The sequence below is a fragment of the Simochromis diagramma genome, unplaced genomic scaffold, assembly GCF_900408965.1.
Source record: "Simochromis diagramma unplaced genomic scaffold, fSimDia1.1 OVJJ01000585.1, whole genome shotgun sequence".
In the NCBI taxonomy this organism is placed as follows: Eukaryota; Metazoa; Chordata; class Actinopteri; order Cichliformes; family Cichlidae; genus Simochromis; species Simochromis diagramma.
Genome location: NW_024387398.1, coordinates 2704441 through 2771346, shown reverse-complemented (window position 1 = coordinate 2771346; position 66906 = coordinate 2704441). Strand labels below are relative to the sequence as shown.

General features: G+C 38.7%; 5 protein-coding genes and 2 long non-coding RNA genes across 7 annotated transcripts; 4 read left to right on the top strand and 3 right to left on the bottom strand.

The window, feature by feature from the left end:
- Positions 1-11504: 11504 nt before the first annotated feature.
- Positions 11505-21949, bottom strand: LOC120720572. The gene is made up of 7 exons (XM_040010296.1): positions 21868-21949; positions 15433-15537; positions 14943-15275; positions 14488-14832; positions 13581-13697; positions 13103-13167; positions 11505-12400 (listed from the first exon to the last, which is right to left on the bottom strand). Exons 1-7 carry the CDS (start codon positions 21932-21934, stop codon positions 12263-12265), a joined length of 1170 nt encoding a protein of 389 aa, XP_039866230.1. The 5' UTR covers positions 21935-21949; the 3' UTR covers positions 11505-12262.
- A 3366-nt stretch (positions 21950-25315) lies between these two features.
- On the top strand, positions 25316-28228 carry LOC120720508. Its single transcript, XM_040010237.1, has 6 exons — positions 25316-25372; positions 25512-25820; positions 26024-26371; positions 26544-26681; positions 26778-26833; positions 26912-28228. Exons 1-6 carry the CDS (start codon positions 25330-25332, stop codon positions 27038-27040), a joined length of 1023 nt encoding a protein of 340 aa, XP_039866171.1. The 5' UTR covers positions 25316-25329; the 3' UTR covers positions 27041-28228.
- A 2513-nt stretch (positions 28229-30741) lies between these two features.
- Positions 30742-33016, top strand: LOC120720507. Its single transcript, XM_040010236.1, has 6 exons — positions 30742-31115; positions 31249-31569; positions 31647-32006; positions 32104-32235; positions 32325-32368; positions 32473-33016. Exons 1-6 carry the CDS (start codon positions 31073-31075, stop codon positions 32602-32604), a joined length of 1032 nt encoding a protein of 343 aa, XP_039866170.1. The 5' UTR covers positions 30742-31072; the 3' UTR covers positions 32605-33016.
- A 4141-nt stretch (positions 33017-37157) lies between these two features.
- On the bottom strand, positions 37158-40482 carry LOC120720497. Its single transcript, XM_040010224.1, has 6 exons — positions 39859-40482; positions 39380-39712; positions 38919-39263; positions 38450-38572; positions 37936-38006; positions 37158-37789 (listed from the first exon to the last, which is right to left on the bottom strand). Exons 1-6 carry the CDS (start codon positions 40037-40039, stop codon positions 37673-37675), a joined length of 1170 nt encoding a protein of 389 aa, XP_039866158.1. The 5' UTR covers positions 40040-40482; the 3' UTR covers positions 37158-37672.
- Positions 40483-50688: 10206 nt separating this feature from the next.
- On the top strand, positions 50689-51647 carry LOC120720551. Its single transcript, XR_005692986.1, has 3 exons — positions 50689-50768; positions 50901-51218; positions 51297-51647. It is a non-coding gene; the product is annotated as an uncharacterized LOC120720551 (long non-coding RNA).
- A 144-nt stretch (positions 51648-51791) lies between these two features.
- Positions 51792-52523, top strand: LOC120720552. Its single transcript, XR_005692987.1, has 3 exons — positions 51792-51914; positions 52003-52046; positions 52150-52523. It is a non-coding gene; the product is annotated as an uncharacterized LOC120720552 (long non-coding RNA).
- Positions 52524-62024: 9501 nt separating this feature from the next.
- Positions 62025-63224, bottom strand: LOC120720570. Its single transcript, XM_040010295.1, has 2 exons — positions 62490-63224; positions 62025-62392 (listed from the first exon to the last, which is right to left on the bottom strand). The coding sequence occupies exons 1-2, from the start codon at positions 62740-62742 to the stop codon at positions 62025-62027; spliced, it is 621 nt and encodes a 206-aa protein (XP_039866229.1). The 5' UTR covers positions 62743-63224.
- Positions 63225-66906: the final 3682 nt, after the last annotated feature.

Below are 66906 nucleotides of genomic sequence, written 5' to 3'. Positions count from 1 at the left end.
AAAAAAAAAAGAGCAGAAGAAGGATAGAAGAAACACTGAGAATCTGCTTCAACACATGCTGAAAATATAGCAGAGAAACCCAAACAACAACTTATCAATGCACAACTAACAGTAAATAATGATAAATGTTACTGAACACCATACAGTACTTATAATACCAGATATACAGTGGGGCAAAAAAGTATTTAGTCAGCCACCGATTGTGCAAGTTCCCCCACTTAAAATGATGACAGAGGTCAGTAATTTGCACCAGAGGTACACTTCAACTGTGAGAGACAGAATGTGAAAAAAAAATCCATGAATCCACATGGTAGGATTTGTAAAGAATTTATTCATAAATCAGGGTGGAAAATAAGTATTTGGTCACCTCAAACAAGGAAAATCTCTGGCTCTCACAGACCTGTAACGTCTTCTGTAAGAAGCTTTTCTGTCCCCCACTCGTTACCTGTATGAATGGCACCTGTTTGAACTCATCATCTGTATAAAAGACACCTGTCCACAGCCTCAAACAGTCAGACTCCAAACTCCGCCATGGCCAAGACCAAAGAGCTTTCGAAGGACACCAGGAAAAGTATTGTAGACCTGCACCAGACTGGGAAGAGTGAATCTACAATAGGCAAGCAGCTTGGTGTGAAAAAATCAACTGTGGGAGCAATCATCAGAAAATGGAAGACATACAAGACCACTGATAATCTCCCTCGATCTGGGGCTCCACGCAAGATCTCATCCCGTGGGGTCAAAATGATCATGAGAATGGTGAGCAAAGATCCCAGAACCACACGGGGGGACCTGGTGAATGACCTGCAGAGAGCTGGGACCAAAGTAACAAAGGTCACCATCAGTAACACACTACAACGGCAGGGAATCAAATCCCGCAGTGCCAGACGTGTTCCGCTGCTGAAGCCAGTGCATGTCCAGGCCCGTCTGAAGTTTGCCAGAGAGCACATGGATGATACAGCAGAGGATTGGGAGAATGTCATGTGGTCAGATGAAACCAAAGTAGAACTTTTTGGTATAAACTCAACTCGTCGTGTTTGGAGGAAGAAGAATACTGAGTTGCATCCCAAGAACACCATACCTACTGTGAAGCATGGGGGTGGAAACATCATGCTATGGGGCTGTTTTTCTGCCAAGGGGACAGGACGACTGATCCGTGTTAAGGACAGTGTTAGGTTTTGTATTGTTGATTGTCATTTATGCTTAGAAATATTTAACCATATATGCTTAGAGGTGTATAATCATTTGTAGATTGAAAGAATGTCTCATCCTAGGAGGTCTGTAACAACGCGTTCACTCCTCTACAGAGTGTTCTGGCATAGATCACACACCTCCTAGGAGAGGTCGTATCTTCTCTTTCTGATATATGGTTTAGCAAACACACGTATATTTCTTTAAGTATAAGAGCCTTTTGTTCAGACGGAGCCCTAGACTCCTGGCACCAGCCTTTGGGGAGTCTTCACAGGGTCACATCTTGACCTCACACATACACACACACACACATACACACACACACACACACACACACACACACACACACACACACACACACACACACACACACACACAGTATTCTTTGTTCACATGTATACCTATGTAGACGTCATATGTTAATGAACCTATGCATATTCATGTAACCTCAATAAAAGAACAGTGGTACGGGAGAACGGACGAGAGCAACTGGGGTCAAGCGAAGGAACGGCGCCTGTCCGGTTCTCTCCCGTGCACGAGAAACATGAAGAACTTTGCCTACTTGTGTCTTGCTTTGCAGTGTAATTATATTGTCCTCAACGTTCCAGCGGATAGGTTCAAGCTACAAACCTATCAGACAGAATGAATGGGGCCATGTATCGTGAGATTTTGAGCCAAAACCTCCTTCCATCAGTGAGAACTTTGAAGATGAAACGAGGCTGGGTCTTCCAACATGACAATGATCCAAAACACACCGCCCGGGCAACAAAGGAGTGGCTCCGTAAGAAGCATTTGAAAGTCCTGGAGTGGCCTAGCCAGTCTCCAGACCTCAACCCCATAGAAAATCTGTGGCGGGAGTTGAAAGTCCGTGTTGCTCGGCGACAGCCCCAAAACATCACTGCTCTCGAGAAGATCTGCATGGAGGAATGGGCCAAAATACCAGCTACTGTGTGTGCAAACCTGGTAAAGACCTATAGTAAACGTTTGACCTCTGTTATTGCCAACAAAGGTTATGTTACAAAGTATTGAGTTGTATTTTTGTTATTGATCAAATACTTATTTTCCACCCTGATTTATGAATAAATTCTTTACAAATCCTACCATGTGGATTCATGGATTTTTTTTTCACATTCTGTCTCTCACAGTTGAAGTGTACCTCTGGTGCAAATTACTGACCTCTGTCATCATTTTAGGTGGGGGAACTTGCACAATCGGTGGCTGACTAAATACTTTTTTGCCTCACTGTATTTAGAGGCTGCAGCAGACCAAGATAATGTGTGTCTGTGAGTATCTGTTTGTACACCTGTGTGGGTAAGCACAGTTGTGAGTCCTTGTCCCTTGTTCATAAGGTTTCTCCATGGAAATGTCTAATAGTGTGTGTGGGGATCCACAGCCCTGCCCCCAAAGGTATAAAACAGGCATGGAGGAGACCTGGGCCACAGGCATCCAGAAGCCCCTCAGAGCACAAGAGCCTCAGGAGGACCAGCACAGGGACAATCACGGCAGAGGAGAGCCCCAGAAGTCCTCTTATTGATTTGTGCACCTGCACAAGCAGTGATGGGAATTAGGACAGGAGCTTCAGGAGTTTAGTGCTGGTGGTGGAGATGAACTTAGGGGCTTGGATTGAGCCTAAGCAATATGGGAGAGGCAGAGAAAGGGAGGAGATGGGTTGCATAAAGCCATCTGCAAGGGAGAATGACAGAGGAACAGTGAGATTTAACTATGTGGAGTGGAGACTGACTGGCCTGAAGAAGGCGGGCAGAAAGATGATTGGACTAGACCAGTGATGTCAGCAATGAGCTATAAAAGTGATGTAAATTCTAGATACATTTGTCTGCCCGAGACATGTGTGACTATAGATTTCTCTTATTGGACTTACGCATAAGCTTCATTTAGAAGATACAAAAAATGCAAATAGTGAAGCTGTGCACACATGCACACATGCCAAGACCAGCTCTGAACTACAACATTCAAGAAAGAACGAAGGAGAGAAATCCTCTAAAAAAAAAAAAAAAAAAATACAAAATCATAATAATCAGATTGGAAATGAACATTACTGAAATACCACCATTACAAAATAATGGCAAGGTTGGATTTTTACCTCATGAGGGCCTTCAGCAGGTCAGTCTTGTCACGGTCTGCGGAGACAGGGGCGTGTGGAGGTGTGTGTGATGGACCCAGGTGCGTACACAAGTGAGTAGACGGGAGTGAACTTAACAGAAAGCGAGCCTTTATTAGACAAAGTGTACAAACACAGCAGGGACAGCGCGACTAAACTAGACTATAACTAAACTGGGAAAACTAGGACTGTGACAAACTAAGACGACTCAGAGACTATGGTGATAACTGCAAAGACTGACCGTAAAACATGGAGGTGGGAACACAGACGACGCGACACAGACTGCATGAAACACAGAGGCTGTATCCCAATTCAGCGTCTGCAGCCTTAAAGGCTGCATTTTAAGGCCGATTACGTCACATCGACGCGACGAAGGCTGTCCCAATTCAAAGGCTGCTCGAAATGCGGCCCTCAAATGCGTCCTTCATTTCCCTGAATTTTAAGGACGTGGCAGTGTAGACTTCATGGCCCAACATATCCCAGAATGCATAGCGCGGCAGTGGGTGTGGATAATTTTGCCGGAAAAAAACTGCGGATGAGGGGCGCCCGAAGAGTAAACTTTAATTAAGTACTGAATATTATGTCACTTATTTATGTGCAAATGTTTAATAATGAAGAACATTAAAACATTACTGTTGGCCACATGTCGGCAAAGTTATGTGACATTAGTGACGTTTGTACTAACTTGGTTTTAAAGCCTTTACTTTAAAATATACGCCGTTCAATAGCTGAGCTTAAACTTACAGAGAATGATCAAAGCTCATGTAGAAACAAACAAATGAACAAAAGATTTTCTCCTTCATCTCTGTCAAACAATGCTGTATGAAACGTTTCCAGCTGTTAGTATCATGGTTGCTAGGCAACCTGGGGAGCGCAACGGAGGCTAGACCGTCCCATTTCACAAGCCTCGCACTTCCGGCCTTAGCGGTCTTTGAGTACGCGGCCCTTGAGGATCGTTGAGGCTGCGTACTTTAAGGCTGCAGACCCTGAATTGGGATACAGCCAGAGACTAAATACACATGAGGGATGATCAGGGGAAGTGGCCACAAATGGGAGCACAACTGACACACATGAACCTAAAGACAGGACAGGAGAATTGAAACCAAATACACTGACATTGAATATAGACTTTCAAAGTAAAACAGGAAACATGGAGATTAGACATGACATGAACTAAACATAACCACGCAGACATGACTCATGACAGGTAGACGCACGAACCAGGGAGACTGAGTACAGGGGAAGATGACAGAAACGACAACATGAACTTGGCAACATAAGACACACAGACATAAACACATGAAGGGCAAGGGAGACTTAACACAAGGGTAATATAATTACAAATGAGCTAGAATGACTTAATGAACCTAAACAAACAATAAACATCAAAATAGACTAAAACTCAAAACACTGGGTTGCACAACCCAGGACCATGACAAGTCTTTCTTCTGCGTCTTCATATTTCCTGTTTCTTCAACATAATTCTTCATGAAATTAAAAGTCAATTAAACTGACTATTGTTGTTGTAACGTGAATATTGAACTTATTCTTTCTCAAATGCATTTGTTGCACTTCTGAGTAAAAGACTGATTCACATGGTGATACTGACCAAAAGTCTGGGGAAAAAACTACTGTATTCAAAATTACAGGCTAACACAAATGTTTTAATGTATTTAACGTAGTGAACCCCATATCAAAGAAGTTAACTCATTTAAAGATAAAAAAACAATGATTTTGATCAGAAAAAAAAATACAATTTCAGAATCATAGGAATCCAATGAACACTTTAATGTAGATTTGGAATGGAATTTATTTAGTTTGATATTTTTACACAATGATTTGGGGTTATGAAATGTGAATTATACAACCTGTTGTATGCAGCATCGGTCATCATCTGAAATTACAGGTATTTTAGGATTTATGTCATCAACTTCAACTCAAGTAAGATTATTGGAATAGTCAGAAATTACATATGTGCAATATATCTACTATTATTTAAAAAAAAATAACTTGTAAGATTATTCTAATATTTTGCAATATATCTTCGAATTTTTAATCAGCATTTATATTTGGTTGGGTCGATAAGTTTTTGCGCAATGAAATTTTTCAGTAATTTTGCTTCCATCAAAGTGGATTTTAAATCAAGTAAGTGCATATTTTCAGCTTTAATTAAAGTCTCTCAGAAGTAAAGATGGGCAGTTTCACCAATCTGCAAAAGAAATAGGTCAACAAATTGTGGAATAACTTCCAAATAATGTTTCTCAATGTAAAGGGACAAGTCAGAAAATCAATATTGGAGGCTGGTGATTTTCAGGTCTTCAGGTGACACTAGATTAAAAATACAGTCAACACAGTTAAGATGTTCAGTTCTAAAGCCTCCATCTCTAATGGTACGGGTTTGGTTTGTTCTATTAATCCCGTAAATAATTCTACAATTTCATTTGTAAAACTAACTGTATGTGCACCAATTAACTTTATTCCAACACTTTGTATTGTAACAAATTTAACAAGACATTGTGATATCTTTATTATATGTTGTGGAATTGCTAATCTCTTTTCCAAAACCATGCTGCAGAATATATAGTAAAAGCATATTTACCGAATCATTTGATTGGCCCACATTTGACACTTCACATCCAGCATGATTAGTGGCACGTATTTCCCCTAAAGCAATACGATTTGGGGATATGATTGGAATAATGGTGTGGTAACATTAAAAATATCCAAACAAATGGACAGACACGTTCCATCCTGCGGTGTGCCCAGTGCACCTCCAGTTCTCTAATTATACAATGGTATTATACCAACTATTTCTACAGAAGTTTTAAGCGATGGATCTTTAGTATTTATTTTGGCAATACAATGTTGTGATATGACAACTTTTGCTTTGCAAACACTCATCTACTTCTACAAAATGAAACATAGGAAAACACAAAGGGAAGAAGATGACTACAAGTGTTCCACTGAGTGTTTACTCACACAAGAATTGTGTAACAAGGTTATATAATATAATTATATATTTTGTTATCCTGTGTTCTTGTTGCTGTCCTGGAATGATAAAGTGAAACAAATATTTGGATCTTAAACATAGTTTTAGTTTAAAAATCTATCTTTACACACACACACACACAGTTACGATAAACCCACCTTTGCAATGCTGACAAAAATGTATCCCTCTGGGGTACAGAATGTTTAATTAATATGTGATCATGGAATTTATCAGTTGTTGCAGAAATGTTCTTATAATCAACAATATTATGTTTTTGTAGAGCTAGAGACAGCTTTAGTTTGAATCTCTAACAATCTTGGCATAGATCTAACAAATTGCTGGATTTAAATCCCCTTTCTTCGCCATTTTGATGCTTTGTTGGAGCCTCGGCAGTTCTTTTTGGCCATATCTACATGCACTGAGTTGCTGTTGCAAACACACCAGTGACAAAAAAGCAGTTGGGACTGTGCTGATTATACTTTAAATGCTTAGGTTTTATCAAGAATAGCTTTTTAATAAGAATAACTATAACATGTAGGGAACAGTGTTCGAGTTAACAAAATGGGCAGTTACAATACAAGATGAAAGAAGATGAGAGCTTCTGCAAAGCCCAGGAGGAGGCAAATGTGACAGGAAGTCTACATTTGAATCTATTCTGTACTGACCAATCAGAAGCATCTCACTGTCTTACCGAATACAGTGATTTCACCTCCTTCATTCAGTGAAATACCAGCAAAGTCCTCAACAAGGAGCAGTGTCACGATGGTCATGTTATGGATTCTATTGCTTTTACTTCATCAAGGATGTAAGTGAGCATTTTACTTTACTAAAAATGTTCTAAATTGAGAATTTAATGTCAAATAGATGTGTAGAGAAAACTATAACTTTTCTATATTCTAATTCAGATACTCTAGTTCCAGTGAAAACGGTTCAGCTTGGTGAACCAGCGAACATAACATGTGCTTTGCCCGATGTGGTCAAAATTAGAGGAGTCCACTGGTACAAGCAGAGTGTCGGAGATACTCTCAAATTAATAGTGACACTGTATGAAACTGCAACACCCGAGTATGGTCAAGAAATATTTAAATCAAGATTTCAAGCACATTTTGATAAGAAATTTAGCAACCTGACCATTTTGAAAGCAGTCCAAGACGATGAGGGAATCTATCACTGTGGAATGATAGAGTGGATTAATCTTGAATGGACTGGAACATATTTGTTAGTAAAAGGTAAGTTAGTCAACACTGTCCTACTTTTATAAACTCTAAAGTGTTTCAGGTCATGTTATAAAGAATGTATTTGTGTTTTGTATTCTGCAGGAAATAATGAGACAGCATCAGATTATACTGTTGTTCAATGGCCAACAGTGTTAAATCCACTGCGCTCAGGAAATTCAATGACTCTCCAGTGTTCAGTCTATTCTGACTCTGACCAGATGTGTCCCAGAGATTATAATGTGTTCTGGTTCAGAGCTGGATCAGATCCATTACACCCAAGCATCATCTACACTGATGGAAACAGACACAGTGAAAGTGAGAGAATATCAGACTCAGAGGAGAGGTGTCTTTATCGCTTCTCTAAGAACGTCAGCTCCTCTGATGCTGGGACTTACTACTGTGCTGTGGCCACATGTGGGGAGATATTATTTGGAAATGGAACTAAACTGGACATCGAAGGTATTTGGTCTTAAGTACTTTAATCTATACTTTATATAATATATATTCCAAGCTGATAACAGTTTTTGAGAATTGATTTTTGGTTTGTTTTTTGTAGTGCAGCCAACACAATCAGGATTCATTTTAACGGCAATATTAATAGTTTGCTTGGCCATTTCTCTCTTTGGAAATGTTGTCCTGATCTGCAACCGAAGAGTATGTAAACCATTTCAAGGTAAGTGTTTTAAAAAGCTGAAATTATTTAAAAGGCTAAAATTGTTTCAGTCATATTTTTAAGACCCAAAATCTATGGATTATACAAACATGACAGACGTTATACTGTAAAACTATAAAGAGTCAATTACTGTACATGTTTTCAATGACAATTGAGGTGTAGCATTGTGATTTGTGTTCCTTTGTGTACTTCATTTATACAAACAAATTTATGTAAATAAATAATTTTTGTCAGTGATCATTGACAATAATTTGTGAGTTAAATGCCACATTAGGCTCTCTTCACTACTCTATTTTTTTGTTGTTTATGTAATACATGTAATTTGCTTTGCTATATCAGACACTGCAAAAAAGACCTCAAACCGAGCATTACATCATCGTGTAAGTAATTTAAATTATTGTTATTCAGTTAATATTTGTCAAAAACACCTTGATATCACTATATCACTATATCAATACTTTTTTAAATAATACACAGAGTGAAGCTGATGAAGAACTAAACTATGCTGCACTGCATTTCTCTGAAAGAAAAACAAGGGGAAAGAGGAAGACTGAGTTTGCTGAGGATAGTGTTTACTCTCAAGTTAAACGCTGATGCCAATGACAGTGTTTAGGATTTCCCGAAATTTAAATTGAACCTGACATCAGACCCAATATTTGTGATTCTTTCATGTTGTTATTTTTTTTATTACGAAATATTCCTTGTGAACAGTTAAATTGTTTCATCAGAGACAGTATATGGCCTCTAAATTTTTTTTTTCATTTCTGCTTTGCATATGTGATTTTCGACTGGAATAGCTAGTCATGCTTTCTGTGATTAAAGTAATACTATGTTGATTGATGCAGGTGTTTTTTGTTTGTGTGTGTGTGTGTGTGTGTGTGTGTGTGTGTGTGTGTGTGTGTGTGTGTGTGTGTGTGTGTGTTGGGCCACTACAGGCAAGGAATGAATTTCTAAATGTGTTCATAAGGAGTTGTCAGTCAGTCTTTTGAAGGTCAAAATCTTCATACGGCGTGACTTTCTGGACTGATATATTGTAGGAAATTACTTACAGTGCGGAGAGGTAAATGCAAATATGCTTACACACATAGATTATGATTAGAATAAGACTCTGGGTCAGAGAGTCCCGAACATGATATTCTAAACCAACTTTGAATCGGTAGAAGAACAATGGATATTAACATTAGATTAACAAGGCTAGGCAGAGAGGTGTTTTGCTTTTCTGTCTCTTACAGACGAGGGAGCAGATACCAGATGAGGTCACGGAAATACGAGGATGATTTGGAGCAGACACCAAGACTGCCATCTCCGTGCGGAAGGAAGATAGCTGCTATAATCTGTTTTTGTCTCACTACACAATGTTGTACAGCTCACTTGAGGGTCATCCTTTTTGTAAAACAGGCTGCTGGTTCACATAGAGGTCCACAGTGCCGTGTAAACTTGTAATTTCAACTGCCAAAAGCAAAGTAAATTCTTTTTTTAAAAGACAAACCTTTCTCCTGAGATTCCTTCCAATAATTCTGAACACAACAATTTGGTTACCCCTGACATGATTTTTGTTTCATTCCTATGAAATAGGAGGAGGAGGCCCAGGGTACAGCTTTCACTATCTTACAATGCTGTGACTGTAGCCATTCCCCAACACTCTGTGAATGGTACTCACGACAGCTGATCGATGATAATGAGTTTGCATTTCAGCAATCTTAAAACTGATCTCATAGCTCATTGTCAATCAGTTAATCAATGGTGCTAGTTTCGGTCAGTATGCCAAAATACTGTTTATAAGGTTGGGGAATCCTGCAGGCCAGTCAACAAAAGGAGAGGGAGAGAAAAATAGAGGAGAAGGAGAGGGATGGAGAAAGGGAGAGAGAGAAGAAACACTAAGAATCTGCTTTATAGTGCGTGTGTGTGAGTATCTGTTTGTACACCTGTCCATGTGAAAACACTCTCCAAACCATCAACGTTTATTTTAGACCCCATTCCTACAAAACTGCTCAAAGAAGTCCTGCCATTAATTAATTATTCAATCTTAAATATGATCAACCTATCTCTAATAATCGACTATGTACCACAGGCCTTCAAGCTGGCTGTAGTTAAACCTTTACTCAAAAAGCATCTCTAGACCCAGCAGTCTTAGCTAATTATAGGCCAATCTCCAACCTTCCTTTCATATCAAAAATCCTTGAAAGAGTAGTTGTCAAACAGCTAACAGATCATCTGCAGAGGAATGGTTTATTTGAAGAGTTTCAGTCAGGTTTCAGAGCTCATCACAGCACAGAAACAGCTTTAGTGAAGGTTACAAATGATCTTCTTATGGCCTCTGACAGTGGACTCATCTCTGTGCTTGTCCTGCTAGACCTCAGTGCAGCGTTCGATACTGTCGACCATAATATCCTATTAGAGCGATTAGAACATGCTGTAGGTATTACAGGTACTGCACTGCAGTGGTTTGTATCATATCTATCTAATAGACTCCAGTTTGTGCATGTAAATGGAGAGTCCTCTTCACACACTGAGGTTAATTATGGAGTTCCACAGGGTTCAGTGCTAGGACCAATTCTGTTTACATCATACATGCTTCCCTTAGGCAGCATCATTAGAAGACATAGCATACATTTTCACTGCTATGCAGATGACACCCAGCTCTATCTGTCCATGAAGCCTGATAACACACACCAATTAGTTAAACTGCAGGAATGTCTTAAAGACATAAAGACCTGGATGGTCGCTAACTTTCTGCTTCTTAATTCAGATAAAACTGAGGTTATTGTACTCGGCCCTGAAAATCTTAGAAATATGGTATCTAAGCAGATTCTTACTCTGGATGGCATTACCTTGGCCTCCAGTAACGCTGTGAGGAACCTTGGAGTCATTTTTGACCAGGACATGTCCTTCAATGCACATATTAAACAAATATGTAAGACTGCGTTCTTCCATTTGCGCAACATCTCTAAAGTTAGAAATATCCTGTCTCAGAGTGACGCTGAAAAACTAGTTCATGCATTTATTACTTCCAGGCTGGACTACTGTAATTCATTAATATTAGGATGTCCAAAAAACTCCCTGAAAAGCCTTCAGCTAATCCAAAATGCTGCAGCAAGAGTCCTGACAGGGACTAGCAAGAGAGAGCAGATTTCTCCTGTTTTGGCTTCCTGTTAAATCCAGAATTGAATTCAAAATCCTGCTCCTCACATACAAGGTCTTAAATAATCAGGCCCCATCTTATCTTAATGACCTTATAGTACCATATCACCCTATTAGAGCACTTCGCTCTCGCTCTGCAGGCCTACTTGTTGTTCCTAGAGTATTTAAAAGTAGAATGGGAGGGAGAGCCTTCAGTTTTCAGGCCCCTCTTCTGTGGAACCAGCTTCCAGTTTGGCAAATGGAGGGCACCCTTACTCCCAGCATGGGGGATAGAAAACCGATCGGTGCCTATGCCATTCCCAAAATGTGCTGGCTGATGTCGGGGCAGCATGAGTACGAGCAAAATGGGTTTTTTTTGCCGATGATGCCGCCCCGAACCACGATGCCACCCTGGGAAACCGCCCGTGTCACCCGTATCAAAAGCCGCTACTGGCCATGATGCATTGAGTTTGTCCTTTCCAGTCACCTTTCTCACTCACTATGTGTTAATAGACCTCTCTGCATTGAATCACACCTGTTATAATTCTCCGTCTCTCTTCCACAGCATGTCTTATCCTGTTTTCCTTCTGTCACCCCAACCGGTCGCAGCAGATGGCCGCCCCCCAATCAGAAAAAACATGATTTCAGAATCATAGAAATCCACTCAACACTTTAATGTGCCAATGGAATTTATTTAATTTGATATTTTTAAACAATTATTTGGGTATACCAAATGTGAATTATACAACATGTTTTGTTGGGCCCAAAAATACTACCATAGCTTATGTTGCAGTCAATAAAAGTAACCAGAGGTTGTGTTTCCATAGAATCAGCTGAACAACATGTTTGTTTGTTTTTTAGAAAAAAAAAACGCTTTTATTGGAACTGTATATTCTAACACATATTAGAAAGGCCACAGCGTCTATTAAAGGACTACAACTCCTGCCCTTCTTGGCTTATGCTGATGGTTGCCGCTGAGTGTGGGAATCTTGTCTAACAGCAGCATACACACAGTCTTGTGTTGACTCTCTCCTCTTCCTGTTCCCTCTGTTTACTCTCACTGAGGAGTAATGGACTGTAGCATCAGTCATCATCTGAAATTACAGGTATTTTAGAATTTATGTCATCAACTTCAACTCAAGTAAGATTATTGGAATAGTCAGAAATTACATATGTGCAATATATCTACTATTATTTTAAAAAAAACGTGTAAGATTATTCTAATATCTTGCAATATATCTTCGAATTTTTAATCAGCATTTCTATGTGGTTGGGTCGATAAGTTTTTGGGCAATGAAATTTTCCAGTAATTTTGCTTCCATCAAAGTGGATTTTAAATCAAGTAAGTGCATATTTTCAGCTTTAATTAAAGTCTCTCAGAAGTAAAGATGGGCAGTTTCACCAATCTGCAAAAGAAATAGGTCAACAAATTGTGGAATAACTTCCAAATAATGTTTCTCAATGTAAAGGGACAAGTCAGAAAATCAATATTGGATGCTGGTGATTTTCAGGTCTTCAGGTGACACTAGATTAAAAATACAGTCAACACAGTTAAGATGTTCAGTTCTAAAGCCTCCATCTCTAATGGTACAGGTTTGGTTTGTTCTATTAATCCCGTAAATAATTCTACAATTTCATTTGTAAAACTAACTGTATGTGCACCAATTAACTTTATTCCAACACTTTGTATTGTAACAAATTTAACAAGACATTGTGATATCTTTATTATATGTTGTGGAATTGCTAATCTCTTTTCCAAAACCATGCTGCAGAATATATAGTAAAAGCATATTTACCGAATCATTTGATTGGCCCACATTTGACACGTCACATCCAGCATGATTGGTCCCACGTATTTCCCCTAAAGCAATACGATTTGGGGATATGATTGGAATAATAGTGTGGTAACATTAAAACAGAAGTTTTAAGCGATGGATCTTTAATATTTATTTTTGCAATACAATGTTGTGATATGACAACTTTTGCTTTTCAAACACACATCTACTACTACAAAATGAAACATAGGAAAACACAAAGGGAAGAAGATGACTACAAGTGTTCCACTGAGTGTTTACTCACACAAGAATTGTGTAACAAGGTTATATAAATGCAGTGATTTATTTTTATTGTAATCCTGTGTTCTTGTTGTTGTCCTGGTATGATAAAGTGAAACAAATATTTGGATCTTAAACACAATTTTAGTTTAAAAATCTATCTTTACACACACGCACACACACACACACACACACACACACGCAGTTATGATAAACCCACCTTTGCAATGCTGACAAACATTTATCCCTCTGGGGTACAAAAGAAGAAGCACAATCACAGAAATGCAACAACCTAGCAGAACTCCAAGAACAAGGACAACAGGGCCTAATCCTGGTCCTACATTAGTTAAAAGAGAGAGAAAGAGACTGTTTAATTTAATATGTGATCATGGAATTCATCAGTTGTTGCAGAAACGTTCTTATAACGAACAATATTCTATTTTTGTAGAGCTAGAGACAGCTTATGATGAGTATTTGTATTCATAGCACAGTATTTGTGCTGCTGTTAATGCTTGCGGAAGTTTGGAACATCTATTGAGTCTGCAAAGCATTGGTGACTTTTATGCACTATGCACTATGCTTCTCAACACTCAACAACCCCACACTGTAACTTTATGTGGTTTGCCACTTTGAGGCTTTGTTACTTCCACTGCAATAAAAACATTTATACTGGAGCATGTAGGAGGAAAGAAATTTCACAAACTGTTGTCACTGTGGCATCCTATTACAGTACCATGCTTTAATTCAACAAGTTTGTAAGAACAATTGGTGTTTCACAAATGTTTATGAAGGCAGACTGCATGGAGTGTGCTTTGTTTTTGTGTTTTATGTACCTGTGGCAATTAAAGTGAAATGATAACTATTAAGATTAAACCATTAATCTTAGATAACTCAAAGATTAGAGGTCTGAAGGCTAGATGAAACGAGCAGTGGTGCATTACATTTGTCTGTACTATGTAACTTGAATAAAGTGTGATATTTAGAGACTATCCCAAGCATTGTGCTGCATGGAATTAATAACATTGCATTACAGTACTTAGTACAAAAAACATCAGACTATCTCTAGTAAGTCTTTTATACTTTAATGCAAGATAATTTAAGATTTAAAGACAAGTACAGATACATACGTGTCTCCACCTTAGTTCCTTCACCAAGCAGGATCTCCCCACATGTCACAACAGCACAGTAGTAAGTCCCGATATCGGAGGAGTTCTGTATTGTTTTGGTCAGGCTGTAGACACATCGTCTCTTAAGAGCTTCATCACTGTTGTTCACGAGAGGGTAAATGATGTTTGGAGCAAAACCTTCAGATCCAGCTCTGAACCAGTACGCTCGGTGGTCATCTGGACATTGGAGTGCTTTTTCTTTGTTCTTGGAGAGAACTGAACATTCGAGTGTCACAGAGCCTCCGATCAGAACAGACTCTTTCTCTGGATTTTGTTTCACGTAGACCGATTTCTGATGATTGTGATCTGTGAATTAAGGCAGATTTGTAATATAAACTTTTTGTAATTGATTAAACTGATTTGCATCAGTATCACTGAACTGTTCAGACATTGGTACAAAAAGGGAAACATATTACCTTTCACAGCCAAGAATGTGCCATTGCTGAACATCTGTGTATATGTGGTCCGCGTTTGACAGAAATATGTTGCTTCATCCTCTTTGCTGACATTTCTGATAGTAAATATTTCTTTGTTCAATGTGAAACGCGAATCTTTAAATGCATCAGATAAAGTTATTTTGTCAAGAATAAAAGAAGCAACACTTTGGGGCAAGTGTCCCAGAGACTGTTTATACCAGTGTAAGGATTTGAACTCCTTCTCAGAGACTTCACAGCCAAAAGTAACATTGTCACCAAGGTCAACAACAGTCAAAGAGATCAACTGAGGAACCTCTGAAGTTTGAATCTCGGCTGAAGAAGAAAGACAAATAACAGAGTTACAACACAAATGGACAAAATCAATGCTATTACATTAGAAAGGTTGTTACACAGCCATCACTGAGATGCACGATGGGTTTCACGAACAGTGCAGTGCAAGCAGATGTTTCCCATCATATTTTGCACTTACCTGGTGCGCAAAGAAGAATCAAAGCTGTTATTCTCACAATCATCGTGGTGCAGCACTCTAGTCTCACGCTACTGATCTCTTCTTGCCCATATGGAAGGTTTAGTCACAAGGTTATAAAGGTTTCCAAAGCAGAAATCAGTGATTGGCTGAAATGTAGGAAATTACCCCTCCCCCATTCAGCAAACCTTTGATCAATTTTCATTTGATAAAAGACGTCTTATATCAAATGACATAAAAGTATGTCTTTCTTAGTACCTTCTGGTAGCAGTGTGTTATCAGTTCTCAGTGTCTTTATTAAGGCACTTATTAAGGAAGTTATTGTTTCTGTAATTATTAGTTGATTACTGTTAGTCACAAGCTCTGTAAATCTTTAACATCAGAAGATACTACTTTGCCACTTTGTATTAGTATTCAAATGATGATTTTTGTTGTGTCTACCAGCACAAATATATCAGGATACAAAGATGCAAAAGTTTCACAAAATCATTTTCACTTCTTTAATTTCACGATTTTTCTATAAAAATCATGAATATACCTGCAGTTGATGTAGGGTCATGTCTGACCGTGCAAACTGTTTATGATCACTTAAAAACACATTAGAATTAGTTCACGGTGAGTTTTCTTACTTTAGTTTCACTTCTTAAAGTACACACAACCCTGCTGTACCTGTGTTAAGCCCTAAACAGGAAGCTTTCTGACTATATTTGCTCAGTTAGGCCAGATATCCACCTGTGATCAAACAATTTTATTAGACACCACAAACTGAGATACAGAAGGGTGAAAAAAGTTCTTGTCACCCTTCCGGATTTCCAGTTGTTTGTATGTTTGTCAAACTTATATGTTTCAGATCAGTAAAACAAATTGAAATATTCAACGATATTAAACACAAAATGCACTTTCTAAATGAAGGCGTTTATTATTAAAGTGGGGAAAAAAATCGAAATCTACTTGGCCCTATGTGAAAAAGTGAGGAGCAACCACTTTTTCACGCCACAGTACGCTTGCTTCTCTAAACAAAACTTCACTGATTTCTTGGATTGAAATCAATGGTTTGAGCCTTCTTGGATTACTAAGCTCAGTCATTTGCTCTAGCAGGTAAAGGAAACAGTGGTGAGCAGTAAAGCTTCTAGAATTGTAACCTCCATTTCTCCTGTATGTTTCTATTATAGAGTAACTATGGTGATCACTTCTTTTTCTTCTTTTTGGACTGGTTTTCAACTTTGCTTTGTGTTCTTAGTCTCTTGTTCCTACATAAACACTAAAATAAACATTCTATCTATGTCCCTATGAGGTATTCCTCGCCCTATTGGCGCTGTTAATGGGTGGGTCTGTGGTATTTCATGTCATATACATCAGCGGTCCTTTTTGCGGCACCAATCCGGTTTAATGACAGACAGTATTTTCATGGACCGGACTTTAAGGTGTCACGGATAAATACAACAAAATAAAATGATACAACCAAGACAAGAACTGTGGTATTTTGTAAATATTACAATAAACACGAATTCACTCTGCAAAACCTTTTTAAAATGTTGCGCCAACAACATTGAGAGTTGGCACATTTCAGGAGAAGCGTTTCCTCTCTGTTTCTTAATGCTCTCTGGTCGCCATGGTAACACATAAACATTTCTTTCAAAATAAGACACACAACTACAGCACGTGAAAAGACCCAGGTAAACCCAGTTAACGATAAAAACCCTGAAAACCATAAATTTCACACCCGAGCCTCAACTGTACCAAACGACACGTCTGTAGCCGGGGGTTGGGCACCCCTGATATACATGTTATGGTGTAACACAAAAGTAATGTGTAATGAATAGCATTCTTAGATATTATATTAGATATTAAATAAAGTACTGCATTACTTTTAATAAAAGTAACAATTAATATATAATACATTACTTTATTTTGAGTATGACCCCAACAGATGGATCAAACTACTGTAACATTAGCGTTTTGATTGTTTAAGTTTCATTAAAATTCTATGAGTGGAGTGTTATTGCTGTCAGCAGTTTGGTGTTTTTAAACCAGACCTGACAAACGAGAAACTTTGTCAGGTCTGCACACCTAAACGGTAGCGTAAATAATGCTTTATGGTTTTCTTGGAATATAATAAGTATTTACTTAAATCATAGATCAACCGTAGAGTAATTTTGCCTGACTTTTAAACAAAGTAATTTCTTTAATTTCTTAATTTTGTAATTATTTCTGCTAACTATTAGAAAAAAAAATGCTCTTTGTCATATTAAAAAAAGCACATATAAAAGTGTTATTAGTCACTGAGCTAGAGCTTCATATGTACATATCAGAACTTTTTTCTCATATCGTCATTATTTTCTGAAATGCCCATGTCAAATCTTAAGGTAACAGCTAAAAAGAAATTCATGCAGAGACACAACGTCCCCTTGCTAATTTGTCAGTAAATTCAAGAGCATGGCACATTTTCAGCTTTTAACTATAATTAATGTTAAAGACTAATTTGTTTTAAGTCTGAATTTCTTTGTGACAATATTTTCCAGCTATGGCTTCAGTTGTCTCCACAAGTCAAGACAACAAAAAGCAAAGTAACATTCAACAGCTTCACTGACAAAAACGACACTTGTGATAGGCCATTTCTTCAGTGGCCAATCACTGAAGCTGTTCACCTAGCACAGATCTCACTATGAGCCACTATGAGACATAAAGTGAGAGAAGAGCTACAAAGCACTTAAGCAGGGCTGATTTTATGTTATGTTAGTTTAAACTTGTTATCTTGCCTATGTACACTGAAAAACTGTGTCTGTCTTTCTAATGATTAAACAAAATCAAAACCAGCACCTGCTGCATCTGCAATAAAGTAATATATAGTATGATTTTAATACAAATTTTATTCATGTAATATAACTGTTTCAGTAGCTGTTGATTTAGACAAGCTGAACGTCCATCACTGTGTTGCGTGATGGGCACTGGTACATTGGTAAGGATGTCAAACGTACTTTTTTGTTTTTAATTTATCAAATCATTTGAAAAGCCTGCTCTGGGACCAGTGAATGATGAGTGCCTCCCCTCACTTCTTTATAACTGCCAATGAAAAACACCCTACCACAGTTAGATCACAGAATGACCAAGCAGATCTGAATGTGTGCACGTGTCCCTTTATCTCATAATATCTGACAGCTCCTGTTTTGATATGAATATGAGTCATACATAGCGTAGTGTTATGGCAGCTTCCTAAAATAGATAAAAGTAGCTGGAAGGAAAGCCCCTTTGCATTCATGACCTTGTTTGAAAGCCCAGCCACAGCAGTGCTTAAGTTTCCATGTATAAAATCTACTTGTCTTAGCTAACAAAACAAAATAATAATTGATTATTGGTGCTATGCTTTAAAATATGCAAAAGTTTTTTTTTTCTGTATGCAGCTGTACACGATGTGACCACATGCTGACAGGAAAATTACAGTAAACTAACTGATTGAATTGCATGGAATATTTATGTCTCAAAGGTCTAATCATCAGCAGACTTAAGACCAGCTGTCTTATTTATTTTTAGGTTTGTTTGTTTTTTTCACCCAAGTTCATATAACATTTGTGTGTTACACTGGTACATGTGCCTCACTTGAGTCAAAAGTTCTCATCACTTTCAGTAAACGTAGTTTTGTAACACTGAGAATAGTGTTGTGAAGTGAGTATAGTGGATGGAGACCACAACCACCTCCCCAACTCTGTACGTTGCTGCATGTGTTTCTTCCTGCTTAAGCAGACTGGGCGGGTTATCATTGATAATATGAAGTTTGTAACTGTTCTTTGACAATAACGTTGAATCTAATCTTCTGAATTGGCTCTTTTATCCTTATGCATCTCTGAAATGTTGCAAACACAACACTTTCTGTATTTCTTATCCTACACACATTTTTCCTAGGACAGTATATTTACTTATATTAACATAAATTAAATCCTGAAGAGGTTAAAGAGGTTTCCAACGATGAAGCAAGGTGGACAGCTGGCAGCAGAAACCCTTTTGTGGACGAGAAGGTGGCCAGCAATGAATGATGCAGGGCCTCTCTGGAGGTTAGACAGGGGACCAGCAGATTCAGAGCTCCACTAGCAGACTGGAAGATAGCCAGTTTCAGGGGTGACTAGCTCATGCAAAAGAGGCAGTAACCAAGAAGGTAGGCTCAGGCAGAGGAACAGAAGTCTCTGGGGAGTGCTTGACATTGGTTGACTCAGGAGCTGATTGGTGCCTTGACAACAGGTCCTCTGATAGGCCTGGCGGCTGCTACTCTGAATCTACTTCACCCTTTTCTTTTACTAGAGAAATCAACTATGAATTCATAAAAGACATTTGACATACAAAGCATAACCTTTTGAATTGTTTTTTTAAAATTATTATTATCATTATTATTATGATTTTAAACATAAAATTGCATAATTGTCAGATTTTCCTCTGCTCACTCCTCCACTTGCAACCCTATCCTGCTATCACTTCTTTCTGTTACGGTATACCTGTCATGGTCTGGGTACTGAAAGTGAAAACGCTGGGTCAAAATGACACCGAACCTTGACAATACCATAAAAATTCCAACAATTTAACTTTACCTCGTCAGTGAATGTGTATACTTGCTTCTCTCTTTTTACAAAGTGGTGCTGATCTTTTTGTGTCGTCCATTGTTAGACTGTAAGGAAAATAAAGACTTGGTCTTTGTAACACCTGCCTCACCAGTATTATGAAAATAACCTTTTTATGTTTGGTTTCTTGCCATATGCAAATGTCATAATGTTATGTATGTCTCCACCAAAACCTTCTAAAAATTGGAAATAAAAGCACAGTATTATACATTGTTGAAGCAATCCAGTTGTTCTCACTGGTCTAACAGCATAAAGATAGAAAGCCTTCGTTTTTCTCATGAGAAGAGCAAGCAAAGCAAAGCTCCACGCAACAGCTACACTGATAAAGGTTGTGGTGGGCCATTTCTCCGCCCTTTGACCAACCTGAAGCTGTTTACTCAGAACAATCCCCTCACTGTGAGTTTCAACAGGATGTGAAGTGTGAGGAGAGCTGCAAGGCTTCAGCAGGGTACTCTTAGCTTAAACATCTGACTTGATTTTATTTTCTTTCTTGCCTTTTTAAATTGCAAACATTGTTTGTGCTTTAAAACCACACACAATTGCAACCTTACTGATCTATCATAAAATACAATCTATATGCACTGTTCATACAACTGCATTTAAATGTTTAACTAACTTCATTCATCATTAATTTGAACAAGCTGTCATCTATGCATGTAGTACACACTTTATACACACTTTATACACACTTTATACACACTTTACATAATTTCCTCTGGGATTAATAAATTATTCTGATTCTGATGATGTATCAAGGGTTTCAACCTATAGGTAATGATTTGCGAAACATTTAAAAAGTCCTGCCCTTGCCATAAAGGGCAGGGACAATTCATTATCACCTCCCATCTTTCATTGATAGCCTTAAGAAACACACAAAAGTGTGATTAGAACAGTCATAGTTTGACCAGGTAAGTGTGTGTCCTTTCCTCTTTAACTCTTCCAACAAGAGCTGCTTTTGTTATACATCAAATTGATAAAACAGTGCTGCAAAACCAAGAGAGTGACACAGGAAGAAAAGCCCCTTCGCATTCACACCTGTCTTTGAAAGCCCGACCACAGAAATGCTCAAGTTTCCATGCTTTGTTTGTTTGTCAGTAATGACTGTGACTTTGTGTTTGCCTTTGTGTTTGCACACAAAGGCAAACACCAGGGAGGTTATGTTATGCAGGTTATGCAAAGAGCGACAAAACATTTCTAGAGAAAAAAACACAGCTATTTAACTTTAAAAGGTAATATTTACTTCTCAAATCCTTACCCTTTAGTATATACACGTGAATATATCACATGTACAGAAGCTGGGCACAGCATTGTTTCAGGGAATTACTCATTTATTGCTTGACAAAACTCCAGCGCTGCTTGCACTGTGCAGTTTTTTTTCTCTCGTTGCAGGCATGAACAGTGAAGCAACAGACAGGAAATGTGGCCTCAGAGAGGGGGCTGTGACATGCAACACATTGATCTCTAGCCCAGGCTGAACTTGAACCAGTGACATTGTGGTTTTGTGCTACCATATTAAGAACATCTTTGTCAGACCAACATGTATTGGCTTGTGGTCCACAATACGTTGACCCTGATTAGACCACTAACAGACCAGAACACTGAGCACAATATCCTACTCTGACACAGACTGCAGCAATTTTGACATTTTTTTTGTCACTAGGTGTACAGTAGTTCTGCTTGAAACGGACACACACAATTTGGGTCATTTTAATGCTATTTTAGTGGACTGCTTTTCAGTGGTAGTTTTAACCCTATTGCTTTCATTTCTCTGACACATTAATGAGAAGGTAAGACAGACTACAGTGGGTTCAGGTGTCTTACATTTTTTATTTTTGGTTTAACACACAAGCGACTTGTGTTAAAGTCTCTGTAATCAGAGTTGTTAGCCAGTGCAACATCAGTCTATTTTCAGTTAAAAACAAAAGGTTCAATTCAATATTTTTCAGTATTACTCATATTAGCTGACCCCTAGCAGCCAAGTCAACCCCTACTCTTCCCTACCTGTTCTTGATGTTTATAGCTTGTTTTATGTACAAAATGAAATTAATGTAATGTCTTGAAATATTGCTTTGCCACAGCTGTCATATTTGTCATTTTGTGCAACAGGTGTTTCCCTTCTTTTACGCAAAGACCTGTATAGTAAGAGAAGTAAAACGTGCAGCTGCCCAGCTGTGATTGGTGTTGTCAATCTTTTTTTTTTTTTTTTTTGCCTTCCCATTTGGTTCTTTAGCAGTCAGAATTATTATCTGTAGGCCAACAAAGATACCCAACGGATTTACTTTACCAAGTGGATCATCACGGTCTTGCCGTATTGGTCCTTTTGATTGACCTTTGTTATTATTATTTGTTTATTTTATTTTATTTTCAGTTGTTACAGACGGGCCAGACATGACTGGGGTATAGGAAAGGGAGAAAGAAAGACAGAGAGGGAGGGAAAGAAAAACAGAGGGAAAGAGGGACAGTGAGAAGCACTTACCAAAAAAAATCACCTGGATCAACTGTTGAGAGAAGAAGAAGAAAAAAAGAGAAAACAAGCAAAGAAGAGAGCAACATAATAAACACAAAACCATTGCAATAATCTACCTAAGTGTAAATAACAGTAAATACTAAATATTGAACATTTTTGTGCAGCACGCAAGACCGACAGCGCACAATGTGCTTTGAGATAGCAGCCAAGAAAGGTGTAGTTTGTGTTTGTGAACACCCATGCATGTGCACACCTGTGTGCACACCTGTGTGGATGAGCGTGCTTGCATTCAAAAGGTTTCTTCAGGTAATGATCTGAGGGTGTGGGGAGCAATGGCCTTGTCCCCCAGGGCATGAAGCAGGTATGGAGGAGCCCCAGACATTCAGAACCCCAGAGTGCGAGAACCCAAGGACAACCATTGGAGGGGCATCCGTGACACCCTCTTGGAAAGAGCTGAGGAGAGCCCCAGACGATGGGTCAGCCAGCAGCCATGGAGCAGAAGCCTGAGGGGACTGCAGTGATGTGCCCACAGGCTCTGCTGGCAGCCAGCTGTGCCAGAGTGGACTGACCAAGCAACAGGTGCCAGGCCCTGCCAAGCAGCCACCGGGAGTGAGCCAGTACATACCTCAGCGCCCAGCCCCGGACACCGAGAACCACCAACACAGGGAGTGTGGTGAGGGGAGATCTAGGAGTCTAAGACCTGACCTGACATACAGACACAGACAAGCAGGCACACACAGAAAACAAACACTCGGCACTCACCCTACGTAGAGACAGACACAAATGGACACTGTACACAAAATCACACTCCCCAAACTTACTCTAGACCCCAGGTCCAGGCACGGCCACCCCCAGACCTAGACCGAGGAGTTGTTACCCTTTTCCCTTGGGTGGAGACCAGATAGTAGCACGAAGGCCATGCATCCCAGACCCCAATCGGATGGCGAACTCCTCCTCCCAGCCCCTCCACCCCAATGGCTAACAGAGAACAGGGGTGTGTGAAGATGTGTGATCAATCTACAACTTGCAGATTATTAAAAGGCTCCTTATGTAGGGTGTAGCCTGAAGACCATACCCTACATAAGGAGCCAAGATCGAAAACCCCAGTTGGAGATAACATATTCCCCAAACAGAGAATCTATATCTTGTTTAAAACATGCTGTAAATAAACAGGAAAATTAATGAAAATGTGGTACGTCCAGCCAATGTGAATCAAAACTTGTAACACAACCATAAAATATAGATATTTTTGTTGCAAAGAAAACGTTGAGTTCAAGCTTGGCACAGCTCACTAGGCCATTTCTCGTAAAGTATCTTATTTTTTATATCAGTATTTGTTTGTAAGTTTGGCCTTAGTTCACTCTAACATTATGCTAAATGCCTGTGTTTTTAAATCTGTTGATAATAAATATAACATATATTTATTGTTGATAAGTTGGTTCTATTGCTGCCTGAAACTTGGGGAAAATTGATGCTTTTTCATGGGTCACAACCCCCTAGATGAGACGTAACACCACACGTTGCATTGCACTTATATCCTGTCATCATCGTGGAGGGTATGGTCTTATTGGTTGGCTCACACATTAGGAAGGCGGGGCGTTCTTTCTGTAGTTCACACATTACAATAAACTATGAACTTTGACGATCAGGATGCAGATGAGATTCTATGTCACTGATTCTGGTTATACTGTTCAATGATAGCTGAAAACATAAAGTTATATTTCTTAATGTTTTTTCCATTACAACAATGGAAAGAACTTTTTTTGTTCTGAAAATTAAAACAAGCTTATCACGAACTCTTTTCAGTAGTTTTTAAAGCTTTAAATAGGTGTTTAAAATGTTCATTAGATCTGTCTTTTCTTTGGGAGTTCTCAGGAATTTGTAGGAATTTGTAGTTTCCCTTTTTAAGTGTCATTTTTCATATGATCAAAAATTACACTTATGCAGTATTTTTAAATATTTTAAATTTAAATGAGAAATGTTTCACCGTTTCTCCCACTGAAAACATTATGTCCTTCACGACCACTTCCTTAACTGGATGACCGAGCCTGCATCATGAAATTATTTTCCATGTTATTTATGTGATATTTCAATTTCTTTATGCAGCAGGGATACACCTCTCAAACAATCTAGCAAGTAGACTAAACCGTTTTCTGTAATTTGTTTTCTTCTGTTGGTTTCTTAAATAACATGTGAATGTTAATTACCACAACAATCAGGTGCAATATTGATCAAATTCCAATGGATCACAACTTTATTTGGTTGTTTAGCTAGGCATAATCAATATGTATTGTTAACCTTAATTAGACTAGAAAACATGTTTTTTGCAGACAACTTCAATCTGCAAAACCTGTAATCAATAATCAAATGATAACTTTTATTAATGATTTAAAATGTTGTTAGTTTTTAGTCTTTGGGTCTTAAAATGTTCATGTGTTTCACTTGGAAATATAATTGTGGCTCTTTAGTTTCAATATCAATGTGAATTTCAATATGAAAGTTATAAAAAATGTTTTTGCACATTTCTTTCCAGCTGAGAGTCAAAATTATGCTTTCATGTATTCTTTCTGTAAGTTTCATTTTGAGAAAACCCACAACAAGTCTTAAATATGAAATGACACAACCTACATTTGGTGTTGTTTCATGTGCTTAGGTTGGAAAGATGGTTCATATTGTTTCCACTACGGTAATGCAGTGAAAAACCAACGAAACGAGAAGCCAATCAGACTGCTCTGAGAGTGTTTCCTCCCACTTCATATGATTATATTTAGATGGATCATTTAAATTACGTTTTTATTACAACAGTATCTTGTCAAAACACCAGAAATGAGGGTTATGTTTTATTTATTCCTGATGCTCAATGTTGGTCGTAAGTATATGGAGAGATAATATTCACTGCAGATATATATTTAAAGTAATGAAATTTAAGAAATTTAAAAGGACAAACAAAATTAATGATGACTGACTGGACTGATTTTTTTCCCTTTTTGTTTTTTGTTTTTGGTCAGGTTGCTCAGATGAACAGACTTTCGAGACAAAGACTGTTTACGTTGGGGAGAATATTAACCTGACATGCCCCCGTAGAGATGTAGGAACCTTGTTTTGGCTCAAGCTTGTTTCTGGAGATTTTCCTAAAATCTTAGGAAGATCATTTAGCTCTCAGAGTGCTGATCAGCGCATTAGAACTGTAACAGATCCTGGAATATTTGATCTGTATATTACAAAAGCACAGCAGAGTGATACAGGAGTTTACATCTGTATGAAAACAGCAAATCGAGAAGTAACATTTTTGAATGGAACCTACTTAAAAGTTGAAGGTAAGTAGACAAAAACCTGAAGAATGTTTGTAGATTCCTGTAAAATTTGTAAATTTACATTGATTGTTTGCTCATTTGTGCATGGAGGTATAGGCGTACCGCCATGCGAACACCAAATAGTTAATATAAAAACAAAAGCAAAGCTTTTTATTGAATTTTGCTAAAATAACAAGTGATTTTGCACATTCTTTATAATTACTTAGGACCTGAGCCTCCTTTCACTACAGCTCCTCCACCTGATTCTGTCCATCAGGAACACACAGTCAATCTTCAATGTTTGGTCCTCCATGACTTCCAGAATAAAACATGTCCAGTAGATGACAACGTGTTCTGTTTGAGCGCAGAACCACATCAATCTAACCCGGGCTCTAATTATACTCATGTGAATGGTGGAGATGAATATGAAAGGAACTCAGAGGCACTCTCCACAAAAACATGTTTCTACAGCTACTTCAGAAACTTCAGCTCTTCTGATTCTCAGACGTATTACTGTGCTGTGGCCACATGTGTGGAGTCTTTTTCTCGAAATAAAACAACAGGCGATGCTGAAGGTAATTGAGTAGTATTTTTATATAATGGAGCAATTAGAGGATTTGTGCATTTTGTTACATTTTAGTTTTTTATCTATTCTATAATGCCTAATCAAATAATTGAAAAATACTTTTGGTAACACTTTTAATTACTGTTAACTTTCATTATTTCTTTTTTTTTTTATGTCAGCAGTCAAGAAAAGCTGCTCAAAGAAGGACAATACAATTCTCTATCTGTTGTGTGTCGCTTTGGCAATAAGCCTGATTGTTATAGCCTGTCTAGTTTATTCAATCAAGAAGCTAAAGAAGAGTTCATATGTATATTCTAATGGTAAGCAAAGTCACTCCCATCACATCAAGCAATCAATACTAGGAAAATATAACCTAATTTCACTGCTTTTTTTCTTTTTTTTAAATGACAATACAGATGCAGTTGCCCTGCAAACAAATGTAATTTCAAGTGGTGACCAGGAAAATCAGCAGGTAATTATAAGGACAAACAGAGCCATAAGCTTCCAGCATGTTTACCTGTGTAAATATTAACATGTGCTGCTTCCTCAGACAGATGAGGACTTGTTGGTTTATTCGGCACCAACTTTTAAAAAAGCGAGTAAATCGGGGACAAAGGATACAAAACCTGCAGAGGAAGAGAGCATCTACACTGATGTCAAGGCTCTTGAGCTGGATTAAGCTCTACTAGCATCATGGATGTGGACATATATTTCACTTTTGTTGTTTGTTAGAAATGTAATTATTTGTATATTTTTGACACTGTATTTCCAGTTTAAGTGCAAAGACTAAAAAGTATATTATTAAGCTATTTTAGAGATGAAAACAGTATGAATCCCATCTATGAATGGTTTTAGTCTGTGTTGTTGTGTTCTTTAATATTATTTAGTATACTGATGTGTTTCTCTGTAATCCACCTGAATACATTATTTTCACGAATATAATGAAAGTAAAAAGTGGTTACAGTGGATATACAGTTTCCTGTTTGATAGTAAATAAAGTTTAATACAACAATATAACACAAAATATCAACAGTACAAGAAAGTCACTAATTATTTAATTAAATTTCTTAAAACAGAGTCAGTGTGGCATTTTTTCTTGTATGTGTATATTTTTAGCTATGAACTTAAATTTAATTTAATAAACTTAAATGTTGACAATAACTCAGTTAGTCTAGGCTACTCTGGAATAAGTAAAAACTTGCCGACTTTCCTTACTCCAGAGGTAAGGCCTAGTGGCTTCATAGTATAATAATTCAAGAAACAAAAACGCTTCATGGGTCATAAGTTAGTGTACACTTTTTGCTTGTTCTAAACCCTGATAAATGGGAGCATTTTGTCAGGAAGGGTATCCAATATAAAAACTACGCAAAATCAAGTGTGTGACCCATCTGTGCTGGATGCTGTGGCTGTACCTTGGGAAAAAAGGCAGCAGCTACAAGTATCTAAGTCAGAGGTGGGGCCTGATGGTTTTATTTAAGTTTCTGTCAGTCATTATGGTTATACCCAATTTTAAAATCACAGTAATCAGACTTAGACAACAGTCAAAATATCTGGAATTCCATAAAGTGATTATAAACCAAGTTTTGTTACATAGTGACAAAAAGGAAAGAATGAGTCCCAGTCTGGGGATTGTTGAGCCTTGATCCTTGTGGGAGATGGTCACCACTCTCCACTGGACAGTTCTACCCCTTCCTGGGATGCAGGTACTTGTTGGTTCTGGGGCATGTGGTTATTTTGACTTCTGCTCAGCAATCTATACTCTATAGAGCAAAAAGCTAATGATGTATGTCTTTGCAAATACAATACTTACTGATAAACAATAAAATACTATTTTGATGAATCGATTTTAAATTGTGTCTTTAGACATTTTGTTACTAGCAGTCTGTCTCAAAAACACATAATTTGTTTCCATTTCTATAGATTAATCAGCATCTATCCATCCATCCATCCGTCTTCTTTCGCTTATCCGGGGCCGGGTCGCAGGGGCAGCAGGATCTCCCCAGCCACCTCCTCCAGCTTGTCCGGGGGGACACCAAGGCATTTTCAGGCCAGCCGAGGGATATAATCTCTCCAGCGTGTCCTTGGTCTGCCCTGGGGCCTCTCCCGATGGGACATGCCTGGAACAACTCACCCAGGAGGTGCCCAGCAGGCATCCTTGTCAAATGCCCGAACCACCTCAACCTTGTGAATCTGGATGACTTCATAAAATTGTATTAGTAATAGTAATATAACCTTACTGGTTACTGACATGGTGGTTTTATAGTCCTGTCGGACCAGAATCCTGTGATTCCGGTCGGACAGGGGGTTCACCCACCGTGCGTGTGCAGTGATTCCTCCAGGATCCTGACTGAATGTTACTGGAAGCGGATTACGTAAGTGACTGCCGAATATTCCAGACAAGTGGTCTGGAATAGAGCAGAGAGGGGACACTTTTCATAGGTTTTAACACTCAGTTTCACCTCTGTATTTGTTATAATTTTGCGCTTCTCTGTGGCTTGCTGACTTACCAGCAAAACCACAGACAAGAGTAGCCCACAGACCAGTTGTACCATATGCTCTGTAGACTGGCTCCATCTGACAACAGAACTCACTGCAGGACAACAAATGTCATACCTCTGCTTGGTCATAAAGTCATGTTCATCTTACTAAAGCTACCTAACAGATTACAAATGAGAGGAAAGTTGAACCTCATGAATGAACTAACATTTATTTCCTCCATTATCATTTAAATATGGTGGCAACTTTGTTTATGGCATTTGCAGTTATTTATGAATATCTTTGAAATGTCCACTGTTGTTTTATGATAACATTCATATTTTATTATAAATGAAGAAGCTGCCGTACATTTAAGTGAAGCTACTCTGTGGCTCCACTTGCTCGGTGTACTGTTCTCTCTTAAACTCTTCTTAAAGACTTCGACTCTGGTCCTACATACATTTAATAATTTGCAAACCTGAGATGGGTCATGTTTGCATCTGGAAATAAATATTTGTCTGTTCTGTATTGTCATTTTAGTGTCATTTTTCTGATGTGAAGATGGCTGAGGCTTTTTTTGAGTCTTGAGTTGTTTTAATTTTATTCATAAATGCTTCAAAAGGCAAAAAATTCTTATCACTTTGGTGAGGTCACATAAAATACTAACAACTGAATTAAATATGAATTACAATATGAAATATGTATTTATAAACCCTCTATTAACACACTTACAAACATATATATATAAAACAATTACCCTCTCACTCCTGTGGGCGGTCTTGCCCTTTGACTCCTCTACCAGAGGCCTGGGAGCTTGAGGGTCCTGCGCAGTATCTTTGCTGTTCCTACGACTGCGCTCTTCTAGACAGAGATTTCGGACGGTGTTCGTAGGATCTACTGGAGCCACTTGCCTAGCTTGGGGGATCACTGCACCAAGTGCTCAGATTACCACTGGGACCACTGTTACCTTTACCCTCCACATCTTCTGGAGTTCTCCTCCCAACTCTTGGTACTTCTCATGTTCCTTTTCCTGATGTTGCTGTCATTCGGTGTAGCTACAGCTATCACTACGGCCATCTTCCTCTGCTTGTCCACCACTCCTGTTCCAGTTGGTTAGCCATCAACAGCTTGTCTGTCTTTAATTGGAAGTCCCACAGAATCCTAGCTTGGTCATTATCAGGGGCATGTCCCATTTTGACCTCTGGACTTCCAGACTGTATTGTTCCTGCATATTATGCCAGCCATTTTATTATGGCTTGGTTTTTGTTAAACAACCAACGCCTGGTCTGTGTAAAAGACCAGGGCTTTCATTACAAGAAATAAATAATTTCCAGCCTAGTTTCAGTTAGGATTTGGACTCGGCTGCTATTTGTCAATTATTCTGTTTATAACCTGTAAGGACAAAATTTCAAGTTACAGCTAAATGATAGATGGTTTCAAGGTTAGTGGCCTTTAAATCTTTACACACCTAGGATTGAAGCCAAGGGTAATTGGGTATGAATGAAAATTACGAGTGGTGGTGGTTCTACACTGAAAACGATAAGATGTCCATTCTCTGTTTTAGGATAAGTTGCTTCTTGTGTCTTCCTTTTAAATTGGGGAGGAGTGGAGCAGCACACATACAAATGGATTACTACAGTGTCAGGATGCTGAGAGCAGAACTGTATATTCTGTGCTTTATGAATATGTGGTTAAAAGTGTGTTGGTCAGTAAGCTGAGAAAAGTGGTATATCATTTCAAATACATTAATAACAAACAACAACAACAAAAAATTGACGTTGTGAATACAGAGTAAAAATATGTGAATAATCCTGGATTGTTTGTCATGAAATTTGCTACAAAAATTGCCAAATATTCTGTTTTTTGAAGACTATAAATCTCCATTGTTCAGCCTGCTCTTTAGCTCTACAGGTGGTAAAATGTCGTGTCCCCTGGCCAATATTCAATCTACAAATTTTCCCTGAAATGTACAGTGTGACACATTATAGCTATTTCAAGATCGAAGAACACAAATAGTTACCATGTTGGCAGTGTTAAAAACCAGAGTCCAACACAATAGAAGATGAAAGAGACGTGATACGTTTTACAAAGCACAGAGGTAGATGTAACAGGAAATGTACTTTTGAATCTATTCTGTGTTAGCCAATCAGGTGCATTTTACTGACCTAAAACGTTCATTCCACCTCCTTCACTCATTGAAATACCAGTACGGTCCCCAACAAAAAGCAGTGCCAAGATGATCGTCTTTTGGGTTACATTGTTTTTTTTTCACCAAGGATGTAAGTGCATTTTTATTTTGTCTAAAAATGTTCTTAGTTAAGGATTTTCATGTCAAATAGACATATACAGAATAAAAGAGTTTTACACTGGAAAGTTACAACGTCAAACAAAATGTTATTTCTCTTATTTCAGATTCTCTGGTTCCAGTTAAAACTGTTCAGCTTGGTGAACCAGCAACCTTGACATGCACTATTCCCAAAGAGCTCAGCGTTAGGGGACTCAAATGGTACAAGCAGAGCGTCGGGGATACTCTTAAATTAATAGTTACTCTGATCCAGTCTAAAGCTGATTTTAGTCCTGGAGTATTGAGCTCAAGATTTCGGATAAATAATGATGCAAATTTTAGCAGCCTGATCATTTTGGAGACAGTTCAAGAGGATGAGGGTCACTATCATTGTACAAACACAGAATGGATTGGAACTACATGGGGTGGAATATATTTGTTAGTTACAGGTAATAAGCCAACCTACTTTTACAAATGTTCACATTTTTCTGTGCATGTTTTGAAGAATGTGATTTGTATTACACAGGAAAAGCTCAGAGGACATCAAACTATGCAGTCAGTCAGTTACTGATAGAATCAAATCCAGTCCGTCCAGGAGACACAATGACGCTCCAGTGTTCAGTCTTCTCTGACTCTGACAACAAGACGTGTCCAGGAGATCTCAATATTCTCTGGGTCAGAGATGGATCAGATAAATCTCTTCCAAACGTCATCTACACTGACAGAAACAGAAGTAATATATGTGATGAAAGATCTGACCATCAGAAGACATGTGTTTATCGCTTCTCTAAGAATATCAGCTCCTCTGATGCTGGGACTTACTACTGTGCTGTGGCCGCATGTGGGGAGATATTATTTGGAAGTGGAACCACTGTGGTTATTCAAGGTAATGTTATCATTACTCTATTAATTAGAAAAAAATGTCACAAATGGCACTTTGGCATTCATCTCATCTTTTCCTTTTCTTTTTAATATGATTGCAGAAACTAGTGCGAGGTCACAGATAGGTAGTATAGTTCTTTTCTTCTTCTACTGCCCTGTCGTGGTTATAAGTCTGATTGTTATTGCTGTCCTCATTTACACAATCAAGATAAACAACAGTGATCATCCCAAAGGTAATTTAAGTTAATCATAATTCTCTTTTTAATAAAAGCATATAAATCTTGAGTTTTATCCATTGTTATCTGTATTTTCCACAATCAAGCTGCTGACCTGCAGAAAATCTTTAGTGATGAGAAAAAACAGCAGGTAAAGCAATTAAAGCTGAGAATATTTTTAAAAAATATAACATGTTTCTTATTTAAGTTTCTTTTTAATGTTTCTAATATTTTTTATGCACTGCATTTTCCCAGAATGAGGACACATGGATGTTTTCTGCTGTTGTCTTTACCACGATAGAAGTTGACAGAAGTATAACAAAGAGTGCAAACGCAGTGACGAGGCAGCAGATCTATATGGCTGCCAAGAATCTTGGGCTGGATTAGGTCTATATATGATGCCTTGGTACGAAATAATCTTCTTTATGTTTGCTTAGAGCTAATTGTTTCTTTTATAATGTGGCTTTGTGTGCATATTATTATCAGCATGTTTAAATGCACTTTGATTGATCGCAACTTAATAATTAAAATGTACATGTTTGTATGCATGTAAAGATCCGCCCTGAACAGCAGCGTTCCTGGTTTAGTCTGGAATGTATGAGGTTCAGATAGTTAGGGTGCATACCAAATAAGCGCATACCCATTAAAATAAAAACAAACATACATTTGTGAAAGCAAGGGATTATCATTCTTGGTAATTATGTAGTAAATATGCAAATTAAATCTGTACCAACTCCATTTTTTAAATTTCATTTTTATGATGTATGATGATAAAATCTTGGAGAAATAAGTAAAGGGTGAATACAGTGGGGCAAAAAAGTATTTAGTCAGCCACCGATTGTGCAAGTTCCCCCACTTAAAATGATGACAGAGGTCAGTAATTTGCACCAGAGGTACACTTCAACTGTGAGAGACAGAATGTGAAAAAAAAATCCATGAATCCACATGGTAGGATTTGTAAAGAATTTATTCGTAAATCAGGGTGGAAAATAAGTATTTGGTCACCTCAAACAAGGAAAATCTCTGGCTCTCACAGACCTGTAACGTCTGCTGTAAGAAGCTTTTCTGTCCCCCACTCGTTACCTGTATGAATGGCACCTGTTTGAACTCATCATCTGTATAAAAGACACCTGTCCACAGCCTCAAACAGTCAGACTCCAAACTCCGCCATGGCCAAGACCAAAGAGCTTTCGAAGGACACCAGGAAAAGTATTGTAGACCTGCACCAGACTGGGAAGAGTGAATCTACAATAGGCAAGCAGCTTGGTGTGAAAAAATCAACTGTGGGAGCAATCATCAGAAAATGGAAGACATACAAGACCACTGATAATCTCCCTCGATCTGGGGCTCCACGCAAGATCTCATCCCGTGGGGTCAAAATGATCATGAGAACGGTGAGCAAAGATCCCAGAACCACACGGGGGGACCTGGTGAATGACCTGCAGAGAGCTGGGACCAAAGTAACAAAGGTCACCATCAGTAACACACTACAACGGCAGGGAATCAAATCCCGCAGTGCCAGACGTGTTCCGCTGCTGAAGCCAGTGCATGTCCAGGCCCGTCTGAAGTTTGCCAGAGAGCACATGGATGATACAGCAGAGGATTGGGAGGATGTCATGTGGTCAGATGAAACCAAAGTAGAACTTTTTGGTATAAACTCAACTCGTCGTGTTTGGAGGAAGAAGAATACTGAGTTGCATCCCAAGAACACCATACCTACTGTGAAGCATGGGGGTGGAAACATCATGCTATGGGGCTGTTTTTCTGCCAAGGGGACAGGACGACTGATCCGTGTTAAGGACAGAATGAATGGGGCCATGTATCGTGAGATTTTGAGCCAAAACCTCCTTCCATCAGTGAGAACTTTGAAGATGAAACGAGGCTGGGTCTTCCAACATGACAATGATCCAAAACACACCGCCCGGGCAACAAAGGAGTGGCTCCGTAAGAAGCATTTGAAAGTCCTGGAGTGGCCTAGCCAGTCTCCAGACCTCAACCCCATAGAAAATCTGTGGCGGGAGTTGAAAGTCCGTGTTGCTCGGCGACAGCCCCAAAACATCACTGCTCTCGAGAAGATCTGCATGGAGGAATGGGCCAAAATACCAGCTACTGTGTGTGCAAACCTGGTAAGGACCTATAGTAAACGTTTGACCTCTGTTATTGCCAACAAAGGTTATGTTACAAAGTATTGAGTTGTATTTTTGTTATTGACCAAATACTTATTTTCCACCCTGATTTACGAATCAATTCTTTACAAATCCTACCATGTGGATTCATGGATTTTTTTTTCACATTCTGTCTCTCACAGTTGAAGTGTACCTCTGGTGCAAATTACTGACCTCTGTCATCATTTTAGGTGGGGGAACTTGCACAATCGGTGGCTGACTAAATACTTTTTTGCCCCACTGTACGTATAAGAAAAGTACTGTAGCTGAAACTAAAGACTAACAGGAAGGTGCTGATGTATTCAAACAGGGAAACCACACATGAGAGAAGTTTACAGATTTCAAGATAAGATAAGATTTCAAGATAAGAAAAAAGGTGATTGTGATCAGTGCATAGCGTTGATTTGTGTCTCAGAAGAAAGAAATGTAGAACAATGAGGGTTAAAAGGAAAGTATCATAGTACATCATTGTCTTTACCATTTTGCAGTCTTGTTGTAATGAATTGTCCTAAAATCCTATTCTCAATGTTACTGTGTTTGTCAACATTAATATTCCAAATTATGAAATTAAATAAAACACCTATCAAATCTTGTTATTGTTCAACTTCGCTTTGCAGCTTTGTAAACATTTTTCATCACTAAAATTCCTTTAGCATTTGAAAGTAAAAAATAGGAGTTAATGAGGTTTTATAATATTTTTATACAGTGATTTAAGATGTTAATCATTTGTTCCTTTGAAAAATACTACTATCTGTCCATTATCTTTCTCTTATCCATATTAAGGGTACTGGGGGGCTGAAGCCTATCGCAGCTATCACAGAGCAAGAGGTGTGGTACACTCTGGAGAGGTCGCCACACTGACTCAGGGCTAACTAACTGCTGTATTCATTATTTGTGTACATTTCATGAGTAATGCTCTCCTTAATATTAAAATGGACAGGTTAAGGACAGATCATTACAGATGATTCCTGCTCACTATAAGAGTCTCATCCAACAGCAGCGTACATACAATCTTGTGGTCATTTTCTCGTTTTCCTTTTTTTAAAAACTCTCATTGCATAGCAAGCCCCGGTGATTACATCATGACCTGTAATGACTTACATTTCACAATCTTTACATTTGTATTTCTTACATTCAGGGACTGTCCTAGCATGTTTGGTACCCTGGGCGAACACTCCCTCTCCCTCTGTCAATTTTCCATCAGTAATTTTGCACTTCAGTATCACCCAACCCCACAACATGGACTAATAGACTAATAGACCTACACATGGTATAGGTTTTTTTCTGGGATTTCACACAACCCAGGAAAAATAATTAATACAAAATGGGCTTGGAGTGACAATATTATGAATGAAATGTGCACTACTTGGAAGCAGCCCGCCCCCTCCCCTTTCGACAGGTTGTGTGTGAGACTTCAGCACAGCAGCAGGCGCACCGAGGGCCCCTCGCGCTCACTTTTCGCGTAGATGTGTGTGATAGAATTTAGAAAACACATGTGTGCAAATTATAAGTCTATAGCATCATTTCTTAAGTTTTTGTGTTTGTTTTAGGGCAGTCAGTGTTAACGCGTTAACGGCGTCATCACGATTAATGCGATTAAAATTTTTAACGCAATCGACCTATCCGGAGCGCAGAACGGACAAACTTCAGACAAACTGCCCAAAATGCGTTGAAAGAGAGATTTCAGGGATTTGATGACATTCTGCTCTCCAGATGGATTAATTGCTGCTTCAGCCAGAGAATCTCCCGCCGTCCCGCCCCTCTCCTCCCTGTGTGGCAAGCAGCAGGCGCACCTCGCAAATAAAGGGCACCTTTACTCCCCGCAAATAGGCAATAGAAAACCGATCAGTGCCCATGCAATCCCCAAAATGCGCTGGCATGATGTCGGGGCAGTATGGATAACCACGCAAGCCTCTAACCCAGTATTCCCGCTCGCAGTGCATGACGCAAACCTGAGTAGATGCGTGCTCTGACTTAAGGAGACTCTTAAAGCAGCAGTATGCCCCTCAAAATGCCTGCTCTAGTCATGACAATGACAACTCTAGAAACAGACCTTTTGTAGACAGGTAAACAGTTTAAAACACAATCATCTCCTTTTAAACCTTTTTTATGTGTAGTGTTAATTCACTTGGCTACATATATAAAGTTGAACTGGTTAACCTTAAACACTGCAAGCTGATGAGTGGTAATGCCAGTACATGTATTCCGCTACCCAACACTGTATTAGCAAAACTACTGTTTTTGATCAATGCACGGTACCTCTTTTAAGTTTAACAGATGATTCACATTCTGTCATTTCAAGTTGTTCTTCAGCTGTTAAAAATATTTAAATTTTAGATACTACAACCTATGATTAAATTCACTCAGTCAGAGCTGCATATACAGAAACTTTAGAGACACTTAAAGTATAAAGGAAAAGCGTTATTAAGTGACCAACGCGTTTCCACGGGAATCTTCTCATCAGGTCCTTTTCTTCTCCATGCACCTTAAAAGTAGGTGAAGTTGTGCCAGAAAATATTGTTGCTATACAGAAACTTTAGACATCCTTATTACTTCGAACTAACCAAGTATGATTCAAGCTTAAGGGGAAATAATATAAGACGAATATTATAAGATGGTGATTATCAGTTTAATCAGGTCAGACTAGTTGATACAGAAGAACCAAGACATTGGCATAAAAACAAGACAGGAAGAGAAATTAATCCACTGTTGAAAATTTATAATAAATCAAATAAAAAAAGAAACATAAAAGCTTCCCCAAATATATCCCCCAAATTTAAAATCCATAGAATAACAATGAAAATCTGAACCAAAAAACATAATTGCAAAACAAAAACGTAATATTTGAAGTTAGAAAAAAACAATTCAACAATATTACAAGAAATCAAAGCCACTGTTGGAATTATAAAGAATTCAAAAAAGGAATCTAAAAGTTAAATCAAAACATAAACTCCTATGATATATTTGAAAACTATACTCGAAAACTCTCGGACCACGATAAGCAAAAACTGATTTCACAGACAAACTGAAGTAGCCTGCAGAAGCTGTTCTATGTAACTAATACAAAAAATATATTTTTTATGGCAGCAAAATAAAATCAATAACTATGATAACGGAGATATGGTGATAGCAAAAATAGTGACAAGCAAGCTGCGGTGATTTCTTAACAAACTGAGTTTCCCACAAGAAAGTATGTTGCTAAGAAAAAACGAAGCAGCAAGGAAATAAATGCTGATAACTTTGAAATGAGTGTGTCGCTGCATCGGCCCTGCGCTGCCCTGGAGAGGGTGTTAGGTGTGATTATCTGCTTTGAGAACAGAGTACACACACTCTGTGTTTGCTCTTCTCATCTTTATTTTTCTGGAGAAACCCAGTTCTGCACAGCTGGTTGCAGTGTCTTTGTCATTCTGCAAAATATTCATATGTTAGTGTTGCTGAAATTTTGGAGGTCAGAGTTGATGTTCTTTTCATTTTTATTATTTATTATTTATTGCTGCATGATATGAAATTATTAAAATAAAATGTTAATTGCTTTATTGTGCCACATATTTACCGGAAACGTATGTATGGAATTTGATTGATCCACTGTTGACTTGCCAATATGATGGGAGCCAATCATTTTTCCTTTCAAAAAAAGAAATCCATTCTCAGTATTTGTACATATAATAACTGCAATTAATGTACTGAAATTGTGACAGTATGACCGAAAATATAAAGAAAACTTAAAGAGCTAACCAAAAAAGAGGTTAACTTATGTAAAGCATGTTCAAATAAAGGTGTTTGGTCCAGATGTCAGCTGTAGAGTATGGAAATACGTAGGAGAAAGGGGAGTGAACTGTAGATTGTTTTAACTTAATCTAGTTTAACTAACTTCAAAAGATGAAGTGACAGGCCTAAAACATGTGTACAGCAGATTGACAGCATCTGCAAGTCACATCCTTAATAAATCTATGTTTGCTTCACACAGTCAGTGAAGTAGCTGCTCTGTCACACATACTACATATGGTAATCATTCAAAAAAAATTCAAAAAAGCACTAATTTATCAGTATTTGTTAACATTTCCAACCTGTGCAGCGTTGACAAACATTCCTTTGATTGCTGTAGAAAACAAGAATGGGGATCAAAATCATGCTGCTGGTCAAGAATACTCCAAGCACAAGAACAAACAGCCCAAATCCTGATACTGACTCTGGAAAAACAATAAAATAAAGCATTATGTACATTTAGGATCAATAGGATTAATTATAACACATAAATTATAAGTAGTCAATATGCTACAAAAGTCAAAGTTCATTGATTTTAGCCAATGAAAAGTTGTCAGATTTTAATTATCGCAATTATAAATGAATCATTATATAAGGAAAACAAGTCTATTTATTTTGCATAGTGTCATTTATTTTCAGTGGTTTGCATAAAACATGATTAAGACAGAAAATATCTTAATAAAACATTGTTTTTTTGACTTCAGCTCTTCCCATTAGCCAGGCTAAATGGTTCAATGCAAGATGGATTTAAATACAAACGTTAATACATACTTATCTCTACTTTAGTTCCTTCACCAAACAGGATCTTTCCACATGTGACCACAGCACAGTAATAAGTCCCAGCATCAGAGTAGTCCTGTATCGTTTTTGATAGACTGTAGACACAGTTTCTCTTCAGAGCCTCATCCCTGCTGTCCATGTGAGTGTGAATGATGCTTGGAGTAAAACTTTCAGATCCAGCTCTCAACCAATACACTCTGTGTTCATCTGGACATTGGAATGCTTTTTCTTTGCTCGTGGAGAGAAGTGAACACTGGAGAGCCAACGAGTCTCCGATCAGAACAGACTCTTTCTTTGGAACTTGTTTCATGTAGATTGATTCCTGCTGGTTGTAATCTGTAAATTAAGTCAGATTTGTAACCTAAACAATTAATAATAGATTTTATTCTTTGTGCGAGTGATTTAACTGTTCACTGAACATAACAGTTTTAGTGCCATTGGTAGCGTCTTACCTTTCACAGCCAAGAATGTGCCACTGCTGAACATCTGTGAATATGTTTTTCGCGTTTGACAGAAATATGTTGCTTCATCCTCTTTGCTGACATTTCTGATAGTAAATATATTTTTGTTCAATGTGAAACGTGAATCTTTAAATGCATCAGATAAAGTTATTTTGTCCAGAATAACAGAAGCAACACTTTGGGGCAAGTGTCCCAGAGACTGTTTATACCAGTGTAAGGATTTGAACTCCTTCTCAGAGACCTCACAGCCAAAAGTAACATTGTCACCAAGGTCAACAACAGTCAAAGAGATCAACTGAGGAACCTCTGAAGTTTGAGCCACAGCTGAAGAAGAAAAAAAATGCAGTTAACAAAATGACAAAATCGATGTAAATACTGTTAGATAAATAACCAGCAACAGTAAATGTATACCACGGTGTAGTACAAACATGCTCTTCATGTTTTTCTCACGAGCAATGAATTGCACTTACATGGTGTACAAAGAAGAATCAAAGCAGCCAGTGTTATGATCATTGTGGTGCAGCACTCTTGTTGCTCTCTACTGATCTTCTCTTGCTCAAATAGGAGGCATACAGCCATCACAAGGTGACGAAGGTTTGACAAGCAGAAATCAATGATTGGCTGAAATGTAGGAAATGGCCTTTCTCCCATTTAGGGAACATTGTGTATATTATCACTGGATCTAAGAGGTTTTTCTTTCGGAGTAACTACTTTGATAACCACTTAAAATGTGTCAGAAAGTCTTATGTGCCATTCTCAGCACAAGCTCTGGGAATCTTTTTATAGCAGTATTTTACTTGTAAGAGTAGTAGCTTCATGATGTTTCTTTGTAAATCAGATACACATCAGATTTATGATGCAAACTTTTTATTTGATCATAGCTTAATATCTTTCTGGTTAACCAGGATTTAGACAATGAAGTGTATCAGTATAGGTAGAGCTGACCTTTCCTGAGTATTTAGGGGAAATTGAGAGCTACATCGTACATTCTGTAGGTTTTAGGGAAAAACCACAAAGACAGCATGTATTTGACAGACAGAGGGCACTAATTGTGTATTTGTCACCAAGGTGCAAGATACAAGATTTTTTACTATTGAAACTTAGAATTTAGTTTTTTCTTAAAAATAACATCAAAACATGGAATGTTTTGATGTGTCTTTTCATTGACTTTTTATGATAATAATATAAAATAATGGCTACATAAAAAAGAGAGAACAACAAGGAAGTCACATTCAACTGCAACACTCATAGATGAAGGCTGTGGTGGGCCTTTGGCCAACCCTACTGAAGCTGTTTCCTCAGAACAGGCCTCACTGTGAAGTTTTATGTACCGTTAATTTGAATGGGCTAAAAATCTATTATTGTACTAAGTTAACACATTCTGACAATCTTAGGGGAGGTGGTCAAAACAAATATACTCTTGTAATCTTGTGAAAAAAAGAAAAAAAAAAGAGAGACCAGAGTAGTACAAGTGAATCATGAGCACCTCCCTTGGTTTCCTTGCAATTACCGATGAAAACAAACAAAAACAAACCACAGTGTTACTGAAATCAGTCACAGCATGACTGAACAGGTCTGAGTGTTGGTGTCTGTTTCTCACATAGGCTTTAACAACTCCAGATGTTTGTTCTGATATAAAAACTAGTCACATTAAAACTATAGTATTATCATTTCCCTTTAAAAACAACAGCAAACAAAACAAACAAACAAATGACACAGTGTTTCAAGATCAGATACCTGAGATTGAAAGAGACAAGAAGAAACCCTGTTTGTATTCACACCCCTGTTTGAAAGCCCAACCACAGCAATGCTTAAGTTTCCATCATGTATCAACCATGGCTATTTTTGTCTTTGTGTGTTTCAGGTGCAAGTAATGTTGTGCACAAAAAGGATGTACGAAGTACTAAAAGAAGATGAAGAACACATAAAAAGAACAATTGGTGTCCTGTTTGAAATTATATTTTATAATATCTATATAAAAATATATATTGTATAGATCTGACCACAGGCCAGACACAGAACTGTACTAGGAAATTACAGCGAACTATTTGATTAAATTATAAGACATATTTATTTATCACAGGTCATGCAGGTTGTTGTAGATTTTTCTTTGTTTTTTTCATCTTTTCACATAAATCTTTCTGTTGTCTAGACAAAGCTTTTTTATTTACTGTGTCTCTTCAACTATGTTCACATAAGATTACTCTATCATATTCATATCTGTTACAGTTGAATCAGAAGCTTCTCAGCTTTTTCAGGTCATTGTATTTGTTTGTGACACCATGTACTCTGAGGTGAGTCTAGAGAATGGAAGGTGTTATTTCAACCACCTCCCCAACTCTGCATGCTGGTTTTTTGTGTCTCTTTCTGCTTAAGTTACTTTTATGCTTAACTGTCACTGGTGTGGGGTACTTTTCACAGTGACAGTTAAGCTAAATTCAGTCTTCTAACTGGGCATCTTTATACCTCTTCAAAATACACCAAACAAATGAACAATTTCATGTTGGCTGAATATGCATACATTTTTTTTTTCTTGTGTCACTGTGTTGTTAGAACTAGACTATAAGGAGAATAAATATCTGGCCTTTTGTACCAGTAGCCTCAACAGTGTTGTCCCTTAAAATTTGTGGAGAAAAAATGTGTAATTTGCCTGCCACTTCGGTAAAGTGTTAAAGACAGAAACCTAATTACAGGTGGTGGCTTTGCAAAAGAATTGAATATATGATAATTGTATATTTGTCCACCATAACTTTAGATTAACACATGGGAGTTTATAACATTAAAATAGCTGATCTTTCTATTAAAAAACATGTTTACAAATATACATGCAGATGAGTAAAAGGTTCTTGCTTGTCTTACAGCCGTTCCTAAAGGCCTTCTGCATTTCTCTCATGAGAACAATGAGCAAAGCCCCATGCAGAAGCAACACTGACAGACAAAGGTTGTGGTGGGCCATTTCTGAACCCTTTGACCAACCACTGAAGCTGTTTACTCACAACAGAACTCACTGTTAACTTGAACCGGATAGGAAGTGAGGGAAAAGTCATAAGACTTTTAGCTAAATAAACTCCATTGATTTAGTTTTACCATTTTGTCATTTAAAGGACAAATATTTTCTAATTTTTGTGCTTTTAAATATCAAATGTATATTATAATCTAATTAATTCATCATTAATTTGGACAAGCTGCCTGTCCATCACTGTTCTAAGACAGGCATGTTAGACACACTTCACCAAGGCTTCAATCCTGTAATCAGGAACAATGTATTTGAACCTCCCATCTTCTACCAGCCACTATAAAAACAGAAAACAGAAATTTGCAGTGTTGGGAAGGTTACTTTTAAAATGTATTCCACTGCAGATTACAGAATACAGTACATGCCCAAAATGTAGTTTGTAAAGTACTCTGTTACGTTACTCAATGTGAGTAACATATTCTGAGTACTTTGGATTACTTAATATCAGTGTTGGGACTAACGTGTTATTAAGTAACGCGTTAAAGTAACTGCGTTATTATTGTGGTAACTAGTTATTATGCGAAAATCAGGAAGGCGTTACTCGTTACTGGGATTTAGATAGGCTCGTTATTCGTTTCTTCGTGTGGTGGCTATCGTGGAGCTTCCACAGATTCAATAACATTAGCAAGTGGTGGAGACCAGCAGGTGGATGAGGGAAAGGGAAACCTGAGGCAGGAGCAGAGACCCGAGGCGGCCGCCGGTCCGAGCGTCAGGTGAACTGAACTTCAGGTAAGAAGTTATGACCTGCAGTGTATCTGGGTCAGATATGAACCAAGTTTAGGTGGAGTTTATTTTCGTTATGCTGACTTTTTCGTACTGCGTGCTAGCTAGCATGACGGAGTTTCTATACAGCTGGGTGGGTGCTATGAAGTTACTGATGTTGAACTTTATTTTGTTCATATGGTTAATTATTAGAGTTTCCAACTGTCCCGTAAAAAACAGAATCATCTCGTATTCAGAGAAAATATTACGTTTTGATTTTTTTCGTATTGAGCTGAAAAGGAACAGTTTGTCCCGTACTTCAGAATGGAAAAAGACACAAAGCTGAAGTTAATCTGTGTCTTTGCTGCACAGCTGCCTCTTCTTCTCTCATTCTCCCCCCTCCCTCTCCCGTTTCTACTTCAATCATGAAACTGATCAATGATCAGCCGATCATCTCTCTTGTTTGTTTATCGTCCACTTTGCGCCAGAAAGAGGAAACCAGCGGATGTCGCGCTAAACAACAGCAGCACGTTTAAGCTTGATCAGCTGTTGTTAGAATTTATTTAATATTAATTTCTAGTATCAGCTGATGTTTGCTGGAGCCACAGCTGTAAAGCTGCTGGTCATGATATGGTTTGGATATGTGGTGAGAGGGAAACATGAGGATGAAACCAGGAGATGTCCTTACTGGATCATCAGAGCTGAACAGGTGATGGAGAAACAGGTTTACCTTTTAGGTGACATGAATGAGTTGAAGTTATGAACTGTTTCTGAGAGACAAATAACACCAGGATCCTTTTCTGTGTAGCTGACAGCTGGTAACTGTGCAGGGGCGGGTCTAGCAAAGTGTTGCCAGGGGCCAGGTAGGGCATTAACAGGGAGAGGGGGGCACAAAGAAATACTTTTCTTTCTTATTCTCATTTCAAATGTCTCGCTTTGAATAAATAATTATCTAAATCTTACAACAAACGATTGATAGATTGATGCATATATACCATCAAAACAGTGAACATCACTGTCACAACAGTGTTTGTTTTCATTCAAAGGCTTTATGATTTTTCCTATAATGAAAATGACTAGTGAAAATGATCGGGCCGATTTTTTTGTCCCAGTCCAGCCCTGTATGCAGCTCATCTGCAGTCTGGTGTTGCCTACATCTTCATATTCAGAAGGCAGAATTTCCGAGTTCTGAGTACAATCAAAAGCACCACGACTGCAGTTTTCATGTTGGATGTAAAAAGCGCACATGACGCTGTGACGTAGGCTAGAATTATGGCAGCAGTGAATGACGGTCCAGGTGTGGGATTTCTCTCGTGGAAATATGCACATTATTTTTTCCTTTCTATTGGTAGGTGGCACAGTGCACTTGTGGCAAGTATGCAAGCTACAAAACTGGCAATCTGGCTGGGTATCCAGTTACGGAAGCAACACATTAACAAGAGAATTTTGAGTAAAACCAAAGTTACTTTCCCTAGTAACTCGTTACTTTGAAAGTAACGAGTAACTTGAAGTAACTGTGTGTTGGTATAACTTTAATTTGGTAATATGCTTTTGTTTGTATGATCTGGCACCCTCTTGTGGCCACAGATGGTACTTGGGAAGTTGTTATGCCCAGCTAGTTTGCTACAGCTAGTGCTCAGTGGAGGGGAAACCTTTGCCCACGCATGCCTGTAAGTTTCCATTACATACTATAACCTTAACTATCTGATTTGTGATGCATGTGTAATGTGATTATACTGAGTTACTATTTCAGCTGTGTGGTCATTACTCATTTGTAAAGCTATTTGTGTGCTAGCGACTGTATATTAGTATATGTTTGCTAACTTGCTATGAGCAGTAATACTAGTTAACTGAAAGTAATTATCTGTTTTGTGTTTATTTAGTTTTACAAAAAGAAAAGAGAAAGGAGAGAAATGAAAATGGATAAGGGATACCATGTATAAGAAGCCTTAGTAAGATGGCATGTAAACTGGAGATGCAGCTCGAAGTAAAGAAGAATCTCAGTTCAAAGCATTCTATTCTTCTCATTCTGTTACCTGTCTTTCAAACTGGATAAGCTAAATCACGCCCACATCTAGTGAGGACAGAACAAACTGAGTTACTTTTGATAGAAGTAACTAGTAATGTAACTAAGTTACTAATTTAAAGTAACTTACCCAACACTGCTTAATATATTGTCATGCTTTTAACAACTACAGGAATGTACTATTGCAATGTGATTTTTTAATATTACTGAAGGCTACTTGCCACTGAGCTAACATTGTTAGCTGGTGTTACCTGAGGTTATTCTCTCTTCATGCATGAGAATTAAAGGTGTTGTTAATAGTGCTAACCATGCCTGCAGGTTTTGTTCGTTAAATTTCCACGACAAAATCCAGGGGCGACGTCTATACTTTATACAGCCTATGACCATGAGTCAGTAACAACTTACCTCTTGGGACTTTGGACAGTGTGTTCCAATCATCATCGATATGATATGTGAAATTATGGAATCTCTAAGTGGCTCACAAATACCAAATGGACTGGGACATATTTGTTAGTAAATATTTTTACTGATACTTTTCAAAACTTCAACCACTAAAGATATTAATTACCTCACCAAAATACCTTAGTGATTAGTGTGCTGAGTATTTGTATATGTGTAGATGAGGGTGGGGATGCATGTCTTTATCTCTGTGTGCCTGTTTTTCTATGTCTATGTGCCAGGTCGAGTCTTAGACTCCACCTCTCTCGGAACATCTCAGGCCTCCCCAGGTGTGGAGGACAATCCTCCAACCACACTCCTTGCCATTGGCTGATGCCCCCACCCACCGGTGTATTGGTGGTTCTCTGTGTCCGGGGCTGGGTGCTCAAGTGTGTACTAGCTCACTCCCAGTGATGGTCTCTTGGGCTCAGGGCATGCTCTGCTCTGGCGTAGCCAGCGGCACCTGTTTTCTTTTTTTTTCAGCAGGTGACAAAGCATATTTTTAGTGTCTTTTCTCTCTCTATCTAACTTAAAAAAAAAAAAAAAGTTAGTGTCTGGGCATGCCCAGTGACTTTCACTGTTTCCTGTTTGTCAGCAGATTCTAAATTTGAAGCTCTGGCCAACAGAGACCGTTACGGTGTGTTCACACCAAACGCAACAGACGCGACCAGAGCGTCAGATTTACATGTAAAGTCAATGGAGGAGCGCAATGACGCACGATTGCGGGTCCTGCGAAAATTCAGAAGCAGATTTGCGTTGCGAAAACGCGTCAAACGTGTTTGACACGCGAATAAAAATATGCGCGTCAGGTTTTGTGTTGCATTTTGTGCATTCGCGCTTATCGGCTTATCGCGTCTACCGCTCGAGTTGGAAAAATCTGAACTCCAGTGTCAATTCGCGCTGCGACAACCAATCAGGAGCCTGGTGACATAGCGCTGACCTAGGTCAATGGGGCAGATCCAGCCAAAGCCCTTCATACTAAATTCAATATGGAGGAAAGGCTAATCAACGCCGTAGCAAACAACCCGGAGCTGTACGACACCAGCTGCTTTCTGTACCGAGACAGGAATATAAAGGACCGAGCTTGGAGGAAGATATGTGAAGAGATCGGGAAACCTGGTAAGTTCATTCATTTCTCTTTTGAAAATATTGACTGACCCGGGGAAGCCGCACGAGAGCTAGCAAGCCACCGCTATTTTCCCACTGATGTACAAATGCCTTTCTGCTTTTATGCATGTTGTCATATAGGAATATATGTTATTGTTTATAATAAACAGCACACAGTGGTCCCGCTGTTCATCCATCACTGCCTCGCTTTTTCGCTGATTTTTTTTTTGCACCATACAGCTTTCAACAATGCGCATTGCATTCTGCAGCCTGATTGACAAATCTCCTCCGTGTCGTGTCTCCTGCGCTTGCCAAATTTATCATGTTTGGTTTTGATAACCATCACGTCCAATAAAAAAAACAGCACAAAAACACCCATAACTATGCTTCTCCTGCTGCTGCACCCATAGGTATGTACAGCAAGCACTGATAGCTTTTTACTCGCTTGAATTCCTTTGTGATTACCTTTGCTAAATATCTACAACCAATCTGATTACATCCTGGTTTTTTTTTTTCAGTGTTGAAAATGAAAATCTAGTAGCAGCATTCTCATTTCTTTGTGTTGTTTTGTGCTGTTTTACAGGCCCACAGAGGAGGACAGCTGCAAGGCGGATGAGGGACGGGTCCCCGGGCGGTCCATCAGCGGTGGAACTGGCCATCCTGGAGTCCCTGAAGAGGCCATGCCAGTCTCCAATGGAGCATTTCCTCCTCAGCCTTGTTCTTGCTCTGGAGAGCATGACGCCTCAGACGAGAGTATTCGTGAAATTTCACATTTATAAATTCGTTTTTGAAAACAGCAAAGCTGTGTTAAATTTGGATACATTCGACCCTAGCAATCAGTAGTTTTCTGATAAGGCAGCAGCTCGTCAGGGCAGAAACAATGTTCTTATTTTTCTCCTCCTTCTCCTTGAGGCTCTTCCACTTTAAGCTGGGTCCTTTTTATTCCAACGAGAAGTCTGGGCTCGGGTGAGCCTGAGTGCTGAAGATATCTACCTATTCGGAACCATGATAACAGGGTTCTGGCTGATCGGAGCTGGCTTGGCCCTGACTTATCGAAGAATTAAGGAAGCGGAACCGGCTGTTCAAATCCCCACAAGGCTGCCCGCTGGGATTGGAATGATGGGAAGAGGCGTGAGTTTCTCAAAATGGGCTCATTGAGTGCAGCACGGATAAGATCTTGGAGAGGCTACGGCTGCTGTGAATACTCAGTATAAGATCTCTGACTGCAGACTGGATACATCTCGGAAGGGCTCGCTCGGAATAACATCTCTGGGCGCAAATTGGATGACATCTCGGGGAGGCACACTGCCGTGAGTTCTCAGAATCGGCCCCTTAAGCACAAGAAATGACAACATCACAGAGCGCAAGTATGGCGAAGCTCGCGACTCTCCAACGGGAGATTAAGAGACCAGTGTTGGACTGTAGAACTGCTTTGAAATTCATATGAGCTGTTCGCACTAAAGTAAAAACCACCATCAATTCATGCGGATACCCTCTCGGTGCCAGCTGCAAGGCTGGAGCTGAACAACAACACCCTGATAACGACTGTGTTTAGTCTGTTCCTTCCCATTTCATGCAAGGCCACCTGGGTTGGCTGGAAGACCGTTTACTTAGCCTGGCAGGGCGAAGGACACTGTCTCAGCTGAACTCTGGACACGCACACACATACATATACACTGATATGCACACACTCATCCCCCCTCCCTTTCCAAACGCCTTCGACGCTTATTCGCTTCCAATGCTGACGGTGGATCAAGGAGACCAGCGCACAGGCTGCAGGCCTGGATGTGCTGTCTAATTCGGCTGTCTCTCACCCTTTACCCACCCCTGTTGCTTGTCATGTGTTTCTTTGGTGTATTAAGAGTTATTTTCATGTGCTATGTCCAGAGGTGTTTTTTTCTGTTCCCTAACTGATCTCCCTGTTGGAGCTCAGTCTGGGGGGAGTTATTTTTTTCTCCTTATCTTTCCTCATGTGGTGCATTTTCCATTGTTATACCTCTCTGACCTGTCTTCCCCATGAGATGTTTTGTGTAATGTATGTATGGTCATTGCGTGCAATAGGTCGGCAGCCTTATGAAATTTCCCCTTGTGGGACTAATAAAGGTATATCAAATTTAATATTATTTCAAATAAATTTTTGTAATGACTAATGTCTCAGTTCTACTACACAGCAAATGTTGGCACACGACTTGACACATGTAGAATTTATTTCACATTATACTAATGACAAAATATACTAATACAGTGGGATGCAAAAGTTTGGGCAACCTTGTTAATAGCTATCATTTTCCTGTATAAATCATTGGTTGTTACAATAAAAAATGTCAGTTAAATATATCATATAGGAGACACACACAGTGATACTTGGGAAGTGAAAAGAAGTTTACTGGATTTACAAAAAGTGTGCAATAATTGTTTAAACAAAATCAAGCAGGTGCATAAATTTGGGCACCACAAAAAAAGAAATGAAATAAATATTTAGTGTATATCAATGTGTGTGTCTCCTATATGATATATGGGGTGCCTTTGTCTGGACGTGCTTCCCATCCAGAGCTCCACAGCAGAGAGGAAAGTTCCAGCGCTCCTGGAATCCCTCTGTGATGGACCGCCAGTCTCCAGGTGAAGGCACAGCCATGAAGTCATCCACTAGGCAGTCCCAGATGGCCGTCGCTGCCTGGGGGGTGATCTGGCACACCGTGGACACACCGACTCTGAAACTGAACGCGATGGTCCTACAGGAGTCCCTGGTGACAAGGAAACTGGACAAAATTGTTCAAAATTAGTATTATGTGTGCTGCAGTTACAAAATACGTTATTCAATTTCCAAAATACTTTTGTGATGTCAGATTTAAATCACAAAACATAAATCTTACATAAAATATTTAGAAATTATAAGGATAAATACATGAAATATATTGGATATAATATAAAACAGTCAGTTGTGTTTTGTTTTAACTTTAACATATCATAATTTGATTGGTAGCAACTTTTACCCCTACAGTGTGCCAATAACTCATAATTCCTAGACATGTCAATCAGGTAGGAATGAAGTAAGACATTAATAGAAATAAAGAGTTGTATGTTGACATGTAACCCTTTCCTTGCTTAAATCATTGTTAATATTTTTGAAAAATTACCCTGTGATGAGACAAAGCATATCACGATAGAATATGCTAGATAGAACCATATAACTAAAGATGAACCAAAATGTTCACAATTTTATTTAGCTCTCAGTTTTAAGAAAGGCTGGTGACCCCTGTTATAGAGTCTGACAGCTGCAGTGATTATATACAAATATTCAACTATACCAGAATTAAACCAGGTCTAACTAAAAAAAAAGGAGTGAGTATCACTACAAAGGTTAACTCAGTGGTCCTCATACCACAGCCCTGCCTTAGGGAAGACTCCTGTTTGTGTGTGTTTGTGCAACCAACCTGCAGGATGAAATATGGATCGACGTTTAACAGCTGAAAAGCTGAATAGTTAGGAATAACAGCAATTCAGAGTGCATTAAGTAAATGATATATGTTTGCAGAAATTTTCACGACCAACAAATTCCTGCAGAATTTTTTCTGATTCTTTTTGAGGGTTTTTTTTTTTTTTGGTATTCATCATTTCATTTTTTTATGATGTGTTCTTCTGGAACATTGGTTCAGACCTGCTCTTCAGCTCTTCATACAGTTGTTTGTCCCCAGTGAATGATCAGTCCTGAAACTATGTTTTCAAATGCAAAATATGATATATATCTGTACCTTGCACTTCATGCCACATATAGCAGTAGTCCTATTTGAGTGCTCAAGGTTTAAGTACAAGAATAAAAATCATATAGAGGCAACAGTGTTATTGTTACGAAAATGGACAGTTGCAACAGAAGATGAAAGAGAGGTGATAGGTTTTGCAAAGCCCAGGATGAGGCAATTGCGACAGGAAATGTACTTTTGAATCTTTTGTGTGTTAACCAATCAGATACCGTCTTACCTAAAACAACCATCTTGCCTCCTCCACTCACTGAAATACCAGTGTGGTCTCCAACAGAAGCACTGTCAAGATGATCATCTTATGGATTACATTGTTTTTAATTCACCAAGGATGTAAGTGCTTTTTTAAATTTGTCTAAAAATGTTCTTAAGAATTTACCTGTCAAAAAGGTATGTATAACTGTATGTAAAACTGTAAGTTACCACATAAACAAGATTTTATTTTTCTGCTTTCTCTTAATTCAGATACTGTAGTTCCAGTGAAAACTGTTCAGCTTGGTGAACCAGCGACTATAACATGTGCTATACCCAAAGAGCTCAGCAGTAGAGGAGTCCACTGGTACAAGCAGAGTTTTGGGGGAACTCTGAAGTTAATAATGACAGTATTCAAATCTACAGAACCTACTTTTGGTCCTGAATTTACTAGTTTGAAATTTGACATAGGTGATGATTTTGCCAGCCTGACCATTTTGAAAGCAGATCAAGACGATGAGGGAATCTATCACTGTGCAAACACAGAAAGGATTGGAGTTAAATGGAGTGGGACGTATTTGTTGGTAAAAGGTAATAAACTGACATACTTGTAAGTCTGAAATTTTTTTAAACATGTTTCAGAAAATATCTTTATTTTGTAACACACAGGAAACACTCAGAGGACATCAAACTATACAGTTAGTCAGCTGCTAAAAGAATCAAACCCAGTTCGTTTAGGAGACACAATGACTCTTCAGTGTTCAGTTTTTTCTGACTGTGACAAGACATGTCCAGGAGGTCTCAATATTCTCTGGTTCAGAACTGGATCAAATAATGCTCATCCAAACATCATCTACACTGACACAAACAACTATAATGTATGTGAGAAAAATTTTGACCCCCAGGATAGATGTGTTTTTCACTTCTCTAAGAATGTCAGCTCCTCTGATGCTGGGACTTACTACTGTGCTGTGGCCACATGTGGGGAGATATTATTTGGAAATGGAATTACACTGGATATTCAAGGTAACGTTATCATTGTTCTATCAAATAGAAAATATATGTAAACTTGCACTTTTACGAATAACCATTAGCTTTTTTTTATTACACACTAATCTCATCTTTTTCTTTTCATTTTAATTTTATTGTGATTGCAGAAAGCAGCGTGTGGTCACAGACAGCTAGTAGCGCTTTTTTTTTTGCTTTTTGCCGTCTTGGTTATAAGCCTGGTTGTTATTGCTGTCCTCATATACACAATCAAGATAAACAACAGTGATCATTCTAAAGGTAATTTAAATGTGTTGTAGTCCTTTGTGTAATAAAGGCATACATCTTACATTTGTATTAATTATTTCCTCTGTGTTTCATAATCAAGTTGCAGTCCTGAAGAAAGACTTGAGTTTTCAGAAGGGGCAAAAGGTACAGTACTTATGGCTAAAATTATTCTTATATTTTTTTCTGTTTATTTTTTAAAGTTTTGATATATCTGAAGTTTTTAATGGTTGTATTTTCCCTAAATAAGGACACATGGATTTTCTCTGCTGTTGTCTTTATCATGATGGAAGTTGACAGAAGTAAAAGAACAGATCCAAAGGCAGCGAAACAGCAGCAGATCTACATGGCTGTCAAGGTTTTTGGGCTGGATTAGGTCTATTTACCATCCGTTGGAATAAAATTAACTGTTTTTGCTGTTCACTTGGTGCTAATAAGTTTTTATGTATTGTCTTTCCATACATATTATTATCAATGTCTAGATGTATTTAGATTGAAAATGTACATATGTGCATACATGTCAAGATCAGTCCTGAATAACAACATTCCTAGTTTTGTCTGGAATGAATGATGCTTAGGTAATTCAAATTCAAATTCAAATTCAAATTTTATTTGTCACGTACACAGTCATACACAGTACGATATGTAGTGAAATGCTTGGACAACTGCTCGTGACCTAAAGAAAACAAAAAGGAAAAGGCTATGAATAAGATAGGAAATAAATATGAAAAATTAAAAAGGGTAAATTTAACTAGGAAGGAATAAAATATAAATTAAGGTTAAAAATGAAATAACTGTACAACACAAATTAGAATGAAGGGTAAATTTAACTGGGAAGAATAAGATAAATATATAAATTAAAGTTGAAAATAAAATAACTGTACAACAAAATACACAATACACAATATAGAACTATATAAGAATGTATGAAGAAATCTAAATATAAATAAATATATACACAATAACAGCAGCTGTACAAGTATTAACCGGAAATGAAGAATATAGTGACCAGTGTTGTGCAAAAACAAAGTCCAGAAAGTCCAGTGTGTGTAAGAACTGTATGTGTGGGTCAGTACTGTGTGGTGGTGTGATTGAGAGACCGTATCGCCTGCGGGAAGAAGCTCCTCCTCAGTCTCTCTGTGTTGGTCTTCAGGGAGCGGAATCGCTTTCCTGACCTCAACAGAGAGAACAGTCTGTTGTTGGGATGGCTGAGGTCCTTCACGATCTTCCTGGCCTTGGTCCAGCACCGCCTGCTGTAGATTGAGTGCAGGTCAGGGAGCTCGGAGCGGATGGTGCGCTCAGCTGACCGCACAACCCTCTGTAGAGCTCGTCTGTCCTGCATGGTGCTGTTCCCGAACCAGGTTAAGATGTTTCCCGCCAGGATGCTCTCTATGGTGCACGAGTAAAAGTTCCTGAGCACCTTGGAGGGCAGTTGGAAGTCTCTCAAGCGTCTGAGGTGGTAGAGACGCTGTCGGGCCTTTTTCACCACGGTGTTGATGTGACAGGACCATGACAGGTCCTGCGTGATGTGAACTCCGAGGTATTTGAAGCTGTCCACTCTCTCCACTGGGCACTCGTTGATGACGGGGGTCTGGTAGTTCCTCTCCTGCTTAGTGCTGAAGTCCACTATCAGCTCCTTTGTCTTACTGACGTTTAGAAGGAGGTTGTTCCTCTGGCACCAGTTCTCCAGATTCCTAATCTCCTTCAGGTAGGCCGTCTCGTTGTTATCAGAGATCAGGCCCACCACGACGGTGTCGTCAGCAAACTTGATGATGGTGGTGGAGCTGGTAGTGGCCACACAGTCATATGTGTACAAAGAGTACAGCAGGGGGCTCAGAACACACCCCTGGGGGGCTCCAGTGCTGAGAGTGGTGGAGGCTGAGACATGTCCGCCCATCCTTACTGCCTGTGGTCTGCCAGTTAGGAAGTTGGAGATCCACAGACACATAGATGAGCTGAGTCCCAGATGCTCCAGCTTGGTGGTGAGTGTGGAGGGAATTATGGTGTTAAATGCAGAGCTGTAGTCTATGAAGAGCATTTTAACATAATTCCCCCTTCTAGTGTCCAAGTGAGTGAGTGATGTGTGGAGGAGATGAGAGATGGCATCGTCTGTGGAACGATTTGGACGGTAAGCGAACTGTAGTGGGTCCAGTGTGTCTGGTAGTGAAGAAATGATGAAGTCTCTGACCAGGCGTTCAAAGCACTTCATCACTACTGAGGTGAGGGCTACAGGGCGATAGTCATTGAGAGAAGCAGGGTGGGGTTTCTTCGGGACAGGAACAATGATGGACTCTTTGAAGCATGTGGGGATCACCGACTGAGATAAAGAGATGTTGAATATCTCAGTGAACACAGGAGCTAGCTGGTATGCGCAGTCTCTTAGGATACGACCTGGGATGCCGTCTGGTCCTGCTGCTTTCCTGGTGTTCACTCTCTTGAAGGCTCTCCTTACTTCATGCTCGGAGATGACGAGCACGTTTCCGGTGCTGGCAGTATCTTCCTGTCTGCAGCCGTTAGCGCCGCTAACACTAGCATTGTTGGAGACCTTAGCTGCAGCCTCGAAGCGAGCATAGAAAGTGTTCAGCTCGTCTGCCAGAGTCACGGCCGCGTTCGTCATACCGGTTGTTGGTGCTTTATAGTCCGTTATTGTCCTTAGTCCCCGCCACAGGCTCCTAGAGTCACTCTGTTGGAGTTGTGACTCTAGTTTCCTCCCATAGCGCTGCTTCGCCTCTTTCACCGCCCTCCGCACGTTATATGACGCAGCTTTGTACGGGTCCATGTCCCCCGTCATGAGTCCCGTGTTGTAGGCAGCGGTGCGGGATCTCAGAGCGTCGCGGATGGTTTTATCCACCCACGGCTTCTGGTTGGGAAACGTTGTGATAGTCTTTGTCTCCACGGTATCATCCGCTAGTTTCCCGATGAATCCCACAACCGCTTCCGTAAACACGTTGACGTCACCGTCGGAGCTGTTTCTGAACATGCCCCAGTCTGCGTCATCGAGTGCGTCCTGTAACGCGGCCACCGATTGATCCATCCAGCGCGCGACCTTCCTCTGAACCGGAACTTCCTGTTTCAGCCTTTGTTTGTATTTTGGCATGAGGATGATGGCGGCGTGATCAGATTTGCCAAACGGGGGGCGGGATTGTGCCTTGTAGCCGTCCTTGACCATAGTGTAGCAGTGGTCCAGTGTCCTTTCACCTCTGGTGGGGCAGGTGATGTGTTGATAAAAGTTCGGCGCTGCGCGTTTGAGGTTGGCGCTATTAAAGTCCCCCGTCACAATAAGCGCAGCGTCCCGGTGTTGTGTCTGGTGCTGTGTGAGTGCCTCATGCAGCTCGCATAAGGCGGTGACCGTGTCCGCTTGTGGTGGAATATAAACGGCACTTACAATGACCGATGTAAATTCCCGAGGTAGATAAAAAGGACGACACATGATGGACAGTAGTTCCAGATTTGGTGTGCAGGAGCGTGTGAGAGGAACAACGTTCGCACTGTTGCACCAGTTGTTGTTCACCATTAAACACACGCCGCCTCCCCTTGACTTCCCCGAGTCCCGTGTCCTGTCCATGCGGTGAACCGAGAAGAACTCGGCCGGCTGGATGGCGTGGTCCGGCACCGCTGGGTTCAGCCATGTCTCGGTGAAGCAGAGGAGATTGCAGTCCCGAATGTCTCTCTGGAACTTTATCCTGGCCCTGAGGTCGTCAAGCTTGTTCTCCAGTGACTGGACGTTGGCGAGCAGGATGCTAGGCAGAGGTGTGCGGTGTGCACGAGCTCTCAGCCTGTTCCTGACGCCGGCTCGCTTCCCTCTAGGCCGCCGCCGCTTCCCTTTGTTCTCCCTCAAGATCTCACTCGGCCAGCTCGGATCCGGAGTTAAAAACTTCGAATTGTGAGTACATTGTATACCAATAGAAACAAGAGTGTCACTGTCATACCTAATGTACCCAATGGTGGTGATTTTGCCGATTTAGAAACGCTGAAAACTAACTTAAAAAACAAAGACAAAGAAAAAGTGGTCGGAGCAGTCGTGACGGCAGCCGACCTCACCAGCGCCATCTTAGGGTGCATACCACATTAAAGTCAAAATGTCAAAAACATAAATCTATGAAACCAGGGGATTATTATTGTTTGTAATTATATAGTGAATATGCAATCTACCCCAAATGTATTTTTCTGTTTCTGTATGATTTATATGGTGATATCACCATGAATAAGTAAAAAAAATTAACGCATTGTAACCACAATTAAAGAGTAACAGAAAATTGCTGATGTATTCAAACACGGGAAACATCAGAGAAGTTTAAAGATTCCAACATCAGTAAAATAAGTGATTTTGATCATTGCATTGTCTGGTATAGACAGGATAAATCAATAATCAACAGTGGATGTAATTTATCATTATGCATCATTGTCTTTACCATATTTTTGGGACTTTGTTGTAAAAAAAATGCCCCAATTCTTATGGTTTTTGTATTTCTCAACATTAATACAATTAATAAATGTAATTAATAAATAAAACACCTGCTAGTGCAAATACAGTATTGTTGAACTTCATTTGGCAGTTTTCTAAATGCTTGTTATCACCAGGGCTGGACATTTTAGAATCGATGTCATTAACATTGAAATAGTCATAGTTAAAGTACCACAATGTAGTGGAGTTAGGACCCAAACACAGACTCAGAATGAATCAACAAAAGATGAAGGTCTGTTGCAGGAGTGCAGCAAAGACCAAACTGAGGCAACGTGAATCAAACTTGGGCACACAGCAAGTTTTTGATCTGCAAATTAAGATAATTGTATTAACTTAAATCTTCTTATGAATTGATTTTTTTTTTAAAGATCATTGCAAAAAAGATAAATATTACCTTTCACAGTCAAGAATGTGTCACTGTGGAATATATGAGAATACCCAATCCCAAAATATGCTCATTTATTCTCTTTACTGGTATTTATGATAGTAAAAAATATCGAGACGGCTATTTCCTTATTCTGAAATGTGAATGAATTCAACAGAAACGATTTTACAAAGTCAAAAAGATCGGCTAAGGAACCTCTGCAGTGTGAATCAGTGCTTCAGAGGAAAGACAAATAAGAGGCCCAATAAGAGACAAATAGTACAAGGATTAATACATAGCAGCACATCTTTGCAATGGATGTGTTTTAGCATAATTCCAAGAACATCATGATTTTTCTACTGGAAAACAAATCCACTTACATTGTGTACAAAGGACCTGATTTCAACTTGACATTTAGTTTCTATGAACAAAAATCCACTGAAATGCTTTGAATCAGAGAGACCAGCAATGTTTTTTTAAGATTTATTTGAAAATATTTTAAAATAACAAACTCCAGATTCACAGGCAGGTAATTTGCACAAAGAAAGGAAAATTACAAAGTGGAGACAAAAAGAAAACATCAGAGGACCTGCCAATCACCAGAGATGACAACAATCTGCCACAAAGTAGAAGCATGAGCCAGTCTTTAAATATTGCAAGCTGATGAGTGAATGCTGAACATGTGTAATGTCTAAAAGTCAAGAAGCTTAAGAAAACATTAACTCCACCCAAAGGTGGGATAGTAAGGAAAAGCTAGACCACCTCTCCACCTAAGAAGAGAGGTGGAGCGATGGGCTTCACTTCTGGTTTCCACAGGTAGACTAAAGGGCAGACTTAGAGGAGACAGTGAACCAGAAGGTGCAAGCCAACATACATGGACTGTGTCCCAATTCAGGGTCTGCACGCTTGAATTATGCATTTTAATTGCGGTTACGTCACCGCCACGCGACGACGGCTGTCCCAATTCGAAGTGTACTTCAAATGCATACTCCAAATGCGCCGTCGATTTCCCCAAATATCAAGCGTGGTCCGGTGCACGCTTCGTGGTCCCATATATCCCACAATTCATAGCGCGGCGGTGGGTGTGGATAATTTTGCCGCAAAATACGGCAGAAGGGAGCGGCCGAAGAGGGTTTTTTTTCCCCAAACTTTATTGAAATCATAAAGCGAACAGTCAGTCATTCCAGTTCAGTTTGTACAGTAGACATACAAGGAAAATAAGAGTAACAATATACAGTACAATGAAATAAGAAGGATAAATAAATAAAGGATAAAAAAGAAAAAAAAAAAAGGGGGGGGGGGGAATGTGACAGACTTCATAACAACTTTGTATTTGAAAGTTGTGACAGCTCATTCGTTAAAAATTTCTGAATGAATTTCAATCAATGATAAACCTTTTTTAATGGAAGTTAATTTAAGAGAGTTTAAGTAATATTCAATTTCAATCAAAAACAAATTAAATGATGGGGTTGAGTTTTGAAATTTACATTCATGTATGTGGAATTTCCCTAATAAGATGGAGCGGCCGAAGAGTGAACTGTCAAAAGTACTGAATATGACGTCACTTATTTATGTGCGAATGTTTAATTATTAAAGTCAGTCATATATCCACAAACACAACAAGCTGAAAGTCAGTGATTATATATATATATATATATATATATATGTGTGTGTGTGTATGTGTATATGTATATATATGTGTATATGTATATATACGTGTATATATATCATAATAATCTGACAATAATATAATATTGGCCATATTAAATTTACATTACCACAGTGAGATTGCTTTAGTCTCATGAACAACATTAACTAATTGTTATTTACTAACTAATCTTAAATGGCTGTTCAGCACAGAAATGAAGCCCAACTATCATGTTTTACAGTCCCGTGGTCTCAGCCTCTGATACTCAACTAATCAAAGTGATGTCATGACAAAAATGAATGACCAACAAAACATTTTTCTCCTTCATTTCTGTCAAACAATGCTGTATGTAACGTGTCTCACGGTTAGTATCATGGTTGCTGGGCAACCTGAACAGCGCGACGAAGCGTATACCATCCCATTTCACAAGCCTCTCACTTCCGCACTTCTCGTACTTATAGTAAGCACCGTACGTAGTACGCGTAGTGCGCGTACTTCAAGCGTGCAGACCCTGAATTGGGACACAGCTATGGTCTAGACTTACCTGTGCACCTGGAGCTTGCACCTGGCCAGGGTTGAGCATGCCCATAATTCCCTGACCTCCTTTGAGTCCAGCACTATACTTGTCACTATTGTCGTTTGCAGGGGGTCACCAATGCAGCCTTACTTTGAACTGAGGAACAGAATAAGCGACTCTCATATTGTCATTTGACCTGGCTCCTGACTGCCCTCAGGAGCAAGAATATTGTTTACATTTATTAAATAAATCTAAGAAACTGTAAACCAACATCATTGGAACAGTTTGAAATAGACTTCTTGGTTAATTCTGTCTTTGTACGCCTCAAAAAGAACATGAGACAATCACACAGCAAAAACCAAAACCCACCTTTAGAGAAAACACACATTAACAGTCTTGTAGTACCAAGACATTAACACAGAAAAAAAAAGAGGAGAAAAAGTCAGTGAAACACTGTGGAAAGCTAGAGGAAATCAAATCAATCCAGAAACATAAAACTCAATAGAAGTTCATCAAAAATGTGAATCAACAAACAGAATTACAAAACAGAAAATTTTTATTTCGAGGACTGTGAAGTGAAATCCAAAATTTTATAATATTACAAGATATCAAAGTCACTATTGGAATTACAACAAACTCCAAAAAGGAATAAAAAATCAGCACAAACAATAAAAACAATAAAAAAAAGTATATTCATCAAGAATCTGAAACTCAAATATACAGGCATACTGAAGTAGCCTACAATCAGTTTTCCTATATGAGAAAGTAATACAAAAAATACACATTTACAAATACAATACACACACAAAATATAAATATTAATGAAATGTATAAATGTTAAACTTGTACCAAGTAAGTTGGGGTGATTAATTACCAAACTGAAAGGCTAGCGCTCTCTCACAAGAAAACAGAAACAAAATTATTTTCTATTTCTGTGAGGCTGCAGCTATTATTAAATGCTAATAACTTATAAATATACTATGTCTGGTACTCAAGGACTGCTCATACATTAGAAAGGGCATTAGGTGTAATTATCTGCTTTGAGAACAGAGTACACACACTCTGTGTACACTCTTCTGTTCTTTCTTTTTGTGGAGAAACGCAGTGCTGCAAAGTTGGGTGTCCTGTCTTTGTCATTCTGCAAAATGTTCACATATTTAAGTGTTATTTGTATTTAATAGATTAGGGTTTATGATCTTGTCTAAATATATCATTTGAGACCATCTCTAATTTGGCATATTTAAAAAAAAACTATATTATACAGCTCGATTAATTTTAAAGTGGCACACATTTACCAAATTATTTGATTGATCCAACGTTGCCTTGTCAACAGGTTGAAACCCACTCATTCCCCCTTTAAAAAAGCAAAGCCATCTTAGTATGTTTACATATGACTAAGTTTTGGTACTGTTGTGCCAAAACTATTTTTGCCTTTAGCTGCTTTCTAAGATTTATCACATTGAAATACTTTTTTAAAGAAAATATAAATATCTCAACAAAAAAGAGGTGGGTCAGTGTTGCCAAGATTTACACCCCTCTGTGACCCCTACTCTCTTTGCAGTGGCAGTGCAAGAATTTTCAGGTGCCGCCTGGGCTGAACTTGGACTGCTTTTGTACTGGTGTAAAGGTGTATATTTTTACTTGAACTAAGGGTCAACATCCGATGCCCACCTCATTATCAGAATGTTTTCAAATAGGACAGCAGAAAAAGGCAATTTTTATACTGAAGAATGCAGTATACAGAAAATAGAATCTGAGATACCCAAAAAAACCTCTGTCTGCAGATAATAAAAATGATAAAATCTGACAGTACTAGAAAAAGGAATAAAAAAGCAATAGAGCAAAAGAGGATCTATGCTGCTTTTGGAATGGATTAGCCAACATCTGAAATGCTTGTCATCATTTAATTATTTATATTCTAGTTAGATGTTAATATGAACTGTGTCTCAGGAAGTGGAGGTCTTTCATTAATTTAATGGTTGATAGCTTGCTGTAGTCCACATGTTGATCTTGCAAACCTTTGGCAAAATAAAATAAACTAAATTGTCCTTAATGCATGTTATGGAAAAAGGGGCGATTGTGGCTCAAGAGTTGGCAGTTCGTCTTGTAATCGGAAGGTTGCCGGTTCGAGCTCCGGCTCGGACAGTCTTGGTCGTTGTGTCCTTGGGCAAGACACTTCACCTACTGATGATGGCCAGAGGGGCCAAAGGCGCGATATGGCAGCCTCGTTTCTGTCAGTCTGCCCCAGGGCAGCTGTGGCTACAACTGTAGCTGCCTCCACCAGTGTGTGACTGAATAGTGGAATTGTAAAGCGCTTTGAGGGTCTGCGCTATATAAATGCAATCCATTATTATTATTATTATTATTATTATAAAAGCAGCATACTCTGACCATTTGCAAGTGGCTTCTAAAGGTTGATGGCAGTTGGTGGGAAAATAACTGCTAAAGCCCTAGTTACACAGACCTAGACACCCTAAATACCAAATGAAAACAAAATTAAAAGTGGGGAAAAAAGCAAAACGAAGTGCAAAACATAAAGTGGTTGGAAGAGAGCTTGTCTAAATTAATGGCATTATGAATGCAGAAAAGTAGCATGAAATTTTGTTCCACTATGTAATACCATTTGGAAAGCATTTGATTAATCATTAAATCTGCAAGCATTAGTTATCTGTATCTGTAAATATTCCCTACCTTTGCAGTGTTCACTGGTGTTCCTTTGGTTAATGCAGAAAACAAGGTACAGGATCAAAGTCATGTAGCCGGTGAAGAATACTCCAAGTACAGGGAAAATGACCCAAATTCTGATCCCAACTCTAGAAAAAACAGTAAGTTATAGTATTATTTCATTATGAACCACTAAAGATATTATTTACTTATTATACTTATTTACTGGCTAATTGCAGGTGGAACACAATAAGCTCACACATAGTCAGTATCTACAGTTGGTAAGTCAAAGGTCATTAATGTTTAGTCAAAATAAATCATGCTGTATTATGGATTGCAGATACAACACATGATGATGAAAAGTGCTTGAAGTATAAACACTGATTAATATTAAACGAGTCATTATATAAAGAAACAAACTTATACTATTTATGTTAAATGGAGCGGTTTAGTGTCAGTGGTTTTACCTACAACATACAAACATACATATGTGTCTCCACTTTAGTTCCTTCACCAAACAGGATCTTTCCACATGTGACCACAGCACAATAGTAAGTCCCAGCATCAGAGGAGTTCTGTATAGTTTTGGACAGGCTGTAGACACAACTTCTCTTCCTTTCTTCATCTCTGCTCTTTCTGAGAGTGTAAATGATGTTTGGATCAAATCCTTCCAATCCAATTCTGAACCAGTACACTCTGTGCTCATCTAGACATTGGACTGATTTTTCATTGTTGTTAGAGAAAATAGAACAATTTAATGTTACTGAGTCTCCCAGATGAACTGATGCCTTCTGTGGACTTTGTTTCACATAGACAGATGAATGGTGAATGTGATCTGCGAATTAAGACACATTTACAATGTAAACTATTTTAAATTCATTAAAACTTTGAGTGTGATCTGTGAGATCGGCAGAAAAAGAAAAATATTTTACCATTCACAGCCAAGAATGTGCCACCACTGAACTTAGGAGCATAATCTGTTCCAGTGTAACAGAAATATGTTGCTTCATCTTCTTTACTGACATTTCTGATAGTTAGAAAATACTGAGATGCCTTTTTTATAACTGTGAAACGAGAATCTTTGAATTCCTCAGAAATAGTGCTTTGGCCACGGATGACTTTGGCAACATTTTGGACCATATGTCCAAGAGGCTGTTTATGCCAGTAGAAATATTTAAATTCCATCCCAGAGACCTTACACACTAAAGTGACATTGTCACCAGGTTCAACAGCAGTCAAAGAAATCGGTTGACGAAGGTCAGCAGCCAGAATCAGGACTAAAGAAAGAAAAATTACAGTTAACAAAATGACAAATCAAAGCAATTATTGTTACAAACATTAATAAACAGCCTTAGTAAAGATGTGCAGTGCAGTACAAACAACAGTTTACTATCATGCTTTTCTCACTAGCAAAGAAATGCACTTACATGGTGTACAAAGAAGAATCAAAGCAGTCAGTTGTGCGGTCATTGTGGTGCAGCGCTCTTATCGCACACTATGAGCTCCTCTTGCCCAAATGGAAGTTTTAGTCGCAAGGTGATGAATATTTTCAGAGCAGAAATCAGTGATTGGCTGAAATATAGGAAATGACCTTCCTCCTGTTTAGGAAACATGTTTTATCTTTTCATTTGGTAACAGATGTATTTCTTTCTTAGTAGCTTTTGGTAGACGTGTGAAAGCAATTATCAGTTTATTTATTCTGAATTTTAAAGTATGACTGAAATTCTTGTTGATAAGATACGATAAGATAAACCTGTATTAGACCCACATGTGGGAAATGCGTTGGGTCATGGCAGAAAGTGGACAACGCAAAGTTACAAGCAACAAAATTAAGAAAAACAATTGAATAGAATAAGATAAAAAGAATAAAATAATATATACAATGGAATAAAATACTGTTTCATCAGAAAAATTACACTTAGTGGTACTGCACATGTGTGGATGTGTGTGTGTGTCTGTCTGTGTGTGTGGTCATCTGCAAACTCTTTGTTGTGGAGTCTGACAGCAGTTAGAAGAAAGAACCTGCAGAATCCCTCCATCCCACATCGTGGGTGCTGCAGTCACTGAAGGAGCTGCTCAGTGCTGTCAGAATCTCCTGCATGGGGTGGGAGATGTGGTCCAACAGCGATGACAGCTTAGCCAGCGATCTCCTGACACTCACCACCTCCACTGGGTCCAGAGGGCATCCTAGAACAATCATAATCCCAGCACGAGCTCTGGGAATTTGTTTTAGCTTCATCGTGTTTGTAAATCAGACAGACCTCACTCTTATGATGCAAGCTATTTTATGTCATAAACTAAAATGTTCCAGTTTACCAGAGTTTAGAAAATTAGGTTGATCAATTAAAATAGTAATGACCTAACTTTAAATATTATAAATATTTAGGAACATTTTTAATTTCAAATGATACAGAAAAGAGATATTTTGAGAGCTACACCACCTGTGGGTTTTAGGGAAGGCTTGTAGGCACAGTAGAAACAGAGCTTTATATGTGTCAACTGCCAATAATATACATCACTGTATTCTAACTGTACAAGTATTAGGTTGCCAAAGTGTATGACAGCTTTCTCATGTTTAACCGAATCATGTTAGAAATACAATCCGTGCTTATAGTCTGAATGTCTGATGTGAAAGTGTTTTCATCTAACATTTCAGTGATTCAAAGATACATTCAACTGCCACACTCACAAATGAAGGGTGTGGAAGGCCTCTGACCAACCTCTGAAGCGGTTTCCTCAGAACAGACCTAAGAAGCAAGAAACTTCTCAGCTTTTTCAGGTCATTGTATTTGTTTGTGACACCATGAAACAGTCCTCTGAGGTGACTATAGAGAATGAAGGGTGTTATTTCAACCACCTCCCCAACTCTGTATGCTGGTTTTGTGTGTCTCTTCCTGCTTAGGTTACTTATATGCAGACTGGTGTGGGGTACTTTTCACAGTGACAGTTAAGCTCAATCCAGTCTTCTGATTTCACATCTTAATACATCTTCAAAATGCAGCAAACAAATTAACAATTTCACATTGGTTGAATATGCACACGTTTTTTTTTTGTGTCCCTGTGTTGTTAGAACTAGACTAGAGCCAGTACCAGTAGCCTAAACAGCATTGTCCCTTTAAATTTGGGGAGAAAAAATTTTGTGTCAGTTTTCACACACAAAATATTCTTGTACTATAATAATACTGATCCCAAATGCTTGACAGAATTTATCATATTTTGGACACCAATCTGTCTCAATACTTGGCACTTAATCACTCATAGTATCCCAAGTCTTAGCTACCACTCGTGTACATGCTTTGTCATAGCATTATGAGCACAATGGAAACATTACTGCAATTAGTAATGTGAGACAGCATTGTATTTAAGGTTTTACCGTCTTAAATATCTTCTGTGAAACTAGCCTCTTTATCTTTGGTTGCATACCATGTCCTAATTCTGCTAGCATTTGGATATGGTATCAAGCAAAGGTAAAGTGATAGATGATAAAGACAGGAACTTAATGACAGACTGCAGTTCTGTTAAAGAACTGTATATATTACAATTGTACATGTGTCCGCCACGACCTTAGATGGACAAATGGGTTTTTATAACACTAAAACAGCCGATCTCTTGATTTTACAAAAGGGTTTAAAGATATACAATCGGATGAATAAAAGGTTCTTGCTGGTCTCACAGCACTTTCTAAAGGCCCTCCGCATTTCTCTCATGAGAACAATGAGCAAAGCCCCATGCAACAGCAACACCCACAGACAAAGGTTGTGGTGGGCCATGTCTCCATCCTTTGACCAACCACTGAAGCTGTTTACTCACAACAGAACTCACTGTTAACTTGAACTGGATAGGAAGTGAGAGAAGAGTCAGACTTAAGCAAGCTACTTTTAGATGAATTATATAATAATCTGGACAAGCTGCCTGTCCGTCGCTGTTCTAAACCAGGCATGTTGGAAACAAACCACATCAGGGCTTCAAACCTGTAAACAATAATTTGGCAAACATTTTAAAAGTTGTGCCGTTGCCACATAGGCCTGGAGGAACAATTGATTTGCACCTCCCCTCTTATACCGGCTACTATGAAAAAAAGAAAACACAAAAAAGTGTGATAACAATGGTCACATATGACTGAGAAGGTGGATCTCTACCCTTCCCTGTTTAACTCTTTAATTGCCTAAAGCTTTTTTGTTATACTCATGACGATTACATATTGTCATCTCACTTTTCAAAATGTTTTAGAATAGTGGTGCAAGTCCATCTTCTTTAGATTGCATTAGAGAATGAGACAGAAAGAAAAGCTCCTCACATCTTTCTTTGAAGGCCCAACCACAGAAATGCTTAAGTTTCCATCCACTGTTGTTTGTCAGTGATGACTGTGACTTTGTGTTTGTCTCTGTGTGTAAACGATGTTCTGCAAAGAAATATAAGGAAGACATTGCAAAGGTAAATAAAAAGTTTCTCAAGAGACCTTTCGTCTTCCTTTGTTTCGTGCAAAACAAAGATCACTAGCGTTAGCTGAGACTGAAGAGCTGAAGCAGTTTAGTACCACTGTTTTGAGACAACAATTGCATCGTCAGACTAACATTTATCATAATTAGACAATTACAGAAAGTGTTCTGGTCTGTGTTTGTTTATATACTTTTTCATCTGCTTTTTGTATCAGAATGTAGTAAAATCACTCTAAGCACACAGAACTGACATCTCAGTTTAAGAAAAATAAACAAATAAATCAACTTCTCAATGCTAATTGAGTTAATTGAGAATGAATTTTAACTGAGAATAAATTCTATGCCCAACTTTAAAAAAAGAATTTCATGACATACCAGTTGATATGATTGATACGATTTTTTGAAATATAAATATTTATAAATAAATAAAACATGCTAATTAGATACAACCACATCCTACATAAGGAGCTTAAGAAGATGTCCACCACTTGCAAGGTAAGTAGCAAGGTGCTAGGTAGTGGACATCTTGCTTTGATTAAGTTTTATTGATTCCATGACTTTTTCAACCTGTTGCTGAAAACTTAAATACTGTAAATACTGTAAAAACAACAACAACAACAACAACAACAACAACAACAACAACAACAACAACAAACTATTACAGTATAAGAAATACCTACTATTGATACTACAGTGAGGGAAAAATCTTCTTGCATGCCGTATCCAACCCTGACATTCCTCTGCACCTCTGCAGTGGCAGTCATTGCATCCAGCAAGGGCATCTGCTCATGGGGATGGTGATCATAACCCTTCCACCTCCAAGCATTGAAGATTCAAAAAATGGGGAATATGCTGGGAGGAGCTGCATCATCAAACAAGGATGCACTGCAAACCACTCTTTGACAAGGTG

Bases quoted from the DNA above. Each gene is read 5' to 3' on its own strand.
- LOC120720572 (XM_040010296.1), bottom strand. From the start codon at position 21,934: ATGTTGCACTGGCTAACAACTCTGATTACAGAGACTTTAACACAAGTC. The intron at 15,538-21,867 runs AATAAAAAATGT...TTATAACCTTGT, and splicing joins CGCTTGTGTGTTAAACCAAA to GACTAAACCTTCCATATGGG. The intron at 13,168-13,580 runs GTGGGTTTATCA...GTATTGCTTTAG, and splicing joins TGTTTGTCAGCATTGCAAAG to GGGAAATACGTGGGACCAAT.
- LOC120720508 (XM_040010237.1), top strand. From the start codon at position 25,330: ATGAGGGTTATGTTTTATTTATTCCTGATGCTCAATGTTGGTC. The intron at 25,821-26,023 runs GTAAGTAGACAA...ATAATTACTTAG, and splicing joins AACCTACTTAAAAGTTGAAG to GACCTGAGCCTCCTTTCACT. The intron at 26,682-26,777 runs GTAAGCAAAGTC...ATGACAATACAG, and splicing joins TTCATATGTATATTCTAATG to ATGCAGTTGCCCTGCAAACA.
- LOC120720507 (XM_040010236.1), top strand. From the start codon at position 31,073: ATGATCGTCTTTTGGGTTACATTGTTTTTTTTTCACCAAGGAT. The intron at 32,236-32,324 runs GTAATTTAAGTT...TCCACAATCAAG, and splicing joins CAACAGTGATCATCCCAAAG to CTGCTGACCTGCAGAAAATC. The intron at 32,369-32,472 runs GTAAAGCAATTA...GCATTTTCCCAG, and splicing joins GTGATGAGAAAAAACAGCAG to AATGAGGACACATGGATGTT.
- LOC120720497 (XM_040010224.1), bottom strand. From the start codon at position 40,039: ATGGGAGAAAGGCCATTTCCTACATTTCAGCCAATCATTGATTTCTGC. The intron at 38,573-38,918 runs GTATGTATTAAC...TTGTTTTTCCAG, and splicing joins AGGAACTAAAGTAGAGATAA to AGTCAGTATCAGGATTTGGG. The intron at 38,007-38,449 runs GTTGGAAATGTT...TTTTTTTGAAAG, and splicing joins TGTTTGTCAACGCTGCACAG to GAAAAATGATTGGCTCCCAT.
- LOC120720570 (XM_040010295.1), bottom strand. From the start codon at position 62,742: ATGGAATTTAAATATTTCTACTGGCATAAACAGCCTCTTGGACATATG. The intron at 62,393-62,489 runs GTAAAATATTTT...CTTAATTCGCAG, and splicing joins CACATTCTTGGCTGTGAATG to ATCACATTCACCATTCATCT.